The 57,552-nt window shown below is 44.2% G+C and overlaps 1 protein-coding gene across 2 annotated transcripts; it reads right to left on the bottom strand.

Moving 5' to 3' along the window:
• Positions 1-12,358: 12,358 nt before the first annotated feature.
• Positions 12,359-55,093, bottom strand: Vps51 (vacuolar protein sorting 51). 2 transcript variants are annotated; one of them, XM_089578736.1, is made up of 19 exons: positions 54,937-55,093; positions 54,470-54,615; positions 54,231-54,374; positions 53,987-54,142; positions 53,845-53,918; positions 53,654-53,786; positions 53,504-53,592; positions 53,307-53,430; positions 46,604-46,719; positions 46,044-46,143; positions 44,171-44,488; positions 28,090-28,209; positions 26,265-26,372; positions 26,093-26,185; positions 22,447-22,494; positions 19,207-19,554; positions 15,636-15,748; positions 12,557-12,635; positions 12,359-12,464 (listed from the first exon to the last, which is right to left on the bottom strand). In XM_089578736.1, the coding sequence occupies exons 1-19, from the start codon at positions 54,953-54,955 to the stop codon at positions 12,435-12,437; spliced, it is 2,358 nt and encodes a 785-aa protein (XP_089434862.1). In that variant the 5' UTR covers positions 54,956-55,093; the 3' UTR covers positions 12,359-12,434. The 2 variants fall into 2 exon arrangements, with proteins under 2 accessions (XP_089434862.1, XP_089434861.1); XM_089578735.1 differs by lacking the exon at positions 54,937-55,093 and adding an exon at positions 54,758-54,905.
• Positions 55,094-57,552: the final 2,459 nt, after the last annotated feature.

Genomic DNA, 57,552 nt, shown 5'->3' with positions numbered 1-57,552 from the left:
TGTCCTGGAAAGCAACCGCCGGCGCGAGTGGGCCGGGTAAACGGCGCGCGAATATAATTTCGTTTACCGGAGCTAATTTAACAAACGAATTACGAACTCCTTACACGTGGAGCTGCGAGGGAATGGGCAGGGGGCTTTCTACCTGTCGTGCTCGCACCTCGCACGCAGCAGTTATGAAATTGCTTTGACTTGGCCTGGCCAGTTACGTGGTTACGTCTTCACAGTGGTAGATTTGGTTTAGTTTATGGGGTTTAACGTCCCAAAGCAACTGAGGCTATGAGAGACGCCGTAGTGGAGGGCTCCGGAAATTTCGACCACCTGGGGTTCTTCAACGTGCACTGACATCGCACAGTACACGGGCCTCTAGAATTTCTCCTCCAAAGAAATTCTGCCGCCGCGGCCGGGATCGAACCCGCGACTTTTGGGTCAGCAGCCGAGCACCATAACCGCAGAGCCACCGCGGCGGCTCACAGTGGTAGAATGTACTAGTACACTCTAACAGTGGTGCGGCCGGCGTCCCCTCGCTGCTCGCACCTTTCACAGCCATACACGGCAACGCGTTCGCGCCGTTCTTCCACAGCCTGCCTTGCGTGCACCCGTGTGTACGCTGGTGCATTTTTTTTTCCTATATGTTTGGGTAATAAATTGTGGGTGCGCAATTAAGCGAGGGCGCAAGTTATGCGAGTAAATAGGATAAGTTAGCCCCCTCGTTGGTTTGGCTGCGCAATTTTCCGAATTTTAAAATCCATCGATTGGCGGGTATTGATTCATTTTGTTTTTGGTTCTGACATAGTATATTCGAGATTCTGCTGCACTGTTTTGACGGTTTGGTTGTGGCTATTAAAACGTTATGCAGAACTGAAAGGCATTAAAGTTTCCTAAGCAAGTCCTGTCGCTCGAATTCTCGGCGCATTGTTTGTACACTTGTTTCTTTGGTGACCCAGTCAAAAAAAAAAACCATTGGAACCAATTGGACATTCCAATTGGAACTAAATGGACATTCCCATTGCTTCCAATTGGACTTCCCAATTGGAACCAATTGGTTCCAGTTGTGTTTTTAGCCCCCGACCAATTGGATCCAACTGGACTAGCCAATTGGACCCATTAGGCCAGGCAGTTACTTGACCCAGAAAATATTCACAAAATATGCTACGTTCATTGAGAAAGGTAGCTAAATGGTTGAATAATATGCGCTAGGATCTTGGATGAATATTTCTACAACTTAACATATTAAAATGTGCAAAAGGAAAACTGATATATGAGGACTGCAAGGAGACACTGTGCCTAGTACCAATCAACATTTTTCTACGGAATTGAAATTAACATGCTTTTATGGAAATCAAAGCCAACAGACACACATGCATCACACACAAGCAACACTGCACATTCAGGCACTAGTAGCATACATTAGCTCAATATGTACATCCAGAGAACACACTTCTGCTCCAACTTATATACCCAATTTATTAGGCTCTCATGCTGGGGCCGGTGGCGCTTGCCCACTGAGCGCAGATATTTAATTTAATTTCAACTCCAGTGGTGGTATAGGTGATGAGTACAATTTATTAGGCTAAGCTGCTGATAGCTCTTATTGTAAGTACCATATTAGTTCTACCTTTTTCGTCAAACATGCAAACATTCATTGGATAAATTGGGTGCAGTTCGGCGGACCAATTGCATGCAATGGGTAAGACCAATTGGGCTCACCAATTGTAAACCCAAATGGTTTAATTGGTTAGTCCATTTGGACCACCCAATTGGAACGGTGTTCCAATTGGAACCAATTGGAAACCCAAATGGTTCAATTGGTTAGTCCATTTGGACCATCCAATTGGAACACCATTCCAATTGGAACCAATTGGAAACCCAAATGGTTCAATTGGAACCAATTGGAACCCATTGGAAATCCAATTGGTTCCAATGGTTTTTTTTGACTGGGGAGCGAGCTGACACTTGTTGCTGGTTTTGTTTTTAAGGTTTAACGGCAATATCTTTGTATTCTATATGGCAGTAGCTAGTTCTAGTCCACTTTGCTTCTAGTCATTATATTTACTGCAAGCCAATTGCCATCTGTGATCCATTTTTCACTTGTTTTCTCCGATACATCCAGTAGTAAACCAGTCTGAAACAATTTACCGTAATTGTCTTGGCTAATGCTTTACCACTAGTGTCATAGTCACATATGTGGTGTTTTTGGAGTGAAGTGCTCTGGGTTTGTTTAATACAAATAAAACTATCCCCGTTATGTTTTGTTTTTCTGAACTGAAATTATTAATAGCCAATGTACTGCAACTACTGTTCGTAATAGCTGCCACATGTCTTTTTTTTTATGAACCCTAGCAAATATCTTCAGACCAATTGCTGTCCTTTTAATTAATTCGGGCCTGGGGGATTCGTGATCATTATCTATGCAGTTTTTAGACTAGTTGCAAACAAAATTGCTCTCAGTTGCGTTTAAATGTCGCCAGTCTGCTCCAAAAGTGCTCCAAAATAGCCTAAAAAGTGCTCCAAACCTGCTCCAAAATAGGGATTTTGCTGCTCCCGTGCCTGCTCCAAAAAGCTGGAGCCTGCTTCCACCCCTGAGTGGGATGTACCCTTATGTGCGCAAGTTCATTCAGTCCTGCACCACATGCCAGCGCCGAAAAAACCCATCTCGCCAGCAATAATAAGCGAATAATTAATTTTATGTCGAGGTTCTTCAAACACAACGATCCGACGGAACACGATGAGACAACGCTCACGCCATGCTAGCCATGCGCTCCACCTGCCGTCATGGCTGACCTTCATGCGGAGTGTGCGAAACTGACGCATGTTTGTATCGTCTCTTTTTTATACTTAGTAATCTGCTTGTTGTGGCACAAAAAGTAAGTTAATAATTTATAAATTGTAGCAGATTACTTTTTTTCACAGCTGTAATCGCCATGCGCAGTTCGCGCTATTATTGATAAAATACGATACGAACGTCGGCGGCGTTGACAATTTCACCGCGGTTTCCGAACCGCCGCCGGTCCGTAGCAGTCACGGCATGTCTCGGTAATCACGGTCTCAGCATTAGAAGTTCGTTTCGGTGGTTGGGCAGTTATAAATAATTATAATGTTACCCTGACCGAAATGCCTGTCACAACGGGCTGGAGATAGAGAGCGGGCTTAATAAAAAGAAGAAGAAATAGCGTTGCTATTACCGCGGGCACACGATATGTTCGCTGCAGTGCGACCCATGCTAAACTCGCAATGCAGAGTTTTGAGGGAAGTGGCGTTATTCGCCAGGAGAGCGCCTGCCGGCATTTTCGCATGCAGTGCACACAGTGCTATCGGATTGTTATTCGCCGATAAGCCAGCTTCAATCTAATTTCACAGTACGTTCATTTCTGCGCCTAACGACTGCTGAGCCACAGCAGCATTTATTTCCTTCTCATCGTCCCTCCAAGCCGTAAAAAAACTTCCCATTTGGTTTTTACTCACTAGTTCTGCCCAGTTGGCCCTCAATCGGGAATTTTTGCTTCCCACTTGACCCACAAATGGAACCACTGACTTCCCAGTAGGTCCCCAGTGCCTTCCATTAGGCCCTCGACTGGGGAACGATGTTTCCAGGTTCCCAACCCAGTTTTCCGATGTTTCCCAGTTTCCAGCAAGTGGAAAACGAGGTTCCCCAGTTGCTGGAAAACTGGAACAATATGCCTCCCCCTTGGCCCCAATTGGGACCAGTTCAATTCCAATGGAGTTTCAAAGGGGTACCATGTTGTTTTCCAATTGCGTTTTTTCCTTGACCCATGCCGGCTTTGTTATTTCAAGTACGATGTTATTAACCTAAGTCAAAAACATCATATTAGAAATATGGGCAGCACATGTAACATGAAGGCAAGCCAACTAATAAGGGTAACGGGCTGGATTCAGAGAAAACGCAAGCACAGCAGAGCGCATCAGGTCAGGTGGCAGATGAGATTCGTAAGTTTGCTGGGATAAGGTGGCCGCCGCTGGCACAGGACAGGGTAAACTGGAGAAATTTTTGGCCAGCAGTAGACATAGGCTGGTGATGATAAAAAGTTGGACTCAAGAAGTTTATTCCCAAAAAATATTAGGTCACACATTCAGCTACACAAACGCCAAACAAAGCTTTCCTCAGTTCAACATTCCAATAGTAATCATTGCTAGCGTGATTAGCAGATTTAACACATTTTTGAGAAAAATTAACTCCCAAAAATTGAACTGAACCAATTTTTGTACTTTAAATAGTTGGATAAGTTGAATAAAACATGCTTAATCAGAAAAAAAAATTATTATAGTCCTGGCTGCTGAATAAAAAAGTTTTTCAGTGTGCCCTCACTTTTCAGTGTGATTGAGATAGCTCGCATTGGTTGTAGCACAAGGTATAAATTGAATGTAAGAATAGTAATGAAATAACAATGCGAATCCTGACCAAAGTGACTGGCATATTAGACCAACTGCGTACAGTTGAGTCAGAAACCTTATGGGTGTGCATTCAGATTTGTCTTTACTACTTCCCGTATTTTTCTTCTTTTTAGGTAGGATAATGTTGCCGTGAAGCGAGCACGAAAACACAGAAAAATACGGGCAGCGCTGGTCATGCCTCCAATTTGTAGTCAACAGCAATTTCCAACTTTAAATGCAGTAAGGCAACACGAAATATCGAACGATTGAAAAATATGGAATTCTTAAATTACATCTAACTTACATTCCCAGGACGTGACACGTAATATCTACGAAGAGTTTAGGTTAAGGCAGATATAATGTCGTGAGTACGTCTCCAGCTTTTCCATGAAAAAAGGTTGATAAATAAGACGTCCGAGAGAATTTGCCTCGGTACATAGACTGGCTGGGTCAGGGGACCCAGCCAGGTACAGGTTTTGTACCTTTTGTTCCCGGCCCTTAGTTTTCTGTACTGAGAACTAAAGTGTTAATAAACTCAAACTCAATTTGGACATCTATGGGAGGTTTGTGGTTTGCTGGGATCCTTCATCCTCCATCGCATCGTTCTTCACCATGGTGCTCCCAAAGAGTAGCTGAGTGACAGAGGTCCGGCCTTTCTATCTGAAGTTGTAGAAGCTCTTCTTAAGGAATGCAACATCGTTCACCGCACCACCTCCGCCTACCATCCGCAGACAAATGGCCGGGTTGAGCGTTTTAACTGCACTCTTGGCGACATGCTGGCCATGTATGTAGCTTCCGATCACTGCAACTGGGACCGCGTTCTACCTTTCGTCACCTATATATGCTTATAACTCCGCCGTTCAAGCCACCACCGGATTCTCTCCATACTTTCTCCTCTACGGCCATGAACCTTCTTGCACAATGGACACTATTCTCCCTTACCGCCCTGATGCTTCTGAATTTACGACTCTTTCTCAATTAAGCCGCCACTTATGCCGAAGAATGCCGCCAGCTTGCCCGGTCTTTCAATTCACACGCCCAGCAGCAGCAGAAAAGCACCCATGATTCCTCTGCACTTCTTCCCCCTTCCCGACTCTTTGGTCAGGCTCTAGGTGCCTTCCTCAAGTCCCAGCCGTTCCTCCAAACTTCTCAGCAAGTACCACGGCCCCTACCGCATTCTTAAGCAGACTTCCCCCGTCAATTACCTCATCCAACCCCTTACTCCGTCCACTGATCTTCGTCGCCGAGGCCGTGAAATTGTCCACACCGACCGCCTCAAACCATACTACGACCCCGCCGTCGTCACATCACCCTAGGCCGCCAGGATGGCGCCTTTTCGCCCGGGAGCAGTACAGGCCTTTGGCTCCCGAACTCTCAAGTGAAAACCGTGCCGATGCTCGTGCTTGCTGCCTCTGGTTTGTACTCGGACTGTACCGCTAGTCGTTCGCGTCGCAGCGCCTTGAAAGACGTCCTGCACTACAGACAGTTGGCATAGCACAACTGATATGGCCGTCAAAAACGAACGCGAGTACTGTTGAATTTTTTGAATCGGCAGTGTGGTTAGAAATATCTAACGTAAAAAAAATCGCATTTGAAAGCTAGTTAATTTGTCTTTCCTACATTACCTAATCATGAAACGGGGTCACTGCGTGTGGTATCGTCGAAAATAGTTTAACTTGTTCCACATCATCCAATACACAAAGTACACCGGTATGCGATGCATAAGAGCAGTGAGAGACACTATTTTATAAATATGCACTGTAGGAAAGCCAATTTAACCAGCTTTCAAATGAGTATCTTTGACGTTCGATATTTCGATTAATTAAATTAAATTACACTGCAGACGGAAGCTCCTAACTACATCACAAGACACTTTGAGGACTGATTAGTACCGACGTCGCGGTCAAACTACAGGAAACAGTGCCTTAAGTAGAAAATAACATCACTTTTAAATTATTATAAAAAGGTCCGCTTTGATCTTTTCATATCATCATACAGTGAACTCCGGCTGATGCATGCGGTTTCAAGGCAATATCCTCTGGCTGTAGAGAGGATTGCGCGTCTAGTGCGCGGATGTCCGCAACTTTGCCTACTGCCTAGGCAGACGACGAGCGCGAGTATCCTACCTACGCCGACGCCTAGCCAATTCCCCGAACGTGGTTTATGTCGACACCGCAGCATACCCGGACCATGACAAGTACGCAGTGGCGGCAGTGGGCCACCGTTTCTCCACTCTATTCACTGCTTCTCTAAGAGCGGAAACACCAGCGGACGTGGAGACCACCGCCGTGGCCATTGACATAAGGCATTACGAGTCCCAAGGCCAAAGCGCTCATGTGCTAACAGGCTCACAACACGTGGGTCGAAACTTCCTGAGAGGCCGAGTTCCGAAGCACGTCAGCTGGCTCATGGACACTACACCCCTCACCAAGCACCACCAAATCACCTGGACCCCAGGCCACGAGGGACTGGAGGGAAATAGGGGGCACATGCTCTAGCTCGACGCATCATCAACCAAGCGGGGCCCCAAACCGTGCCCGCTTTTACCCCTCTTCCTTCTAGGTATATGAACGCCTCGAGTTTCAGGGTCTTCAAAGGAGGCACTTCCCGCCGCTTCGTAGGGAATTAGACACCCCAGATGCCGTCTCTTGGTGGCAGATACAGACGAACACATTTCCAAACCTCCAGAGACTACACCTCATACACCCAACATTATACTCAGACACCTGTCCCTGGTGCCATGCCCGCCCGACACTCTTCCACATTTCGTGGGGATGTGGGGCCAAACCAAACACTCTACAGACGCAAAACAAGTCTATTGAGCGGTGGGAGGCGCTGTTGACCAGCGATAACCTTGAGGACCATCGGGCCCTCATACAACAGGTCCGCAGGGCAGCTGAAGCCAGTGGAGCCCTGTAATGAGAGCCCCTATATAAGTTCGCCCAACTCTTCTTTACTGCAATAAAGTTTTTCCTCCTCCTCCTTCCTCCTCTGGCTGTGTTATGTTTCTTTGTTTTTACACCTGTTTCGTTGTCTCTAAAGAACATGTAATGGTGAGTTAGACAACCACGTAGACTGGTCGGATTTCAGTTTAGATTGAGAGACTTTCCTTGGTATTCACCACCACCCTAGTAGCACGAACTGTTGCTGAAACATTGCTCCAATATTACCTTTTTAGGTTTCATTAACGTGGCTAGTGTCCCCCTTTGGCAATGTCAAGACAACATAAATAAAAAACATTGCTGCAACGTTTTCCGCGATGCTGTGTCCACATTTAACATACAGTATGTACAACACTGCCACAATGTTTCGTAACATAAATGTAACATTCTTGAAAAGTTCGGCAACCCGGCACAAGCATGCAGGCCTGCAATTGGTAAGCTTCACAACATATCACAATGCTTTGCAAGGACCAACGAGAGCGACCAGCACTTGAGCTCCACAATACAGTACAATATGCAACTCGTACACTCACCTCCGAGCGGCTAACATGGATGTCAAGCTTCTATAGCCCCCACTGAAGGGCCTCCCAAGAGTGATAGTGGCGAATGGGTAATAAACAAAGCTTTACAACAAATTAATGGAGTTGTACATGCAATCCCTGGCAGGTGCAATAGAAGAGGTTTAGTCGCAAAGTACTGTTAATCGAAAAAAAAAAATGTTTACTGTAACAAGTCGGAAAGTTCTGGAACCCTGTGCGTGAAATATATTTGTAATGTTGCATTATTGTTATGATTTAAACATTATACTAAAGTTCACCACATTATATTGCCTCAACGTTGCTTCTCAATGTTGTTCCAACGATGGCGGATGGTATGTTATCCTAACCAATTTCTGAGCATGCAACTGCAATGTTAGCAGGTAGTGTCATCCTGACCAACTTATGGGCATGTTGCTGCAATGTTGAGTATGCTGCACAACATTATAAAACATTGGCGACATCGTCATAACGTTCTGGTGACATTTTGCGCTACTAGAAATGTAACGATTAGGATCATGGAGGGATTCGATGGCAACGTGCAGGACAGGCTCCAGGAGGCTAAGCCATAGGTATGGTTCAGAGGTACGCGACTGCCGGAGGACTGTTGCCCGGCAGAGAAGTCGGAACTCTTGGTCGTCGACAAACAGCGCTGATGATTGGACATGCTCCCAGCGATTTCCATCCACCTAAAGGGGACACCAGTGCCGCAAGTGGGACACCTCCGCATTGTGGGCCTCCACCTCCAAGCCAATGACAGAGCCACTCACACGATGCACCTCCTCCACAAGCAGATCACGCAGATTACACACAATACAACACGTGTCAAATCCACGTAGCAGCCCAAGAGACAAACACACTGCACATCGTGCACGCACAATACACGTTGTGATACCCTCATAGGCCGCCTGCCGGACATATGCATCCGGACTGCTCACTCCCCATGCACAACACATACTGTATCTCTCTGATCCCAGCTCATTCCCAATGGTATGCATTGTCTGGGCTACAGGCCACGCGTCCCTTCTTGGCCCGATGACTTGCAGGCTGGGCACCACGCTACGGGTGGTCACACCTCAACGACGCACTACTGGCACAGCCACTCAAATACTCGAGTACTACGGACTCCAATAAACAACATTTACACCACCCTACACATCCCTATCAAGGGCGGATGTCGCGGCGTGGTGCAGCTTCAGACGAACTGCTTACCGAACCTCCACCACAAGCACACCTCCTTCCCGTTACAATAAGGGCCCTCTCACTGCCTGTCATGCAACAGTGCCCAACAAATTCTATACCACTCCATAAGGGAGTACCCTAATCTCCCCACCCCCCGGCAACCACTGTACCCCACTCCACTACCTCCTCACGGGAGCTGCTCTGGACGATCAGGCCGTCCACAGGATAGCAGAAGCTATTGGAGCCCTCGACTGAGGGACCCACCCATGAGGACAGATCTCCCAGTCACTCTTTCTAAATAAAGTTTTCCTCCTCCGAGCTCACCTGGACATAACAGTTTTTTTGCTAGTGACCCATCTAGTGCTAGCGCATTAAAATTTTACTGGGAAAAAAATGGCTGTCTCGCATTAAGCGTGGCCCTCAGTCCTGGGCCCCAACAGCTTGTGCTGTTCACTCCGCCCCGTCGATCAGCAGGAGCAGCATAAATAAAGTACATGCCACGGTACAACAGCGCAGGCAGCTCGAATTAAGTGCCCAAAAAGTGCGTCACTAGCGGATGTTGTTTGCACTGACCTTGCAACGCCTCATGTGCAGTTTCGGTTTTTCGCACATCTAATTTCTCATGTTACACGGGCTTTAGAGAACGTCAAAAACAGATACGGCATACTCTAGACCATGGCTTCGAATTTGCCATTGGCACTAATCATCACATAGAATAGTTTAGAAGATATGAATTTTAGTTGAATGTGTAGAGATATTTCTCTAACTAACATCCGCCGCAGGTACGGTTCCTTTCTGAAAAGATTTTCCTTTCATTTCGATCTCTCTTTCTCGGAATTTTTGTGCCCCGAATTTCAAACGCAATCTCTGTGAGCAGCTTCACAAGTGACGTAATCAGAGCTCTCGAAATTCGGCTGAGTGATAGTTTGCAATTCCGGCATGCATTGCGGGCATAGCTGATGACAGAGACCGACGCTGGCACGACGAGGCCACAAAAGCGCACTCCAACGTCCCTGCTATCGGTAAGCTTTTCTCAAGGTAGCGTGGCAGTGAAGCGAAACCCCTTGCAATGCGTAAGGAAAACTGCAAAAACTGCAGAACATTAAAGAGGTTTTTTTGTTGCCTTTGTCCATCATGGTGTGTTCGCAAGGGCTAGAAGGCGGCCCATAGATTTCAGTAAAATACAATAATTTTTGCCGGGCAAGCACTTGTGCACTGTAAAGGACACTGGCCACTAGTGATGTGTAAGGACAAACACTAAACACATAGTTGCGGTACTAGCTCCAGTTGTAGCAGTCTAAACGCGCTGTAAAATGCACTCATTAAACTGTAGAATGACGAAAATATAAACTGGCACAGAAATTTCCATTCTCTATAGTATAGTAAATTGGTAAATTAATTCCAGATGCAATTACAACACTCCAAATTACATTATGCTGGCATTAAAGTGAAACACACAGCTGGTGCCCACGAATCAATCATTCGTGAATAGCTTTTGACTTGGCAATCTGATAGACAGACTTCTAACACAAACAGCTGAGTTGCTGATACGAGCTGTAGCTTCCACTTCTGTGCCAGCAGATTGAAAGACAGGGCAGAGAGCCTTTCAGACCTGCCAATCCTAAACTCTAACCATTTGCACATCTTGAAAAGCTTGAGATGAAAGGCAAAAACATGATTCATTTAGGGAGACATATATCTGTGCTTAACGGCGTGCCCAAAGTCCATGGGTATAGCTTCAGAACACAGGAGTCCATAAATCTAAAAACCCTGATGTGTGCCTCCAGTTCAGCCGCGGTCAAACGATTTGTTAGAAAGCTTCAGTGCATGCGCTGCTGTTGGCTGCGTGCACTGGCGGGTGCATTTTTGACCTCTGTCTAGACCCCACTTCATGCACCACCACAGCACCATGCACCACACGGCACCATGCAGCACCGCTCCAGTTTCAGAGCAAACCTAATGCAAGCTGAGTGAGGTAGCATTACTTGTGCAAAACATCTTTAAATGCTGTTTGATATTTGTCCTTTTCTCCCAGACCTTTTTCCCAGATAGCTTCAGTTCATGTTTTAGTGTTAGTTCAGAAAGTGGTGCCTACTAGCACCCCCCCAAGAAAAAAAATTCTAATCTAAATTAACGCTTACACAGGTAAGCCCTCCAAATGACAAAGTTGTCTACACAGAACAGCGCAAGCGTAGCCAATTTTTTTTAGTATGGTAGCACTACTAGGCACATCTTTTAATTTCAGGCATACGAATGTCCCTGAAGCCTGCTTTGTGGCTGGCAGTCCACCTGCCCACTGGGTAGTGGGCAACCTGCATGGTGTGTATACTGCTGGCAGGCCTTAACCTGGGTGAAGGCATTTAGGTCAAAGGCCTAATGGTAAAGGACTTTAGGGTGAAGGCCTTCATAGTAAATGTCTTCTAGGTAAAGGCCTTTATGGTAAAGGCATTTAGGTCAAATGACTTTAGCATGTACGGACTTTAGATGCCCACTGTGACTAGTGCTACTGCACGATATTCTGCACTTAGCCATGCTAAACAGTCTGCTATTTTTTTTTTCAAGCCCTCCTCTTTCTTTTAGATTGTGAAAAAAAAAATATGAGAGAATGAATGGCTGACTGATTGACTGTCTGGTTCTGAAAGAGGACATTCAAGACAGGGAACCATCATGTTCCTATGCTACCTACTCATGAAACATATTTCACCGTGGTAAGAGCATGAAACGCTGGCTAAACCTGAAGGAATGGAAAAGGAAAAATTGCCAGTGAAAGTCTACTATGAAGAAGGGAAGAGGTGACCTTTCTTTTTTTCTCACAACCTTGCATGCGCATGTACTTCCCAGCAATAATCAGAGCAGTGGAGTGGACAGCAGTGAATGTAGTGCCTTACAGAAAGTGTCAATACAGTAAAAAAGGCATCGCACTGAAGCCTCAGTGAAGTGGTTGTTTAGCACTGCATGCATATATTTGCATCCTGACAAATGTAGTAACACTGACAATTAGGGATGCCTCCTACCGCCAATGTTTGTTTTGAGCGTTTGCAAATCACTGGACTGTGATTACCACATAAATTTAGGTCATTATGGGACTGCCACTTTTATCGAAATAACGTCTCCAATGTGGTCCTCTTGAAATCCCAGCGACTGTGTTACATTGAGGGTTTATATTACGCGATGCGTGCACTATGCTCTAACTAATGGTACTCTAAGAAAAAAAAAAAAGAAAGAGAGATAACAACAAATGGCAGACAGGCTGGGTTGGCAGGCATAGCAAGAGCAGTCCAAATGAGCAAGGGCAGTCAAGAGAGAACAACAAGGTGGAAAAGAATTTTTAGTACGCCATCTTTAGTAAAGGCCCCGTCTGGTGAGACTAAAATTGCATATTCATTCAACCCCGCTCGCAGATCACTTCTACAACCTGCAAAAAAAGAAAAATGAAGATCAGTCAAGGCAGGGTTGACATAAAGGCTTCCCATTCATTTAAATCTTCTCTAAGAAGGTTTTGCTTACACTGGGCTCCATCAGCATTGGATCAAAGCAGCGATGAATGGCACTTCCCATTAGTTCATCCAGCAGCACGTGCACAAGGCTGGAGGGGAACAAAATTTGCGCCATCAGTTCACTGCACTGAATCAAGAACTTTCACCCTTTCTGCTGCAGCAATATAGACTGCTTGCAAGTTTTAAAAAGGCTGGCAAAAGTTTTACAAACGCTTTCAAAAGTCACCCGCTTACCCGCAGCCATATTCAATGTAATGAGCATTTTTCACTGCTTGTCTCATGCAAAAACTCATACATGTTCTGAAACTTTGGTCCCCATTGCATAGTTGGTGTTTTTATTTCCTTTTGCATTAGCTTTTGTTTAATGATGTCTTCTATTTGTTGTATTTGTTGAGCAGGGTACGGGTGGCAGGGCCTTCATCAGGCAGACAGCATCTGCCTTTTACAAGACTGAATTGTGTCTGAAGGAATGCTTGAAACAAAATAAAAATAAATACAAAATCATTTTCCCACCGAGCTCCTTAGCCCTTAATTTGTTTTAATTGCCAGATAGGGTACCAACTTTCTGGCTTTTAACCAAGAAACACTGACAAGCAGCAACCTGTAAAGAAATGTTTTGCTCCTATTCTTCCTAGATAAAACATTTTAACCACATTTAAGAGCCCGTGCAGAATGACTACTGCTGTTTGAGGTACTGCTGTGTGACATACTGCTGTGTGAAGTACTGCTGTGTGAAGTGGAACACGAAAAGCTATTTGAAACTGGAATAAAACTACTTTAGTTGGCTGTACAGAAATGTTGCTGAACAGAGGTGGCCGTCACAAATCTGTCACTGCTGAAGAAAGTGGAAGCAATTTCTAACTAGCATTCCACATAGCCTCTTGTGTGATTTATCCTGCTTGAATGGTTTACTAAACCTATGTGTGCTTAGTATTCTACATGTACAATGCTCCTTAAATTCGAGACAACATCACAAAATCCAAAGACAAGACATTTAACCTGCAGCAAAAGGCTTTTTTTGTCGTATGCCAGCCAGTGTAGGGCTTCTGTAAACAATCACAACAAAGTAACACCTTTGTTACGGCACATGTATATGTGTGAATCAGAATAAAAAACCATGCTGAGTAGAAGAAAAGTACAAAAAACATTACGTCTTTGAATTTCTTATGAGCTCTTGGGGATAAAAATCTCCAGGATGCGTAAATGACAACCAGAGCTCATAGGCAGCTTTGCTACTGTCCGGATGTTCAAGACCACACATGTAGAGAAGAAAATTGGACTTCGGTTCTCTACAGTGTGTGAGTGAAACCAGGTTATCGCTCGTCCGCAGATTGCCACTCGTGTCCTGGAGACTTTTGTCCCTACAGTACCTCTCAAGCGATTACTATCTTTTTGAAAACGATAAACTGTTTAATGAAAGGAACTTGTGCACAGGTCATTTTGAGCAGTTAAATAGTTACATTACTTTATAAACTTGACTGTTTTGCATCTCGGACACAAAGCAAATAGAGTTTAGTACTTGTAGAGAAGTAGACTCTCTTGACTGGCAGTTGTGTAATTTGGTCCCTTCAAGTTGAAATTTTCTGTACTTCGCTTTATTTGCCTCAGCACAAGAAGCTGGTTAACGTTTCCTATGCACATAATGGTGTAAGAACTCAAGAACAAATAGGACAAAAACAAGAGTCGACAACAACCAGGACAACATGCCTATGCAGGCTATAACTAATAAATGACAATTCTTCCACCTTATTATCGTTTGTGATGCGCAAACAAAGAAAGATAGTTGAAAATGCATTGATGTTCATCAGAATATGCATTCACTCTGCAGTTCTGAGATGATAAACAAAATTTTCCTGAGTAACTCTGCAGAAAAAACATTTGGTAAACGGTCATTGAGGACCAAACTGATGCGGCCTTTCATTTCAAAACACTTTTAGCATTTTCGAATTACCCAGCTTTTCAAGACACTTTCAGCATTTGCAAATTACCCAATGACACAATATATTTAGACTGTGCCAGCCACATGCACAAGTCTCCAGCTCTTTGAGCTTGTGCTTATTACAGTCCATTGCTGAACATAGCGACAGTGCTCCAATATTTCTAATAAAAGGTGCTGCTTTCCAAGAACAGCCCCTTGCATGTTAACTCTGTAAATGGTAGACTCCTGTACGAATGCTGCAGCACACAGCAATCAATTCCTCCAACCTACAGATCTTTTTCAATGAAATCCACTACAAATGCAGCCTGCTGGTAGCTACACACTATGTACGCAGCTCAATGCTCAGTACAAATTTAAGGCCTCTGGTGTACGCATTTCAAAGATGTACAGCTGTCTCATCCAGTGCCCAATTCCTTGAAAATATTTTTAAAATATCAGCATTTACATTTCTGGTTGATTCAAGCCGTTGAAAACAATACAAAGACCCAAGCTTTTGCCATAGGATGGATTTGACTGAATTTCTTTCAAATATTCTTTTACTTGCAAATCTCCGCAACAGTACAACTATTTAAATTTGCAGGGTTATGGCAGCCTTGACTGAAGTGGACTAGATGTGATCTTTTATTGAAACGCAAGGTAGAAAATGGCAGGGGGAAAAACTACAAAGGCCACAACTGGTGTGTGCGGTGCACACTAAAAACACTGCGGATGCACTTTCCTGTGAGCCCAGGCTACAGAAATCAATGCAAATAGCACCAGGTTTTCAGCAAAAGTTTTACTCCAAACATTCCTGCATACCAGTTCACTATGGCATTCGCAACAACAAACAGCATAATGCAAACTACAAGGAACAGTAAAAATTTCTGACACCTTTTGCACTTCTTTGAAACCGATTTCTGAAGGAATTTTTCAATTTTAATCAATTTTCTGATGAGTTCAGGGAATACAAATCGATGATAACTGCTGACTCATTGCTATTGCACGACAAACTGGAATTTCCTCTTTCACCAGTAGTCACCCATTTTAGGATCTTCACAACCCCATACTGAAATACAGTGATTAATGAAAAGGCATTCAAAGAAATGAATATGCCTGGAAAAAATAAATACCAGAAAATCAGAAGCCTGATTACAGACCAAGGCCAGCTTACTTTTCATCGCTGACAAACCTCCACAGGTAAAGCTGCAGGTAATGGGTATCAACTTGAACTTGCTGCAGCCCGTACCGACTAAAAGTCTTCAAGCGTACACACTCCAGAAATGTCTGCAAAAAAAAAAATGAAAAGTTCTTGTAGAATAGAAAGTTTTGATGCGCTTGTGATTCCTTTGTTTTTGAGAGAAGTGAACAGAACAAGCCCTAGCATATTCAAACTAGCTTACGGTGATTTTTTTGCGGCTATCTCCAAGAAATCAGTAAACAAGGCCAATGAAATTTGGCCTTGCATAAATATGAAAAAGAAATGAATGCCTATTTAGAGTTCCTGCCAGCTAAAAGGCTATGGTAGGTTTTAAATAATGAGTTAAACCATTTTTTCTTCAGCATAGCCAGACACAATAAAAAGCAGTCTTTTACACACAAAACCATGTACTGACAGCATAATCCAAGCTTTCAGCACTCTTAAAGCAGGAGACATCTCAAAATGTTCAGTGTATCTCAATTCCATTCATAAAGAGGGAGCTCCATGTGAATGATAAAGAGAGCGACGCGACAAGGCAGCGTGGTAACAACCGCCGCCATTCACTCCCTTCTCTTAGCGGCCACCCCCCAAGCAAGCGAAGGCAGCAGGCAACATGCACAGTGGTTTCAGTGCCTCCACATTCCAGCTTAGAAAGCACACTGGTAACCTTTCTCTGTTCTCTCTCTTAGATTACTGCGGGTGTGCCTCATACCCAGGGCAAAAGAAATATTTTTTTTACAACAGCAGTGTAGCGGCAACAGCAATGATCAAGATGGCGTGCTTGCGGAGGTGAAGAAAGATCACGGATCCATGAAGGAGGCGTGCTTTCATTATGTGCCTGCGCACTCTGGCTTAGTAAACACTCCTGTAAACTGTCCCCTTGATCAGCTTGTTAGTGAGCAAACAATGCAAGTGAGAATATGTGCCATGCGTAATCCGCCTTTTTCACAAGATGTGGCGGCCTCTGGAGCGCGGCAATAATTTGTCTGCTACTGGTTGAAAATAAATGCATGTGGAAGACACAGGTGCGGTCCGATTCCACGAGGCTCCAACTGCACACACGAAGTGGCGTTTGCTTTACAGCTGCTGTCATCTGTCCTATGTGTTTCTACAGTCAGTTACAGCTCAAGAATGGAGCAGTGAATGCCCCTCAAAAGGGGCTCCAGTACTGGCTCAGCAGCAGAGGCGAGGCAGGAAAGAGATAGGGGCCTTTGTCCAGAGGCTCCCTACAATTAACCACTCCGCACCCCTAAAGCCCCTCTATGGTCAACAGAAAACACTATGGAGGGGCTTTACACACCCCCAGCCCAAACAATGAACAACGAACTCCCACTGGCACGGGGACAAAAGCCCTTCTCCTTCCCTTTCCTGCCTAGTCTCTGCCTATTGAAAACCAGTTGACGCCAGTGGCTGGAGGGCCTTCTTTGAAGGGCTTTGCTGCTGCATTCTTGAGATATGACTGAGTATAGGTGACATGATCTGCGAATGCACAGTAGGAGATGCCAGTTTGTGGGCAACCAATGTAGCTGTAGGAGGAGAGGCAGCGTGCATGCGCAGAGTGGCAGTGTGGAAAATGCGGATTCTGCACCTACAGCTGGAGTGCAGAGGCATTGTGTGTCGAGCGCCCTCAACTGCGGCTCGACACGCACCTTGCCTTGCAGTGTGCCCACTTGTACCTGCTCCAAATGTTGTTAACCCTCTGTTACCCACAAACAGACTGTCCTCTTTATTTAAATGTTGCTGGTGTGCTTCACAGCTAAAGCAAAAGAAATATTTTCTCTAGGATGGCGGTGCATCAGCGGCGGCGATGATGAACACGCCAAAAACGCACTTGCTAAGGCAGACAGTTCTCGGGGGAGGAGCTATGTGACAAACCGGAAACAGCCAGTCTGCATGGCTAATCTTGGCCGGATTTCCAGGCGATGAATGAATTTTTCTCGGGATACAGAACCAAGCGGCAAGACAAGCGACACAGGCAAAATGCTTCGCGCAACGGCACTGCTTGTCGCTTGCCGCCATCACGTTCGGGTGAGTATTCACATACATGGAGCTGAGCCTGAATCATAATTTCTGATAATACATATTACTGACTGATTACGAATCACAGTACAGAACCCCCAGCGTGCAATAACTGAATCAAAAGATTTTGCTACAATGTTGCTTTGGTTCCTCAAGCTTTCAAACTTTGTGTAGTTAACATCAATACAATTTCAACTAGAAAATTCGCAACACTTACAGTGCTGTTATGCACAACAATCTTGCATGTCAACATCACAACGTCACCGTCTGCCACAGCTGCAATTTCTGCAATCACAAGGTCTCTGACCCAGTTGTGCCTGGCGTGAACACAACTAAAATGCAGTTTTTGAACATAAACGAGCGCGCATAGATGGTAATATGTATTAAAGGACTTAGACACCTAATTTGCATGGTATTCGCCTACGACCGCTACATATAATGAAATTTCTTCTCTCATGGTGTTTCGGCGTTGGTTTCATCAACCAAACAATGGCTGTGACGTGTAGTTAAACTTTAGGTCACATGAGGCACGAAAAAACGGCAACATAAACGCTGACACGTGGTTTCAACTCGCCACAGCACTTAAACCAGCCTGCTTCAAGAGCTACAATCACAATAAATGACGCACCAGCAGTTAAACTGCAGGTTTTTTTCCTGCCTCACGTGACCTAAAGACTGACTACACGTCACAATGTTTGGTTGATGGAACCGAAACAGCGTCAAGAGGAAATTCAATTATAAATTATTTAGTGGCCGTAGGTGAATACCACGGGGTGCTCCATGTACACGATGTCTAACGCATCATTTAAAAGAAGAAAACATGCAAGCAAAAATTTGGTGTCTACAGTTCTCAAGGCACTGCCATCATCTGCAATCTCGTGATTGCAGACCATATGAACACCTTTGTGCATGCAATGTTCAACCTGCTACAATGCAATACCCAGTGTCACCAACAAAATCAGGTCAATCTACAGAAAAACCACAAAAAAAAATTGGGAGCAAGTCTACAAATTTTAAACCGAATTTCATTACTGCCGATGGCATATATATTATTTTAAAGGGAACAAACAGCACCTGAAATGTTTAAGTGAATGGAGGGTAACCTGAAAAACTTTACAAGTCGTGTTTACTTTCAAGTTTTTCAAAAAGGCTGTTCAGATTTTTTTTCTATTTTCTGAAGCAAAAACATAAGAGAACTGCTAGCTTCAGGAAAATGTGATGAAACTAACCTTAATATTTCCCAAGACCCCCATTGCCAATTACATTCATCCGCGCCTTTGTTCCCAGACTAAGGCCAAGTGAAAAAAAAAATTATGTTCTAGCTCTGCCAAAAAGTCTGCTGAAGCCAACATTTTGCCAGCAATTCCACTGTAGCTCAAGATGCAAGCTTGATACATTCTAAGAAAGATGGTGGTATTGTACAAGGAGACATGGCAGTCATTTCATATGGCTGAAAATTCTCTGACAGTTAAATTTTCAGAATTCCTCAGTCCAATAGCAAAACAAATGAATGAGTGGTTCATACCTTTAAGCCAATTTTGATGATGCCTGTCATGACTGACACACGAGAAAACTCAACCGTGGTAAAGATGTCTATCTTTTCTGAAAAGAGCTTCTGAATGTTGCTCAACAAACTGTGATCAACGCTCGAAGGCCACCGAGCACTCCAGTGTGCACGGCCCGAGGCACTGTATGGGTAGGTACGACGGCTTGAATCACTGCTCCGCTCATTGCGAGCACCTTCCTCGTAGAGTTGGCCTACACGCACATCCACTGCTGTCACATCTTCTACAACACGCTTCATCACTGCCCGCACATTGCGAGGCTCAAGGGCATTCATCCAGTCCCGTGCTTCAACGCTTTTCCGTAGCATCTGCAAGAGCATCAAAGCATAGCACTACACATGAAAAAATTGCTAAGAGGTTACATTACATTTCAATGTAAAAAATAAACAATGATGCACGCTTTTACGGGACGTTGCCATTCACACAAACAGCCTGCAAAAAGTACACAAAAAGCTTAGAGTAGAAAGCGACTCAGGCTATGAGGGATGCCATAGTGGAGGCTCCAAATAATTTTGACCCCCTGAGGATTTTTAACATGCACAGTCATCACATAATACATGGGCCTCTAGCATTTCACCTCCATTGAAATGTGACTGCCGTAGCCAGGGTTGAACCCGTGTCTTTCAGGTCAGCAGCCGACCGCCACAACCACGGAGCCACTGCCGCGGCTTTCCACCTTAACAGTATGACGCGATAGCATTAATGGGTCCCTTCAGCAGCCTGGGGTCCTCGTTGTGTATCACTTCACAGACACAAATACTGCTCTTTCTTCACATAACGCTTAACCTACCTTTAAGAGTACAATGCAATTGCATTAGAGATCCCTCCCGCGCAAGTACCCCTTCTCTGTCACCTAGTTTCTGCCTACGTGTCCACATACCGTAAAAACCGGAATATAGGTTGAACTTTTTTTCAAAAAACCTTGGCCAAAAGTCGACCCCAACTTATATATCGGCCACTGGTGCAAAAACTATGGAAGTCTTGCAACAATGGTTGGCTGAAGTCAACAGCCTCCATCGCCATTAACAGCAGCGCGGTATGGCGACGTTGTGGCATCGCCAATTTGCGTTTCCGCTGTCACAAAGTTATTTTGGTTTATGGCTGGGTGTTGTCGGCATGGAAGTCTCTCCCCGCAGAGATGGTGCACAAGTCTTTTAGAAAATGCAGCATAAGCAATGCGCTAGACGCCACAGAGGATAATGCTCTATGGGACGTGGGCAGCGAGAAGCAATTGTCATCCGACTCGAGTTCGGACGACTCTGATGACTCGGAGTAACGCTTGCACACTTCGTGCCCTTCTCTGTACTGTACACCCAGCCAATTCTTTAACAGTATCGCGCGACCATTGCCTCACATGTCTGCCAGCACCTTATCACGGTGCGGTGAAAGAAGCGAGAGTAAGCACATGTGTACAAAGAAGCAAGAGTAAGCACATGTGTACAAAGAAGCGAGAGTAAGCACATGTGTACACATGTGCATATCTCGCTTGTTTCGCCGCTCAGCGCCGTTAATAAGGCACTGCCAAGCACGCGGGTCGATGGTCGCACGATAGTGTTAAAGAACCAACCAAGTGTGCATACGAGCCGCATCTAAATGAAAATAAATACTGTCACCATTGTGCAGCCAGTTGAGTCGCATTTGTTTCAAGGTAAGGGTGTCTTTCGGTACTTTTGCCGTTGAAAAAGATTTTTTCATTTTTAGAATTGGTTAGTTGGGAGGTCGACCTATATTCCGGTCCGACCTATATTCCGGTTTTTACGGTATGTAGAATTGGTCATTCACGACTTTACATTCATAGATCGCGGTGAGTCCTCATACCACTTCTAGCGCAGTGTTGCAGCAGTGAAGTGATGTGCCACTGGCTATTCCCGAGCAACCTCCCATGACCAATCATTAATTTAACTGCCACCTGCCACGGCAGGCAGTTTGCTCGCAATATGATGGGCAGTCATGGTGGGAAAGTTGTGACGACATCACAGTCACATGATCTAGGTGGCAATTGGACCACCTGCTTTTCTGCTCACAATGCCGCTAGCAACACCAGATTTTCTGCAGAACGGCAGCCTTAACGCTGTCACGTTAATAAAACCTTTGCCCTGAATGCCTACATAAATGCAGTGATGCACATGGCAGGAAACGTTAGTGTGCATTTGTGTTCTCTCCAACTCCAAGTTGCCTTCATTTGGCCCTCAAACTATTAAAGGGTGGCTGGTCGATCTGTTAAATTTACTTCATATTTTAATATGTTGTTGCCTGATAAATAGAATTAAGAGTTCTACAATTAGTTTTGCCCTCAAAATTTTTTGCAAATCACAGAAAATTTTTCATCACGCAGAGGTGGGGTTCCATGCCTATGCACTCTGTTGTTTTGGCAAACTTTGCTTATGAATAAATTAAAATATATAGTTGGATGAAAATTTGTAGGGAGACAATATAGATGTCTCAGTCTGCGTCTTGTCTTTTTTCGAAATTACAAACTTGGCCCAAATAATTTTTTATTTTTTTATGCCTACTTTGAATGTCTGCATCTCAAGAAAGGCGTGTGCCAGAGCTGCCATAATTACACATTCTGTTCTACACAGGCTTGTCTAGATGAAACACAGATGAAATGCAATGTTTACATTAGTTACTTTCACTGCTTTGCTCTGTACTGCTTTACAGTGAAGTCAGACTTTTTCGCACTAATAATGTAACTCTCTTTCTCATTAGTTTCACTGTGTAGTAACCACACAGAACAGAAACCCGAAATTACCCGGTGGACCTGACTGCAGACACCATGCCATCCCGTGACTGAGGAGGGAATCAAAACCAGCTGAACCCCTGTGCCCATGCTACACAGGAGGGGGTTTGTCACTTTTGTACTTCTAGTGCTTTAGATTCTATTATTAAAACTCCATACTAATAAACTACTTCAAGCCACAAGATGCCTTGCTTACTCTCCTCTGAGCTTTACCTGTTCAAAACTATTTACAAGACTCGGACTTCCTCACTGCACACTTGCCGTCACCTGTAGTGTGGAGAGTAGTGCATAGTGAGCTGCCATGGATATTCAACATTTACACTAATTATTTTCAGCAAAGCTCGGCAAAATCTGCGCATCTGGCATCCACAGAAGATAATCCGCTGATCTAAAATGATGTTACATAGGGGTTTACACCTTCTTAAAGTCCCTTTTACACCTTTGCAATGACATCACTCACCTGTGAAATAAGCAGTCCTTGAACTCGAACAAACTGGTCGATGAGAGTCTGGAAAATAAGTACGGACATGAAAAGAGAACGATACTTCAGCATGATCAAGCCTTTCTAAACATGGCCAAAATAGGTTTATTTCTTGCTATATTTACAGAAACTACACATCAAAAATAATACTTTAACTGATAACTCCACAGTGTTTAAAGTAAACTTCAGACTAAATTACTGCATAGCTTCTACAGCTTCTTTTACTTTCACAAATTTCCTAAATTCCAAACTTCTCAAATATTTCCCGCACGAATGCACCATGCAGCTAACTGTTTATTCTTACAAACCGATGTCCTTAGCTTATAGAAATATATCAGGGGTGCTTACAATATAAACATATTACTGAGTGTAGCTTGCTCATATCAGCTAAAAGCAACAAACCTGCACCAAAAAACATCTGCACAGAAGTTATGATTCTCAGAAAGCTCCACTTCAAAAATCTGAGCCCCATTGTCAGTCAGCATAACAATGCAGCAGTGAGTATTGATGGCTCAATCAATTAACACAAGAGCTGTTCATCCTTGCCTAGTGTGACAGCTGCACAAGCCCATGCAAAATGGGACTTGCCCAACACCCTAGTCACCACTGCATGAAATGCCTTACACACTGCTTTACATCTACAAAAATTTGGCAAGCACTGACAAATGCTAGTGGATGAATTTTTTTCCTCTGTGGAGAAATTCAACTGCACACCCTCTTGCCTCATATACACTCCATACCAGACTGCCCCAGCAAAGTACTGAGGAGAACAAAACTGAAAGGTTTCTAGTTACACTCTGTGCCACCAGCACATGCCTCTGACAATAAGGGCGAACAGAACAAAACAGGAGGCATTGCTTTTAGAGTGGGCCTCATACACCAACTACCCTGTACGATTATATAGAAAAACCTCATTCATTAGAAGCATGTCATTCTGTGAAATGTGTTTAAAGTGAGCAGCTTTCGAATTAATTTAAGAGTAGGAAAACAGAAAAGACTAGTGCTAAAAACTATTATGCCTTGCCATATCGCCTTTTATTCATGTGCAACGCCTGAAGAAATCATCAATATATGGCCCAATTTCGCAGTTCACGGCACACACACACTAATTTCTTCCATTACGCGAAATGGACGAAATTTAGTTTCCACCACCACACATAGCAAAACTGTAATCATCATTTAATGATTCAGTAACTACTGCTAGACCTGGTGTTCAGATAGGCTTAATATCATTGATGGTTGCTAGAAACTCAGTTATACTAGTTTCGAAGCCCACATAACATGTTTGTGCCTGTCCACCAATGTTTAAATGACAAGCAAAGCTCTCCACCACTCGTCATCAGATTGCCCCGAGCCTTACCACTGCACGATGCAATGTGGTGCAGCTCGAAGCGCTGTATTCTAAGACACTAGCTTCCTGGCTTCCTCAATTCGATATGCCCATAAGCATTCCTTCAATCCTTCCATCCCAACCAACATGGCTTTCTAAAAGGACTTTCCTATGAAATCCAACTAACCTTGCTTATAAACAACTTAATCTCCAACCCTGACCTAAACTTTCCCAATGGCGCTCTATTTCTAGATTTTAAAAAGGCAACTGACGAAGTTGCACTACAGGCTACTGCGAAAACTCCCATTCCTAAACCTTAACCCTTCTATTATAGAATGGATTTCAAGCTTTTGGACTAACAGAGAGCAATTTGTCTATGTTAACAGTCATTCCTCCCCACGTTCTCCATTTATTTCAGGTGTTTTGCAAGCCACAGTACTCAGACCCTTGTTTTTCCCAACTCATATTAACTATCTTCATGCCAATATTTCATCTAACATCTATTTATTTGCCAACGATAGTATAATTATTTACTGTCTCATCAACAACAGCACTGACGCTCACATCCTTCAATAAGGTCTGGCCTAAACTGAAATTTGATGCAAAGACTGGTAAATGTTGGTTAATATTACTAAAATATGTTTGACTCCCTTCCATCCCAAGCTATCATTAATTCCACCCAAATACAATGTTTGGTTCTGAAATGATGACTGATTTTTTATGGTGCATGGTGAGTCAAAGACCCATTCCCCAAGCATTTCACCCTAAAGAAGCCGAGCACCAGGCCAGGGTAGAGCTTGTACCCATTGTATCACCGGTGGGTAACCAGTGGCACTGGGGATCAAACCCCGCATCCCCCACATGCGAGGCAGATGCTTCAACCACTAGGCCACCGTTGCGGTGATTATGAAGTGTCATCCATTTCTTTGTGCAAGTACTTGGGCATTACTATAACGCACTACCTAATATGGCCGTCCCATATCATGCACATTACTAATAAAGCCAACAACACCCTTGTTTTTTAGCCAATATCTGTGATTCACTTCTCCATCTACAAAATTACCAGCATATCCAAAGTTTGTCCATCCGAAACTAGAATACACACCAGCAATACGGGACCCTCACCAGTCTAACTTCTTTTTAAGGCTAGATAAAATACAAAACCACACTATCCATTTCATATGTATCAGCAGCGCGAACACAACACAGGAAGAAGAAGGAGAAGAAGGTAAAGAGCGCTGAATTGCCAATTTTTTTTTTGAGGAACACTGAACCCGCACTTTTATACACATACCAGGTAAAATCCCACCAGGGGGGTAATCAAGGCACGCGATCGAATTGGGACCAACACGATGTCCAGGGTATCAAAATGATAACTACAATCGCACTATACAAAGACTTCCATGAAATGAAGCACGAATGACATGCGGAAAAACAAGACAATGTAAAAACAGGGTTGAGTATGTGCAAATGGAAAAATGAAAAAACAGAGTTGAGGGCGCGAATTTTGCTAAAAACATAGGAAGGCAAGAACACGGTAAAAAGGTAAAAACAGGGTTGAGTGTGCGCAAATGGAAAAATGGAAAAACACTATCCATGGAAACTATCCATTTCATTCCCTATGATTACTCATGTTATTCCAGCGTGTCTGTTTTAAAGTCGAGGGTTAACCTACCCAACTATAAAACACAATGAAAAATTTCTCAATTGTGTCTTTCTCATAAGTTTCATAGAGCATCAGTCATATCACCAGCTCCATAACAACCTGCAACTTCTGGTGAAAACAATGTTCATCTCGAGCTGAAAATTACATGGTCTTTTTGCTTTATTTGAAATGAGTTGACACACTTGATAAGATGATGTAGTTAAGAAGGTGCACTTTTGGTCTATAAATGAATTGAACCCCATTAAAAAAAAAAACCTGAAAAGGGTACCCATATACTCTACACTTCAAAAAAAAAAAGAATTGGTAAATTGGTTTTGAGGAAATCAAAGGCACAATAACTGACCCACTTCTCGATGGACACCTCAACCACACAATAAGGCAAGGGAGGAAGGTGGGCATCAAAAAAAAAACAAAAAGAGGTGTCGTAGTGAACGGCGCTGAAATAATTTAGACCACCTGGCGATCTTTAATGTGCACTGACACTGCACAGCAACAGGTGTTTTTTTTCATTTTGGCTCCACTGAAATGTGGCCGCAGCAGCCAAGTTCAAACCCAGGTACTCTGGCTCTGTAGTCAAGCGTCCTAACCACTGAACCACCGTGGAGGGTAAAGTAAGGATTGTGACAAACCTGAGCCACATCACTGGTTTCCTGTATCAGCTGTGATGCAGGCGTCAAATTCTTGGCATCAGGAATCCCAAAGTGCTCGTCTGCCATTCCAAGCTGCAGCCAGAGAGAGTACATCAGTAGCTGTCACAGAAGGGAAGTAGCAATAGGCACAGGGCACAGATGGAATTCTTACCAGCTGGCTCACAAGTGCATTCTTCATCTCCACACTAAACCGAGACAACAGCAGCAGCAGACTTGGAGGTGCACCACCACTTTTTTCTCCTGCAGTCTCACAAAACTCCTGCAAATGCGCCAAAGCACAGGAACATATACACTACTACATAAGTCCCAATTATGCAAATAAATGGTGTCCTTAATAGTTATAACCAATACGAATTGCTTCAGAAATTTCCTTGACGCAATTCTTGAATGTTCGCCAATTTGGAATAGGACCTATTTATTTACTACATGCATAACATTCATTCTACAATTTGCTGGTCCAGTAGGTCAAGCGGTCATGACAAACATTTATTTACATATATAAGTTAATCATTAGTTACCTGCACCATCGCATAGAGTATTAAAGCAGACGGAGTAATATGTTTGCATCTGCACAAGAACCAATTAATCATTTAAAGCATGGAAAAAAGCACCGCTGGAGGAGAGATAAACAATGCTTGATGGCGCACTACTCCAAGCTCAGCCAAAACCAAAAAATAAGAATGAAAAACATCACCCCCCCCCCCCCCCCCCCCCAAAAAAAAAAAAAGTTCCTTGATCTTCAAACGGTTGTCCAGTAGCTTTGATATGTAAGTCGGCAGTTGAATAGATTTTTCAATTTATGCCGGCTCTAGAGTAGTAAATGTTTTGGACCAATTTTAATCTAAGATTTCTTCTGCTGTTGCTCAGTTCTTGTCATCTGAGTTTGCATTTACTCTCTGTCATGCTAAGTTCCTGGCTATAATTACCTAGTACAAATCTGAGTGCCCTGCTCAGAATCTTCTCTAATTTACTTGAAGCACCAGTGTATGCAAGTGCCAACAAACACATCCATATTCAAATATCGAATGCATGTGGCTAAAATACAGCTGCGTTTTTAAATTACTTAACAAATGTTTCAATTTCGGTGTAAAAAACCCATACCGATAACTGATGCTCCCTTATTTCTACCAATGTGTATTCCATTGTACATCAGAGGTAAAGACACCTGAGCATTCAAAGTCATTCAAAGTGATATCATTAATTCTATACCCCTACAAATGAATACAGTGCTTTCTTATAAAGGTAAAATGAACAGTTTTTACTTAATGACATTTCCCAACATATGCACCAGTCTACTATAATGTCCAAATCAGCTTGCACAGTATGTGCTACATGGTTCTTATAACTCTATGCACAACACAATCATTAGCAAACATCCCGAATGAAGACTAGATACCAACTGCAATATCATTTATGTGTAATGAAAACAAAAGTGGTCCCAGCAGAGAGTTTTGGGAGACTCCTTAGGTAACTGCCACATCCCATGGCTTTAGGTGCAATCAGAAACTATTCACTTTAGACATTAGTTACACTCTGCAAAGCAATGCTTTATTGTGCTAGCATTTTTGCTATACATACCATGTGAAGCCTCTTTTGCTTCAGCAAAAAGATGTTTTTTCGTGGAATTTCTTCCCAATCAAAATGTGCCATCATGTACACCACACAATTTATTTTTTATTTTTTTTCACACAATGCATGGAGTCATATCACAAAAACCAGTAAGTCTAAGTAGTTTAGAAGGGCTTCATGGTGGGCGAGTTAGTGCATGGCTGCTGTTAAGAACGAATTGCACATATAGAAAAGACAAACACAAGAAAACAATGAAGACGGAAAGAACGCAATTTTTTCCGTCTTCCATCTTCATTGGTTTCCTGTGCTAGTCTTTTATGTGTGCGCAACTCATTCTTAACAAAAGCCTATCTAGACAACTGAAAACAAAAAATATAGCAATGCTGCTAGTGAGAGCACTTACTCACCAAGGCCATTCTGTTTATGGTGCGTATGAAAGCCACAACAATGCCTTCATGTACTTCCAAGCAAAACATGTCTTGAAAGTTTGTCCGCTTCGCAAACTCAACCTCTGCCTGAACAAAAGCCTGGAAATAAAAGTTCCAAGCAGCATTAACACTCTTCAAAGTTGGTTGCCCCATTTCCAGTACTGACACTGAAGTAGTGCACTGTTTTTGAGCAAAAAATAAAACAAGCACAACTGCCAGGTTTCTTTCGCTTGAGAAAAGGGCTGACTTTGTATCAAAGGCTACAAAGGCACGGCTGACAACTGAAAGTATCGGTTTAACTGAACTAGCATTAATAGTATTCACTGATTTTATCAAACTTGCACTTGGCAAGGAACTTTTTGTGGGCGCTGTTTTTGTTGAATCATGATGCTCTCTTTCCAAAATTTCATGCGCTAGGTGTGCGCAGCACAGCGCAGCCCTCACTCTTCTGCGCAACTATCTCAATGACTGAGTTCAAATAGCTCAATTCACTAACAAATTTTCAGACTGAAGAACAGGGTTTTTTGGTTTTATGGAGTTTAATGTCCGAAAGCGACTCAGGCCATGACAGATGCCGTAGTGAAGGACTCTGGAAATTTTGGCCACTTGGGGTTTTTTTAACATTCACTGACATTGCACAGTACACGGACCTCTAGCATTTCACTTCCATCGAAATGCGACTGACGTGGCTGAGATCAAACCTGCATCTTTCAGGTCAGCAGCTGAACACCATAACCACTGAGCCAACGTCGCAGCTTAGAATGAAAAATAAATTAAGGTGTTCTGCAAGGTTCAATTTTGGGCCCTCCTTTTTTTTTTTTAACATACATTAATGATTTCCCTCAAAGTATTATTAATTCTAACTCTACCCTCTATGTCGACACTACAACATTTTCATCTGATAACATCTCTTATCTAACGAGGCAATTAAATAATATAAAAACATCAACATCAGGTACTTTAGTAACCTGCTACAAGTCAATCCTACAAAACAAATTTCAAGATATTTCAGTCTCACAATAGAGAACTTTCACCCACGCCTCTTTTGTGTTCAGGTACTCGTATCACTTACTGACCCAATTCAATAAACTCTTTTGATGTTGTCCTTGACAAACATTTAAAGTTTGATCTCCATGCTAAGTCTCTTACAACTACAATATCTTTTGGCATCCACGTGCTAATTAAAATTCAGAATTATTTTCAGCCAGAAATTATCCACTCACTGTACAACTCTTGTATACAGTCACCTTACATATTGTTATGGGCAGGACTTTTCGGTTTTACATTTAGAAACTTTGGCAGACTTTCTTCAGTGTTTATATCAGAATGCAGCTTTTTTTTCAGCGAATATTATTTCCCACGGATGAATTACGTTTCTATTTTTTTCGGTGATATAACAAGGTATTCCTGTGCTGTGAAAAGTCGCTTAAAGTTTATCTTGCCTTTTTTGAAAGCATGAACATTCAATTTAGCATCAATTAACCTGGTAAAGCACTAATAGCTCTGCTTGCAGAAGGAAATGCTATCACCAATATTTATAGATAGAACTGCTGAACAATAACACAACTGGAAGTTGACTTCCAAAAGATGGGTTGCTGGGTTGCCGAGCAAGAGGATGGAACATCAGCTTTTCAGCGTGTTGATGACAGCAATGGAGCTTTCACTAATCCCAAGTCAAAACACATGATCAAAGACTCGTGAGGGGCCTGTCAGAACTATGAGCTGGGATGGGCCGATGTGAAGATCGAACTCCATGTAACCTGATTTGGGCCCCCAGTCACCAGGGACTCCAGGGAAACGGTCAGGCCGATCAGGCCGCCCGCGCACTCTCTCCCTGGGCTATCTCCCTGTCCTTGGAAGCCTACTCCCAATCAGACAATCTGGTCCTTACATTCAAACATATCACCGATTACTACAAGGAGGAGCACTGGCGCTACTCGGCCCCTTGTAAGGAACTGGATCGCGCTGACGAGTGCCTCCCCATCAGAGAGAGAGAGAGAGAAAGGAATTTCAATGAGAGGAAAAAGTGGAGAGGTCGGCCGATGGTAACATGGCCCTGGCCTGCTGTCCTGTGCCTGGCGATAGTACTTAAACATTTCAACACATCCTTTGATGGCGCGTGCCAGTTCTGTGGGGAGGTGGCTGACACCTTCCACATGGTTTGGGCGTGTCAGTCAAACCCATCTATCCCCCCCAACCCAACCAGAGAGGACTGGGAGGCGGCCCTGCTCGGCTGTCAAGACCTAAAGACCCAAAAGGCCTTGGTTCAACGGACATGGGCGGCGTTGCTTGCCAATGGGGCATCGGAATAGGGGCTCCACCTAGTATAGCGAGGGGTAAGGGCCAATAGGGCCCTACCCCAATCACCTCTCTCTAAAATTTAATAGACAATAAATGTTTTTCACCACCACCTGCTCAGCCGTTGCAGTAGCCATAACGAGGCACATTTTCATGACACTTATGCATTGTTTTTACTGTCTTTAAATTTAACGAAGAAAACTACTTAACCAAGTCATTGCCCCAGGCAGGTGGTAATAGTGAACAGCATTATATAAACAGACAATGTTTGGTGGCGAAGTGGAGCCCTCAGTCAGCAGAGGCATGTAAGGTAATGGAGCAATGCCTCAAAACACAAAACTCCACTACCTTTTCTGAACATAACTATAAAAAATCAACACTAGTTCTGTAAAACACTTCTTTTCCACCATCTCATTATGGAATTCATTGCCCAAAACTGTCAAACCCTCTCACCCCCAAACGTCTTTTCAGAACTCTTTGGGGAATCATTTATTGTCCTCTCTTTTAAGTTTTTAATAGTTAGATTTTTTTTCTTTTCCACCCTTTTTTTTTACTTGCTACAAATGTTCGTTCTAATGTGTTTCTTCTGTTTTCTTGCACTGATATAATTACTACAAGTGTTGGCTAATACCGTATTTACTCGCATAATAGGCGCACGTTTTTTCCAGAAAATCCGGCTCTAAGTTCGGGGTGCGCCTATTACGCGGGGTTTCCGGAAATTTTTCGACTCGCAAAATTGAACACACCGCGTAAACGCACTCGTGTACGGGCCGCACCCCGTTTTCGCGAAGAAAATGTTAAAAAAAAAAAAGGTCCGTGTAAGGGCCGCACCGAAACTTTCGGGATGCATGCGCCGAGGCCTCCGCGATCGGCTCCGGCTGCGCGCAACGGGCGCTTGATCGCGGAGGCCACACACGCGCACAGGAGCTTCCAGACGCCGCCCAAGGCCAAGCTCATCATCATCATCATCGTTTTCCTCCGCCGCGAGCTTTCGCTCATAGAGTTTCTTACTATTACCTAGAGGGAAAGCTGGCGACCCCTCTATGGGAGTTTGCATGGAGACCCCACGTGACCACCTCAGCCACCATGGGCGCTCAAAGCATCATGGGGCGGTGAGCTACTTGTTGCGGAACTGCAACTTTTGGCCAAAAAATAATAGAAAAATTAAGCTGTTTGATAACTACAAACGTCCTAACATTCAATATCTTGTCTAATGATTGCAACAAACGAGCAGAAAAGCATTTAAGTGCAAAGTTTGCCCAAAATAAGAGACGACTCGCTCTCCTATTGGCCAAGCAGTGAACACTATAAAAACTAATATTTCGTAATTAACAGGCGCACTTTTAAAAGTAAATATGTTTTCAAAAAATATGTTGTTGCTTAAATGCTATAAGAGGTTTTTTAATGGCATTTCGGAAAAGTTAAACCTTTATTGGCGTCGTGTGTCGTCCCGGTTTCACTACTATGAGTTTTGCCCACTGCGTTCGCGCGAAAGTCGTCTGCGCACACACCAACAGCGTTTTCAGAATGAAACGTCTTAGTAGTGCCACTCCATGTTCCCGAAAAATTACGACTGTGCCGCAACAAGTAGCTCACCGCCCCATGATGCTTTGGGCGTCCATGGTGGCTGAAGTGCAGCGCCGCCAGCTTTCCCTCTAGGTAATAGTAAGAAACTCTATGCTTTCGCTATCTATATCGCCATCAGCATCTCCAGCTCGTTTTTTTTTTTGTTGTTGTTGTTGTTGCTGCTGTTAAGTGCCGGGATTTGCGGTAGCGTGATAGTTAACGTGATTTATGGCTTTGCCGCGGAGCGTTGATGTTTTAGCTCGACGGGCAAGCACCTTAACAGCTACACGGCTGGGAGTTTGCTCTCGAACGCGGCAAGCGTGCGGCAGGTCGGAAAATACGACGTGGCCGAGAAGTGCGGCAGTTGCGACTGCGGCGTCCCTAAATTTTCGTACGCGACTCCAAGCGCCGAGGTTTTCGCGGGCCTAAGTCGGGAACGTTTCCGGCTGGAGATGAAGCTTTCCAAACAGACGTTTAAAGTGAGCATCCCTGAAAACTGTGTGCGGCTGTTCTACGCGATGTCGTTGTACTGTCAGCAGCAAAAGTTTGCGGGATCTCCAGCGCGTGGCGGAGCGACGCAAAACTGCATTCCAGCGCCATCTGCCGCGATTACGCCCGATGTCGAGGCTCACGGAAATGGCGTTTGAAGCACGCTTTGCGCATGCCTATCCTTTCTTCGCTATCAAGCATGCCTTGACGTTTGCTTCCCCGTGACGTGCTTATCAGACTCAGGGAAACCGCTGCGCTGTGTGATGTTCGCAGCCAGTCCTACTTTGGCTCGCGCGAGGGATCGGAGCACTTGTCACCATCGCAGCAGCCGAAACAGACGCGCAACGACGGTGACACGGCGATTCGTTGCCAGTGGCAAAAGCGGATCCCGGCGAAGAACGCGATGAGACATGCCCTATAACAAAGAAAGGACAGGCATGCACAAATAATGGCTAACACGGAAGTGCTGTGAGCCTCGACATCGGGCGTAATCGCGGCAGATGGCGCTGGAATGCTGTTTTGCGTCGCTCCGCCACGCGCTGGAGATCCCGCAAACTTTTGCTGCTGACAGTACGTGCTGTGGGTCCGCAGCAGCTGCGACGGCAGCAGCACTAGTAGGGACTGGCAGAGTTTCGTGAGACGTACCCGCCGTCTGCTATCCCAGTGTTGCCATACTATAGTGTTGCCAGACTTGCGCAACTTCCAGTGTTGCCAGACTATAAGGTTGCCAGATGGATGGATGGATGGATGGATGATAATGGCTTTACCCTTTGTACCGGGCGGTAGCTTTCGCCACCTAGCCTATACTTCCCCCATTGTTAATTTAATTTTCTTTTCCCTTTCGCGCTTACAATATCTAATCTGTCTATCCTATTACCCTCGAAATTCACGCCTCCCTTGATTTCCGCCACCAATCCTCCAACCTCCCCTTCGTCAATGTCACGCTTTTCCCATCCACTCGCCCGTCCTCCCCAGTAAATCCCAGCGCTATCTCTATGGTCGTTGCTGTCCCCTCTGGGAGGGCTGGGCGGAGTTCTGCGCACCTCAGAACCAAGTGTTCTATGGTCTCCGTTTCCGTTTTGCATGCAGAGCACAAAATATCCACTTCTTCAAATTTGGACCTATACGTTTTTGTTCTCAGAGTCCCTGTCCTAGCCTCAAAAAGCAGTGAACTGCCCCGCGAATTATCGAATAATCGCTCTTTTTTGATGTCCTGTTTTCGTGTCCTATACATGCCTAGCGCCGATTTTTCCTGCATTCTTTCTTTCCACATCTTTCTTTCCGACTCCTTTACCTCCAATTTCACGTTAGTCTTTTGTTGCGTCCCATCCCTCACCCGTAAATACTTCGTTCTTAGCTTTCGGGTTCTATTAGTCCATTTTGTGTTAATACTTTTCATGTACAGATACTTGTACACCTTTTTTGCCCACCTTGTTTCCTCCATTTGAGTTAGTCTCTGATCATATTTCAGTTTGCTGATGGCCTCCCGAACCTCGAACGACGCCCAACCCATATCTCCCTGGACTCCCTCATTCGGAGTGTTCCCATGGGCTCCCAAGGCTAGCCTTCCTACACTTCTTTGTCTGACCTCTAGCCCTGACTGTACTTCTGATTTCATGCACAGGACTGCATTTCCAAATGTGAGGCCCGGTACCATGATTCCCTTCCATACCCCTCTAACCACCTCATACCTATTATAGTTCCATAGCGCTCTATGCTTCATAATGTCTGAATTCCTTTTTCCCTTGTCCTTCAGAATCCTCTCATGCTCTTCCAGATATTTTTTTCCTTCACTTAGCCATACCCCTAGATACTTATACGTACTCACATGGTCTATCATAGTGTCTTGTATTTCTAGTGGGTCCCCCTTCTCATCATTATAGACCATTATCCCTGACTTCTCTCTACTGAACTGGAGTCCTAGCTTGTTGCCCTCCTCACCACAGATTTTAACCAGTTCCTGCAGCTTATCTCGCTTGTCTGCTAGTAGAACAATGTCATCCGCATACATTAGTCCAGCCAACACTTGGTTTACCCTCTGACCATCCTGCATATAACTCACGTCAACTCCTACCCTACACTCTTCCAACCTCTTTTCCATTTGGCTCACATATACCATGAAAAGCAGAGGTGACAGTGGGCAGCCCTGTCTTAACCCTCTCTTAATTTTAGCTGGTTTTGTAGTTTCTCCCTCCCAGGTTACCACAACCTCATTGTCTGAATATATACGTTGGAGATATTCAACCAGATTTCTATCAGCGCCATATCCCTTCAATTGGTCCCAAAGTTTTTCCTGATTCACATTGTCATATGCCCCCTTAATGTCTAAAAATGCCATCCATAGAGGCCTCCGACTTGCCTCAGCTATCTCTATACACTGCGTTATGACAAATAGATTGTCCTCCAACCGTCTGTCCCTTCGGAAACCGTTCTGCAACTCTCCCAAGATCTCCTCACGCTCTGCCCATTCTTCCATTCTCATTTTCACCATCTGCATTGCTAGCCTGTAAATAACTGATGTGACCGTAATTGGTCGGTAGGATTTAATGTTGTCCCTGTTTGTGAACTAAATTGTGAACTAAAACCCAGTGTGGCCAGACTATTTGTTCCCTCTCCCTTTTACATTCTCCTCCGCCTACAGCTACGCTGTCGCGCCGCAACCGCCCAGCTCGTTAGAGCAGCCTTGCCCGGAGTGGCCGCCGCCTGTTCGCCAAGCGAAAGAGCACGTCCGCGGCGGTTGTGAAATTGTTTTTTTAGTGACTTGTCGAGCAGACGGGTACCACAGACGAAATCTGCCAATGCGTGGCCCCAGTGAGCGTATTAAGACGAGAGAAACGCGTGATTTTGTTGAAGTAAGCGTGCTGAGCTCAAATTCACTTGTCGAGCAGACGGGTACGACAGACGAAATCTGCCGATGCGTGGCCCCAGTGAGCGTATTAAGACGAGAGAAACGCGTGATTTTGTTGAAGTAAGCGTGCTGTGCTCAAATTCACTTGTCGAGCAGACGGGTACGACAGACGAAATCTGCCGATGCGTGGTCCCAGTGAGCGTATTAAGACGAGAGAAACGCGTGATTTTGTTGAAGTAAGCGTGCTGTGCTCAAATTCACTTGTCGAGCAGACGGGTACGACAGACGAAATCTGCCGATGAGTGGCCCCAGTGAGCGTATTAAGACGAGAGAAACGCGTGATTTTGTTGAAGTAAGCGTGCTGTGCTCAAATTCACTTGTCGAGCAGACGGGTACGACAGACGAAATCTGCCGATGCGTGGCCCCAGTGAGCGTATTAAGACGAGAGAAACGCGTGATTTTGTTGAAGTAAGCGTGCTGTGCTCAAATTCACTTGTCGAGCAGACGGGTACGACAGACGAAATCTGCCGATGAGTGGCCCCAGTGAGCGTATTAAGACGAGAGAAACGCGTGATTTTGTTGAAGTAAGCGTGCTGTGCTCAAATTCACTTGTCGAGCAGACGGGTACGACAGACGAAATCTGGCGATGCATGGCCTCAGTGAGCGTATTAAGACGAGAGAAACGCGTGATTTTGTTGAAGTAAGCGTGCTGTGCTCAAATTCACTTGTCGAGCAGACGGGTACACCAGACGAAATCTGCCGATGCGTGGCCCCAGTGAGCGTATTAAGACGAGAGAAACGCGTGATTTTGTTGAAATAAGCGTGCTGTGCTCAAATTCACTTGTCGAGCAGACGGGAACGACAGACGAAAACTGCCGATGAGTGGCCCCAGTGAGCGTATTAAGACGAGAGAAACGCGTGATTTTGTTGAAATAAGCGTGCTGTGCTCAAATTCACTTGTCGAGCAGACGGGTACGACAGACGAAATCTGCCGATGAGTGGCCCCAGTGAGCGTATTAAGACGAGAGAAACGCGTGATTTTGTTGAAATAAGCGTGCTGTGCTCAAATTCACTTGTCGAGCAGACGGGAACGACAGACGAAAACTGCCCATGAGTGGCCCCAGTGAGCGTATTAAGACGAGAGAAACGCGTGATTTTGTTGAAATAAGCGTGCTGTGCTCAAATTCACTTGTCGAGCAGACGGGTACGACAGACGAAATCTGCCGATGAGTGGCCCCAGTGAGCGTATTAAGACGAGAGAAACGCGTGATTTTGTTGAAATAAGCGTGCTGTGCTCAAATTCACTTGTCGAGCAGACGGGTACGACAGACGAAATCTGCCGATGCGTGGCCCCAGTGAGCGTATTAAGACGAGAGAAACGCGTGATTTTGTTGAAATAAGCGTGCTGTGCTCAAATTCACTTGTCGAGCAGACGGGTACGACAGACGAAATCTGCCGATGAGTGGCCCCAGTGAGCGTATTAAGACGAGAGAAACGCGTGATTTTGTTGAAATAAGCGTGCTGTGCTCAAATTCACTTGTCGAGCAGACGGGTACGACAGACGAAATCTGCCGATGAGTGGCCCCAGTGAGCGTATTAAGACGAGAGAAACGCGTGATTTTGTTGAAATAAGCGTGCTGTGCTCAAATTCACTTGTCGAGCAGACGGGTACGACAGACGAAATCTGCCGATGCGTGGCCCCAGTGAGCGTATTAAGACGAGAGAAATGCGTGATTTTGTTGAAATAAGCGTGCTATGCTATGCTAAGGGATGATCCCCACGCTGGCGTCGCTGCGTCTCATGGTGGGATAGGTGGTAGCGGTTTATTTTAAATAAAAAATAAAAAAAGGCGAACGAAAGGAATGTTGCCGGCCGCGTCAATTGCCATCTGTAGCACGCGAGCTGCAGCCGGCGGAGGTGAAAGGGAAAATATAGCGAGGAGAAGTATAGAGGGGAGCGATGGCAAGAAAGGACAGGGAAGAGCTTTGTATGCTATTTATAAAATACAAAAAGTAATCAAGTTCGCGCCGCTCGCGCGCTAATGTCCGGGCTCTGTCCGAAAGCAAGAGCGCGCGAGCGGCCACTGTGCACAATCGTTTACAGAAAACGACAAATTGTACGTAGCGTCCTGTCTCGAACTAATCGCGCGCGTGGCACACTGCCTTCGTCCACTCGTCCGGCGACACGTTGCCGGTTGTGGCAGCAACTCCAAACTTCTTGAGAAGCAAAACTATTTTCTTGAAGACGGAAACAAAAATAAAGGCAATAGGAGAAAAAGGCGGTTAAAAAAAAGGCGGTTTGAAAAAGGTCTGTAGAAAAGCGGCCGAGATTGGGACTCGGCGCGCTCCTCTTCTTTGTTTGCAGCTGGTTTTAATACCTTCAATAATTGGGCGGAGCTTTATTAAATCTGCTCTCGCGCAATTTCAATCAATACTGCTGCAGTGGCACTGTAGGCACAAGTGGGCGGCGCCCAGTGCTCGCCAGAGCCCGACTCTAGTGGCGCCAGTAATGTCCGCTGCTTAGCTAGACAGTGCGGGTTTTCAGAAGTCGCCGACCTTACTGACCCCACCCACTTGAGAGCTAATCTCTTTTCAATAGGAAACGGTCGTTGGCCCCTTGGTCCCCGTTTCCCGCGGCCTTGGAGAGCGTCCGAAGCGCGCGACGCGCTGTCACCATTCCTAACCCCTCTAGACTTCCGATGGACACGGTAGTTACCGTCGAGAGGGGGAAGGAACCTACTGGCGCCGTAGGCGTCTAGCTTACAGGTACCAACGACGCGTGCTCAGATTCACGCAACATTGACACTTTTAATTTGGGGTAGGCAGTGTTGAACTGAATAACTGATAACAACGAAATTGTAGGCTGTGCTTGGCGAGCTTCGAAAAAAGTGCGAAATTCGGGCGTCTTCAGAAGCAGCCTTGCAGAAATAATTACTTCATGTGCGTGCATCCAATTATTGCCCAGGCACTTCGTAGTGGCTGGATATTTTTTTCTTCTGGCAGTTAAGAGTGCTCTGGAGCTCGTGCTGTGTTGAAAGCCGCATTCAGAGCAGTAATTGTAGGAACGAAAACATCTTCGACCGAAATCCGTCTTTATGGGTTTTTGAGATAGTTGAGAGGAAACTGACGCCAACCAATATTTTCATTTTTTTGCCCACCGTTTCGGGACCAACTTGGTCCCTTCTTCAGGGGTGGGTGCTGCCTTCGCTCTGCCTTTGTTAGCCCGTGGCGCAGTGCACTAACGCACGAGGAGGGAAGCGTTCCTGGAGTCCTATTCATCGCCGCCTTTGTGAACCGGATGTGTCATGACTCCACATGTCGCCTCTTAAAACGTTTTTTTTTTTTTGCGCAGATTTAAAAGGTTTATTAACACGAAATATAAATGAGCTGTAAGTTTCATAAAAAAGTTAGTACAGTAGGAGGTCCCAAAGTGGAAACTGTCTGGGGGACCTCCCATCAGGAATACATAAGAAAAGTGCACAAGTTTGGCAGGGGAGCTGGAACAAAAGTATACAGTTAAGTTAAAACCGATTGGTGTAATTTGCGCCAATGAATAAGTCAGACAATAGTTAGCGGGCATAATTTAACAAAAAAGGCATAAAACAGCAAAGCATAAGAGCAAGAGAAAGAACACAAAAAGACATCGGATAGCAATGGGCATTGAATAAATGCAGATATAAAACATAGGCGGAGGAAAAACGAAGAGGTTCCAGATGAGTAACAAATGACCGTTTGCTGTCAGAGTGGGGAACAGAAAATGAGATTAAGGCAACCTTAAGCATGGAATGAGGCTTAATGGGTTGATGAGAGATGTTTTTTTAGTAAAGTGTAGAAAGCGGGCTGCGAACGTGCGGATTTGATTGCTAGTGGTAATGAATTCCAGGTTTTGATGGCGGAGAAAAAAGCAGTTTGTTTTCCATAATTTGTACTCACTTTTGGTAGAAGAATATTGTTTTGTTCAGAGAATCTAGTGTTATTGCTATTAGCAAGGAAAGATGCGGAAAAACAGAGAAGTTGATTATTATCATTGCGAGCGCGGTAGATTAGAAGGCCCAACCTAAGATTAAGGAGGCATTTCAACGGCAGAATGTTTACGTCAGAGTAAAGAGGTGAAGCAGAGGCTGTGTATGGGCTGAAAGATAAAATGCGAAGCGCTTGACTTTGAAGATGAGAAATACATGACACATGGCATGAATAGGCATTTCCCCATGATGACAGGCAATAATTAAGGTGACTGTTAATGAAATCATAGAACAGGGATAAGAGAACATGGCGTTGAAAGAAATGTCTAGTTTTTATTAACACCCTTATTCCAAACGAAATTTTTTTACTGATAGATTTCGTGTGTAGATGAAATTTTAGATGGCAGTCAAGCGTGATGCCGAGAAATGTAACGGATTCGGAGGCAGTGATAATATGATGTCCCAGATAAACGTGTGGGCTCGGGATGACATGCTTTTGATGAGATCGGAATATCATGAAAGTGGTTTTTGTAGGATTAAGTTGTAGCAAGTTATTGTCACACTATAAAACAATATTCTGTAAGTCCATGTTTAATTTGTTTATTAGGCTTGTGAAAATGCTGTCCTGAGTGAATAATGTCGTATCATCCGCGTAAAGTATACATCTTGTGTTAATTAAGGACAAAGGTAAGCCATTGATGAAAATGAGAAAAAGAAGCGGACCTGAAATGGAACCTTGTGGCACTCCTAAATTAATAGTTAAAGGGGAAGACAGTGTTTCTTGTAGCTGGACAACTTGTATGCGGTTAGTAAGATAACTGCGTAAAAGAGCTAAAGCAGGCCCACAGATGCCTAGAGATTCTAATTTAGTGTACAGTATAGTAAAGTTTCGCCTACACCAAAGGCGAAAAGGTTCTTTTCCTCTTCTTTCCTTTTGCACCAGGGGTGCCCCGTCGAAGACGGCTTTTGAAGTCTTGAAGGCTGAAGATTTAGCTAGCAGACAATACTTGGTAACAACAGAGAACTTGCAGGGGATATAAAATGAAGCTTTATGTACAATAGTTTACATATATATACAAGTTGAGCAGTGAGCACAACAACAACACGGAACTGGCTAACATTTAGGGGAGGCCCCTACTCGGCATAGCCGAAGATGCGTTACATCTATCTCCGTAGCCTAGAACCCCTTTTCCGGGCTCCGGGACCCAGTTTGGGTTCCGGGTCCCAGGCTCCGGGACCCGGGACCCAAAATAAACCGCTACCACCTATCCCACCATGAGACGCAGCGACGCCAGCGTGGGGATCATCCCTTAGCATTGCATAGCACGCTTATTTCAACAAAATCACACGTTTCTCTCGTCTTAATACGCTCACTGGGGCCACGCATCGCCATATTTCGTCTGTCGTACCCGTCTGCTCGACAAGTGAATTTGAGCACAGCACGCTTATTTCAACAAAATCACGCGTTTCTCTCGTCTTAATACGCTCACTGGGGCCACGCATCGGCAGATTTCGTCTGTCGTACCCGTCTGCTCGACAAGTGAATTTGAGCACAGCACGCTTATTTCAACAAAATCACGCGTTTCTCTCGTCTTAATACGCTCACTGGGGCCACGCATCGGCAGATTTCGTCTGTCGTACCCGTCTGCTCGACAAGTGAATTTGAGCACAGCATGCTTATTTCAACAAAATCACGCGTTTCTCTCGTCTTAATACGCTCACTGGGGCCACGCATCGGCAGATTTCGTCTGTCGTACCCGTCTGCTCGACAAGTGAATTTGAGCACAGCACGCTTATTTCAACAAAATCACGCGTTTCTCTCGTCTTAATACGCTCACTGGGGCCACGCATCGGCAGATTTCGTCTGTCGTACCCGTCTGCTCGACAAGTGAATTTGAGCTCAGCACGCTTATTTCAACAAAATCACGCGTTTCTCTTGTCTTAATACGCTCACTGGGGCCACGCATCGGCAGATTTCGTCTGTCGTACCCGTCTGCTCGACAAGTGAATTTGAGCACAGCACGCTTATTTCAACAAAATCACGCGTTTCTCTCGTCTTAATACGCTCACTGGGGCCACGCATCGCCAGATTTCGTCGGTCGTACCCGTCTGCTCGACAAGTGAATTTGAGCACAGCACGCTTATTTCAACAAAATCACGCGTTTCTCTCGTCTTAATACGCTCACTGGGGCCACGCATCGGCAGATTTCGTCTGTCGTACCCGTCTGCTCGACAAGTGAATTTGAGCACAGCACGCTTATTTCAACAAAATCACGCGTTTCTCTCGTCTTAATACGCTCACTGGGGCCACGCATCGCCAGATTTCGTCTGTCGTACCCGTCTGCTCGACAAGTGAATTTGAGCACAGCACGCTTATTTCAACAAAATCACGCGTTTCTCTCGTCTTAATACGCTCACTGGGGCCATGCATCGGCAGATTTCGTCTGTGGTACCCGTCTGCTCGACAAGTCACTAAAAAAACAATTTCACAACCGCCGCGGACGTGCTCTTTCGCTTGGCGAACAGGCGGCGGCCACTACGGGCAAGGCTGCTCTAACGAGCTGGTCGGTTGCGGCGCGACAGCGTAGCTGTAGGCGGAGGAGAATGTAAAAGGGAGAGGGAACAAATAGTCTGGCCACACTGGGTTTTAGTTCACAATCTGGCAACCTTTTAGCCTGGCAACACTGGGATAGCAGACGGCGGGTACGTCTCACGAAACCCAGCCGTAGGGACTAGTAGTCAGTTCAGCAAAAACTTTGTTAAAATAAAGAATGGGAAGCGGGGGGTGGCGAGGCGTCGGCTTGCAATCGTATAAATACAGTATTGATCACAGTGCCAAGTTCGGGGTGCGCCTATTATGCGCGGAAATAAAAAAATCTGATTTTTCGCGCCCTAACTAGGGGTGCGCCTATTATGCGAGTGCGCCTATTACGCGAGTAAATACGGTATATTTTGTTGAATTTTTTGCTTTTTCTATTAATTTCCTTTTCACACCTTTTTCTTGCTGCATATGTTTTCTTTAATAACTATAATGCACCAATGCACTTTCATACTAGAATTTGTGTAGTTACTGAGTAGTGTTTTGTATGTAAGCCTGCATCATTTTTCGTGGTCTTTTTTTTTTACTGTGCTGCCTAACATAGGAAATTATTCTTATCCGCTTCTTAACAAGAGGTCCCCCTGACAGTCTAACTCCGGGACTTCCTTCTTTATAGTTTACTACCCATGTAACATACATAGTGAAGTATAAATAAACCTCAAACTGTATAAATACCGTGTTTGCAGCATGCAGAAAATCTTGGGAGAGGCACGCAAGTGCAGTGAAAGCCCTTGAAACCCACTACTGAAGCAAACAATAAAGGACTGTCACTATGCTAAGCCAGTCACCATAGATTCCAAACAACATACTGTTGAAAGACCACTTTGGGCTCTTAATTAATTTAGATAAATTACGCTCTGCACTGAAAACCCTGACACTCTATATAACTTTTGTGCTCCTCCTGAAGTGAAGTAAAACTTCTGCTTTTCCACTCAAATGGTGGTATAGCAACAAAATATAAACTAATAGCAACAGCCAGAGCATGGAATACTGATATATAAGCATGTCTAATTAATGGCTTATAATAGCGAGTTGTTGCACAGGTGCACAACAAACACTGTTCTCTTGCATGAATTTTCAATATGCAATTAGTTCGAGCTCATACTTTTGTGAAACAGCACAAGCATAGGTAAAACAAGTGCACCAACAATGTACAGAAATAAATCATTTTAAACAAAGCTAACATAACGCTTTGACAGGCACACACTTTTTAATTAACACTCAAGAACGTCTTGAAGGGACACTGAGGAGAAATTGAAGCTGGCTTGTATCGACAGAATACCAGCTCCTGATTACAAAAACGCCACTCATACTGACAACAGAGCTCTTGTAACGTAGAAAAGAGCAAGAACCAAAATACAGGTATCGCCGCCACAGGCCAAACTCGCAAGTACAAGCGTGATGACGTCATAGGACAAAACAGTGTTGCTAGAACAAATGGTTCTAGCAACACTAGGACACGAGAAGCCACGAATCACTGCAGCGCAGCCAATGCATGCGCAAATCTCCTTGACGTCGCCAGATGGCGCCACGTACCCGACAGCTACGCGCGCGCCTGCAGCATCGGGACCAATCAGTGTCTGCTCACCGGCGTAGGCGGGCTCCTGGTATTCCGCTAACGGTAACAAGGTACACGGTATGCTAAAGGTGTCTATTTGCGAGAACTTCGTTGACGACTTCTAGAGCGGGACCCATCGTAACGCTGGCAAAACGCCGGTGCAAACATAAACGAAGCGACGGTAGCGACGGCCGCTATAGCCGATAGATGCCTTCAACGTGCGGCCGACGGTAGCTTTCTTTTCGGCTGCTGCTAGGCCGCACTGCTGGCTGCCAGAAATCACGGAGTCTGCGTTACGTCATCTGCACGTCATGTTTCACGTCAGTTAGTCCTGTGTGATCATAAGAGAATCCCAAGTTTGAATCAGAGCGGCGGGAAAAACTTTTTCAACTTCGAATCCAAATTTCTTAGAAATAAATGCATCTTTCGCTGCCGGCCAAGAGACAACAAAGCCATGAAATGCCGAACTATCGGATTTTGCTTTAAAAAAAATATTAATAGAGCTCTCCTCACTGTCCCTTTAAGTTGGATTTTTCTACACACTAATTGACTGGTAATTACACACTCATAAGAAAACCTAAATAACAAGAAAAACTTTTGTAATCAATTCATTACTATTCTCATAATTAAACTGTTTATTACTTACACCAAAGTGTGCAAGGAAACAAAAACAGGGTGCAGCCCCAAAAACTGGCTTTTTCGAACGAATCAGCCCTATTGCTCCATGCCAAGATGGCTCACCCGTAGGCCCCGCAGCAGTGACTGCACTTGGTCCAGGATGAGGCTGTGGAGGCTTGCATGGAGGTCAGCCAGGCTTAGACTGTCCTGGCCCACAGTCCGTGGCAGAGCCAGGTTGTGCCGTACATCTGTGAGTCGCTCTGCAAAAAACTGGCCCAGAGACTGCAACGCAAACACGCACTGGTCTCGAGCTGCTTGCTCTACAATGTGGGCTGCCTGTTGGCTGTAATCAGCAGCAGGCATCATCTTGGTCAACGCTTGCAGCTTCTGGCAGAACCGGTCCAGTGCCTTCACCAGCACACTGCTGTCCACCCGCCGGGTCTGCACAGCATAAAACCACCACACGATAGCATGAATCCGTGAATTTAGAGTGTTGGCTCAACAAGCTCACACAGAGAGGCACATGGCTTGAAGTGCCATGCAACTTGCACTTCATTATACTGTGTGTCAGCCTTTGCTATGGTCATAAATGGTTAGCCAACTGCAACCGGGGCACAAATAAGAGTAAGTGTGCACATACATTTTTCCTTTATTCTAAAGCCAAGAGTACATGACAGAAGCTGCTACATTAACAATGAAGCTAAGGTATGGTTTCCACAATGTGAAAGAGGATAACAGTCATAGTACGCTATGCCTACCCTTCTTCTACTATTTATTTCTATATTCCATTCGGAAAAACCCTCAGCCTCTTTTTTTTTTCTTTTGAAAGTTCTTTTCTTTCTAGTTTGCCTCTCGACTAGACCGACCTCTACAGAAATTTTCACATTCCAACATTCATTAACGAAACACCATGCTGATGAGAAATCTATATTTGTGCCAGGCTTGTGTGCGAATGCAAACCAAGTTCCTAAAAGGAAACAGTCTTCTTGTCTTTATCCCCATAAGCATTAGTAACGTCTTACAGCATGCAGAATAACAATTTCATGTGGCCGAAATGACAGCACAGATGCAGATGCTGATGGCAAACAAAAGACTGCCATGAAGCTCAAACTGCTTATTGAGCTAACCTGTGCCCGCAAAACAGAAACAACTCAGTGGTGGCGATAGCAAAAAGTGTGCACGGCAGTCGTCAAAGATCAGAATGATGGCGGCTCTCAGCTGCACTCAATTTAAAGGTGACAACGAACTTTCAAGACAAGGTGCCTAAAGCCCTTACCACAGTTTGGAACATTGTAGGAACAGCAGTGCATGGCCTCAATAATTCCATATAAATCACGTCCTCACCCGCATGACAAAGTGATAAGGCTGCTTGCACCCAACGATACAAAACATAACAAAAGAAAGCAAACAATGTTTCGTCACCAAGATGTTTTCCATAAACATAATAAATTACCTACAATGCAAGGAAATTTTCGCTGGCAGTGTGACAGTAAATGAAGCTCATTTAGCAAAACATTGATTAATGTCTTTTCCAATGTGTTACTGGAACTACTGGTGAATGATCAAAATTTATAGGCAATATTTGCTGATCTGACATGGCTGACGAAATTAAATGTACAGAAAGAACACTTCTATGGATGACATGCGGAAGCATGAGAAAGATGGCCCATACTACATACACAAAGGAACAAAAGTAAACAGAACAGCACCATAGCGCCACATTCACTTTGGTACTGTGCAGCAAAACTACCATCTATACCTGAGACAAAGCACATCCCATACTATGCAGATTCATGCACGCAATGTCTCAAAGTTCCACAGCAAAGTGTCTTGCAGCATGCAAAAACAGTTTGAAACATGAAATTTCATTCCTCAATACCTACCTTGATCTTAAACTAGAAGAGAGGAGACAAGCAAGAATAAATTCAATACATGCACAAGCATACAAAAGGGCAGCACAATAGACACACCCAGCCCTGTACCAAAAACTGCTCACCTCCGCAGCTACTCTCTGTTCCACTACATCAAGCAGCTGCAGCATGATCTCATCCAAAAATGCCTTCAACTTCTGTACCACAACAGCGTCCGTCTCACCACTGAAATGGAGAAAAAAAGTGCAGTACATAACAACTTACACCCATTCCATACTGCTGCTAAAAATCTCCCACCAGGAAATCTACAAGTTTACTATGCACTACGTAAAAAGAAAAACACATGCACCTGGACCATACAGAATTCTGCTTAAGTAACTAAGTGAAAGCTCATGCTAAACATACAGGTATTGTGTTTTGAACACATGATGGGCCTACACGTACACCTGCTTGCGAAATTATATTCAGCAAAATTTCTTGCTGGGGGTCCATTATTAACATTCAAGTTAGTTATTACACCAGACCCACATCATGTTTACATCAGTATTATATCAGTTAAGTTTACATCAGTATCAAGTTACTTTGCGAAATCTCAAGAGGTTAGTACTTGATGGGTATCAATGCATAGAATGAATTTCTATTTCATGCATTTAGAAGTATCAGCTGAGCATCTTCTGTTGCTTACTTCTCGTAGTATTCCACTGGCAACCGGTTGATAAATAAATCATTGTAGGATTCAATGATGTTGCACAACCCTGTGATAATGCAATTGCACGCCATGTTGGTGAACTCCAGTATATGCTGAAAAAAAAAAATGAATTTCATGAATCTTACCACTTGCCATATTATGAAATACATCAGATGTGCTCACAACCCGCTACTGTGCATTACCAACAGCAGTAGGATAAATTATGCAAAAAACAGCGCAAACAAACGGGGACGAAAGGAAGAATACACAGGAACAAGCGCTGACTCTTAACTAAAGTTTATTCACAGGAAACATGCTTATAAAAGGAAACAGAAAACAAAAAAACACCAAAACCAGAACGCACGATATCCAGATATGCAACCTCACAGTCACGCAGGAGCAGGGATGGTTTGCTGACACACAATCCTGCTTTCTTTGCATATTATACGCCTCGATGATTTCCCTGGTCAACTGGTCGGGGTTTTTGTACAAAATGTCAGTACAATGCAAGGACGGAAAACAGGATTGACACTCTCAGCAATGATCAACTAGATTAGTGCAGCGATTAGATTCTAATGAAAAAAATGGACTTTGCTAGGCACATGTCTACAGTGTTAGAAGTATTCAAAGCTAATGCATGGGGTTTGCAGTTCCCCACTGAGGTACCAGTTGATAACCAGATACAAATCTTAGATTTATGTTTGACTGAAGGGAAGGGACATATGTGTTGGAATTACGCACCACGGGCCAATAAACCCCTGCTGAACTATAAGTCGCATCATTCTAAGGTAGTGAAATGTGGAATTGTTGTTTCATCCTTATCATCTGCATTGTCAAAATCTTGTCACCATGCTATGCAACAAAGCTTCGATAATTAGGCTAAGAGACTTAGGGAAGCAGGTTATCCGGCTGAGCTTATCATTTTGGGCTGCAATAAAATAATTAAAAAGCTTAAATCACCAGCATTGCTGCCGTCTTCACAGAAAGGGCAGAAACGAAAAACGTTAGCAGTCCTTCCCTATGTACATCGCCTTTCTCATGGTCTTAAAGGGTCAGTCTACTCACTGAGATGAGTGTATAAATAATGGCATATTCTGGTAGTTGGCACCCTATAACATCAATAACGAGGGATCTGCTCCCAGTTTAGGCAGGAATTTATATTGTTACATTAGGCGGTGCATGCATAAGGAAGGAAGAAGAAGAAGCTCTTGAGTTTTTGTGAAGACGACGACGGTCGAGCAGTGTCGGCTGGTGCCTGCAGTAAACGCCTGTGGTTTTAAAGCTCTGTTTTCCGTGTCCGCTCTCTGCAATCCCAAGCGGAACTACCCCGTAACAATATTTTATTTCGGCGTTAAAAGTCGCGTAAAAATGCATGGTGGCGACCCCAAACGTTCATTTTGTTCAAGAAGGTGGTAGTCTTTTTTTGTAGAAGCATAAGTGAATATACTACGTACCATTTGTATGCCCCAATGTCAGAGAAACGCACGTTTTGTTCTAGTAAACTGTAGAAGGCGTACCGCTCGCTTTTTCTGTAAATCACATGAATATTTATAGTTACACGTACGCAAAATGCAGGCACATTCCCGCTTTTAGTTCAGCGTATGCTAGCAGAGACGCAAAAATAAACTCAGCCTATAGTGGCGCCATCTGGTCGTCAGGACGGGAACCATTGCTGTAAACAAACCGACTCTCTACTTAAGCCTAGGAGCGGCAGAATTGTCACTCTAATTATTAAAATAAAGCAAATTTATCTCTTATATGTTTTCTTATAGGCGAGATGAGACGAAGCGAAAGACCGGCGCCCCATTTATGGCCAGTGAACGCACTGAAAAAGGCAGCAACAACGAGAATTCAGTACGAAGCGAGAGGTCCGGCTTCGACGAGCGCCGCCATGTTTGTCGCCGCGCGGCGGAAATCCAGATGGTTGCCAGATGAGACTACCATCTCATACAGATGTGTTCCCACATCTATAAATTATATTTTAAAATGTTCTACCGCACTTCTTGGCACCACAGCTAGCTAAACGGTAATTTGAGTAAAGAGCTATCGGTTGCCGCAAAGAAAATATGGTCGATAAAGTTCAGTAGACTGACCCTTTAAAAATGTGGCCTATAGGTATGGAGTTGATGTGGTTTTTTCGGCCCCTAATAAGCTCAATAAAATTTGTTCAACGGTAGAAAGTAAGTCCCGCAATCCCAAGAAATCAGTAGCGTCTTGTGGTGTTAAGCACGATAAAATATTTGTGCCGTGCTCCAAAAGGGTAGTTTATAAAATCCCCCTGTCCTGTAGTCAGATATACATTGGGCAAACGGGACATTGTATTAACACACGACTCGGAGAACATCTCAAATCATTAGAATCTAATCGCTCCACTAATCTAGTTGATCATTGCCGAGAGTGCCAATCCTGGTTTCCGTCCTTGCATTATACTGACATTTTTGTACAAACACCCCGACCAGTTGACCAGGGAAATCATCGAGGCGTATAATATGGCAAAGAAAGCAAGATTGTGTGTCAGCAAACCATCCCTGCTCCTGTGTGACTGTGAGGATGCATATCTGGATATCACTTAGTAGCACGTGCGTTCTGGTTTTGGTGTTTTTTTTTGTTTTCTGTTTCCTTTTATAAGCGTGTTTCCTGTGAATAAACTTTAGTTGAGAGTCAGCGCTTGTTCCTGTGTATTCTTCCTTTTGTCCCCGTTTGTTCACGCTGTTTTTTGCATAATGTATCACCAACTCGCCCACTTAGCTATCCAGCCGTAGGATAATATGCACATACATCCCAGGAGTAGATAATAGAGAGGTGGCTCTTTTTCTTAGCTGCATAGACAAGCATGCAGCTAACACAAAAGCAGCACATATAAGCAGACATCTAATTGCTTTCCCTCTATGCCCGCACCATAGCTGCTGTCACCTGTCAGCAAGTAACAGATACCTTCGAGGTGGGTACTGCTCCACCTATTCAGTTACCTTTTTCCCTGACACCTCTTATCTAGTCACCATTCCCGACTGCCATCCTCCAATCCTGCAACCATTCCTTGCCAGTATTTAAAAATTTAATTCTCAATGGTTTTTTCCCATCTAGTTGAGAATGTAGGGCCATGCACTCCATTAAGATACGCTTATGGGTTTTTTTTCAGTCTTGTGTGCAGAAGCAGCATTGTCACTGTCATAAAACACTTGCATCATTTCATCTGTCTCAATCCTACCCCCCAAAAGCCAAAGCTTTTCCTTTCAAATTATATATAAAAAAAAAATCACTTTCTTTACAGTACTTTAGCTCTCCTAAAGGCCTTTAATGCCAGTGCAGCCAGCATTTTCTCAGTCTAATAAACTACTACAAAATCTCTTTGTATGTTTCAACTTTAGAGTACATTTTGTTCTCCGTCTTGGTATCAGCATTGATTATTAAGCCACCCAATTCTCTTCCACTTTTGTCCATAGGACATCCAAACAGACACCCAAATTTTTCTGAAAGGTATTCACCTACACAAGTAAATCAAAGCCACTGCTCTTAGGCCTTTCAAATGCTTCTACTAATGGCTCTCACTCCTTCCTATGCAAATAATCTTGTCCACTAAACAGATTGCAATTTGCAGGTGTGGAGATTTCCCTCTTCATTAACCTTCTTTACTATTTTCCTATAACAGATCATTCAGGACTCCTCCTCTGACTTCAGGCCTTCACTCTTCCATTTCATCACTCATATTCACTTTTAAAATACTCTATCCATTGTCCCTCCTTACAGACGCTCACCAGAACACGTAGCATACTGCTTTGTACTGATGCTTCCTCATGCATGCTCAGGTTTCGAACCATTACTGAAATCGCATTGTCCTTGTGTCTCATTAGTGCTCACCTATTTCAGTCCTACTTCCATAGTCTCATCCTTACATGTTGTTGCGAAAGCAATACTCCGACAGGCAAAGCGAGACCTCAGGTGGCCGCCGTAGCTACGCTGACCTTGTTTCAATTGGTCGAAATGGTCGTGACGTCCCAGTGCGCCAATTTCAAATGAGGCCAATTGTACTTTGGCGACTAACCATGCAACCAATTAAAGGGATCGTATAGTGATGCTCCAAGTAAGTGGGACTGAGTTTAGTTAATTGCTTAATTAACCAATTAGCACAATTAACCTTTCTAGTCAGACCAGATAAATAAGTAAAACTGAGCAGGAAATTGGTTGAGTTGGGGAACCGAACCAGGGTCTCCGGAGTGCGAGAAGAGCACGCTAACCACTCCGCCATGCTAGCTCGATGGTTTGGAATGAATAAAGTCGCGTCTAATGAATATGGTGTCTTCGTTCACTCCCATCTTCCTCCCTTCCCGTTACGGCGAGGTTCAGGTGTCCATTGAGATATGCGAGACAGATACATTTACTTTCCTCAAAAACCAATTTACCAACGAGAAAGGCATAGAGCCGAACGGGCGATGGCGTTCTGTGGACTCCCTGGCAGCGTTGCAAGACGCTGTCGTGTTCCACTCTTAGAGGCGAAGCTTAACATCTTAGCCACACATCACTCATACAAGCAGCAACATCGCGCTTAAGGCTTTCGCCTCACCGCACTTTAGGTAAACAAAGTGCCCCCCTGAATTTTTTTAACTAGGGTCACCACTTTCACACAGCTAACCCTTGTACTGTTGTACTGCCAGCTTCTTTTGTCCCGTTGGGGAAAGACTTATCCGATTCAACGGTGATGCATCCATCACATGGGAGAAAAACAATCGGCCTTACCCTTAACTTCCCTTCACTTCAGACCTTAACCCTAACTTCACTAATAATACAGATACTTCTTTTCCTGCCAGCAGCTCTCTAAGTGCTTGCCTAACTCTACAAATTTATTCTGCCTGCTAACTCATACCTCAAGCCCTGCAATTAAGACATGTAACCTAAAAAAAAATATAGTACAAGTAAGTGTTCAGTCTGCTCTCACGGGACAAAAGTAAGCGCAACATAGAAACACATCCACAAAGAAGGCACATACGGCAACACACCAGTGACAATTGATTCAGTTTGCTTTTGGTTTGGTTTTATGGGGTTTAAAGTCCCAAAGCGACTCAGGCTGTGAGGGACGCCATAGCGAATGGCTCCTGATAATTTCGACCAGCTGTGGTTCTTTAACGTGCACTGACATCACACAGTACATGGGCCTCTAGTATTTTGCCTCCATCGAAATGCAACCACCATGGCCAGGATTGAACCCTTGTCTTTTGGGTCAGCAGCCAAGCATCACAGCCACTGAGCCACTGTGACGGCCCACACGATGAGTGAGATGTGTTTCCAGAGTCAGCGCAAAGGATTATTGGAAAGTAGTCTGCTACCGCTGTTTCCAGTTACAACTTCCTCCCACTGCTCACTTGCTTCATGGCAGTTGCTGTGCTAATATCGCTTGTTCTTTAATTTATCTGCACTGCAACATCACTGATTGCACTGCATCATGACCAATGCGGCGTCGACTCGGCACTGCTTCAGTGTGTTTTCGCACTAAATGCAACCAAAGCAATGTAAATGGTAGGAGGCTTTCTGTATGCATACACAGTGCGATGTGTTGAAACGCGCTGTGCGCACTGTGGCATGTATGGATAGTTTGCTAGCCCACTAGCAGCCTTTCCATGTGACAGGGAAAATACATCTATCGTCTGCTAACTGTGCATGTTTCAGCCCTTCGTAGCGTGGCAAAAAACAAATATATAATGACCGACACATTAAACTAGTGCAAATGCACATTAAATGACTGCTGTGCATACACAGAACCGCCAGCCTACGCTGGCATATCATAACCATGTCAAAACACACTTGCCTTTCGTTATTGCCTATTTCTGCGCTCAGGACATGTCCGTATGCAGCATGCGCTGCTCTCACAATGAGCTGCACAATGAGCGATGTCACAGCACAAATAAATGAATGAACAAACGATGCATGCATGCATGGCGATTGCAATGCAAAAGGCAGTCTGTGGAAGGAAATTGGAACCGGAAGTAGCTGGCAGACAATTTTCCATGACTCTTCGCAGAGGAAAAGTGAAAAAAAGAACTAGAAAGGAATAAGTTCTGACTTTATGTCAACTTTTGCTACTTCTACCTTGCAGCGTACACTGCAATCCTTCATATTTGGCAGTATTAGCAACCGTCTGTAGACACCATTAACAATTTAAAAAAATGAAAGCATTTCGAGAAATTGTAAATGATACCACTACTCACAAACCAAAATGGCAGCTTACTATGACACATATTGGACATGAATAAGTCAATAGGTACCAATTAGCTGAAATCTATCAACCATACCTTGAGTCAAGGACATGAATATTACTTCTGTTTTATGGAAGAATTTTCACTGCACTTAAACATAGCGAGAAAACTGAGGGCTAGAGTTAGAACACTGCAGGATGTTGTGTTATTTCAACTGTACACTTCGTCTTTAACACTACACAAGGTGACCTCACACTCCAGACTATAATGCTGTTTACGTCTATAGACTAAGCATCATGTAACAAAGCACACCCAAATCATGCCACTAATGCCTCTTCTGCGGTGCCTCTGTACGTACTGCAGTTAAATGCCTCTAAATCATATAGGGCCCATTTCACAGACAAAACATGTTTCCACCCTTATGCAAGATGGTTGAACCACATCCACAACAGAGAGTGAACAGTCAAGAATTTCTGTTTGCATTTTTTTCTCACAAACCTGTCATTTCTTACCATCGGCAGGTCAAGCACTGCATCCTTTCCATTTCTTTCTGTAGCACCTAGGCTTGCAGGATCCATCAGCATCTGTACCTGACGTTGTAGCTCCTTCAAGTCCCGGTCCAGCGGGCGTCGCGCACTGCAAATATTGGAGTATTACAAACTACTACAATTTGGCAACAGTGAAAAATACTTGCAAAGTGAAAGCTTACTTCAAGAGGTAATCAGTGCACAACGTGCTTGTTGGCTCAAAAAGCTGAAACAAAAGTTCTACAACACCAGACAATTCTCTGCTGGTCACCTAGAAGAGAAAATATTGGTGGTTACGCATTTCACTTCAGTATACCAGTGACTGCCATCACCTCTGGCTGGTGGAATTTCTTCCGAAGGCGCTCCCTGAGCACTTCAACAATGGCTGCACAGTCATCATGTATTCCAGAAAAGGATGGCATGTGCTTGTACTGCTTAAGGACTTTCTGAGCTTTTGTATAGTACCTGCAAAGGACAGCCCATATGTATTACATACCACTACACAATATTTGCTCAAGCATACGTCACTGCCTCTTCATAGGATTCACTTTCAATGCAGGCTTTCAGTCGTGGTGGTAGTTCAAACAGGAGTTGAAGCTGAAATAACAAGAAAAGGAACAGATACTAATTTGAAGTTCTGAGGGAAACTCATCCTCATTAGCTACCTTTTTCAGCAAAGAATGGGTGCTTGACAGCTTGATCATTTGCTCCCTTCTCCCTTGTAATGTTCCAGCAATGCTACTGCTGAACTTTGCAATTGTTGCCATGTTTGATGACAAGTGGTCCATTTCTTCTTCCATCCTTTTAAAATCGTTTTTCATCTTGCAAAAAAAAAAAAAGAAATGATTGAGCACTCCGGAAAGCATGCACGTTAGTTTCGTTCAACCATTTTGCCAACTGCGCTGTTACCTTGCGAATGGTGTCTGTAGCACTAATGAATTTATTGTAGTTCTCGTAAACCAGTGTCTGCATTTCACCGTCCAGCGCTTGAATCTGTTTGTATATCTCCTGCTCTTTATCCATCAAATCTGTCAGCGTGCATTCCTTGAGCAGCTATCAAATGAAACAAATGAAGAGTTAGCGCATGCCGTCCGACAACTCGTAAATTGCCGCAGCTGGTTGAACATTAATCGCTAGCATAGTGTCACCTTGTTCAAGTACAAATCCGGGTTGAAATCTGATCCATTGATGTCGTACGGGTTAAATCCAGCATCAGCAGACTCTGCTGAGCCGTGGTAAAACTGCTTCAACATTTTCCTTTGATTTTTCTTCCGCAACATTTCTTTTTCGTCCCCTGAAAGACATGCAAGAACGAAATCCGTATAACTAGCAACCAATTACACTAAACATACTTGCACTGAAATAACGATGGCATGACAGTTGTTCTCGTAGCTTTGTTGAAGAAAACCGAAATTAAACAGGGCAGTATCAATTACCGGCGAGCATTCGTATTCAAGCCTACAACTTGCTTCAACCCCTTCAAATTATGTTGACCCGAAGAGTTCAAATTTATCCCACATTCAGACTACTAATTCGGAGGTTTACACTAACAGTTAGCGTGTGCAATAACCTTTCACGTAGATAGGTAAGTTAGCAATCACACCCGAAACCATACCTGACATTTCCTTCGCCATTGTTGTGATCACATGATCAAATTGCACCAGCTTCTCAATTCTACCACTTGGAGAACTAGGAAAACTCCGAATCAAAATCGAGGCGAAGCCTGAAGCCAAATTTTTGGAAATTAACAAATGGTGGCGCCGCCTAGGTGCCGGGTAGTCAGTCACTTTTATTTTAGGCGTGGACAGTTTATATTAAAGCCACAAGGAGCGTGACAGTCAGCTAACCTTCGATTTTTTGATGGTTTATGGTTTGGTTTATGGGTTTTTTTTTTTAACATGTGGATAGCGGCAGGGCACAGCGCGAGTGTGCACCGTACGCACTGCGCCTTGCGCGCCAGCACCCAACCGCAGGTAGAAAAAAAAAAAAAACGTAGCGCGAACGTACCGCATAGCGTGAGTTTAACCGAACAGATAGATGCTCCGATATGCGCGTTATATAGTAGAATACAACTAAACTCGGTGGTGATGCTCCACTCACATTCAGGTCCGCCGAACAGGATTCCTTCGCGTCAAAAAGTACACCGTTGTAAAACTTTTTCCTGTGACCTAAACAAGAAGCTCATCACGATCGAGATGAAACTATAAACTACAGAAATTCGATTCCTTTGGCTTGTTTGATGCAGTCAACCCTTAAAAAGCTGATTCTGTTCACTGTTGTAATTAGGCAGCTAAGTAATAGAAGACGCCGCGGACCGTGTTACCTACTGCTGTTTCTTTAGCGCAGGTCAGCTGCCGAGTTCGATCCGCATCTTGCATTGGTTTTCAGTAAAGGAAGGATGCAGTAACTGCCCGACTTCACGGTGGACACAACCGCGCCGTGAGGGAAGGGACGACGGCGAGAGTAACAGAAGAGACAAAGGGGCGTCGTAGTGGAGGGTATCGTTAATTTGAACAACCTGGGGTATGTGCACCCAGATGACAACTGTTTATGAAGGATCTGCTGGTCTCTAATGGTTGCACCTCAAACTATCAGGTTGTATTTGGTTTGCTGCTGATTGAAATGGTCATGGTTTCGTGCTGGGTTCTACTGGTCCCAGTAAGAATCCAGTTTCCTTTAGTGCTTATGGTCCCAGAAGAGCACAAACTGGTTGTGGTTTGGGATCTGCTGGTTCAAGCCGAGCAGTTTTTGCAGTTCAACTGAAAGCTTTTTCTGATGTTTGTATAGCATATACAAACACGCGTAGGGTGCATGTACGCATGACCCCACATTATTAGTTTTAACGTGGGTATACAATGGCACATTCAAATCAGAGATCTGCAGCAAGGCCTTGAATCCATGGAGCAGCACAAAATCTATCTAGGCCAGTAATAACGCGGCATGTGAACCTAAACAGCTGACTGAAGCACAATTTTTTGTTTGTGGAGCAAGAATCTCCAATTGGAAAATGCCACAAGTTAAACACGTTATCATTGTTATGCTTCGATTGCTCTTGTGCTTGCAGAGTGGAGTTTAAAGCTGCATATTTACACTGCAAGAACATATGTATAGCCCTGCAGGGCAACTTACATCTTAGCTTAAGTTTTATATGCTTACCTTATTTTTGTGTGCGCCTAACCTTCAGAAACTTCCTTTTTTAACACTTTTTGTAACTTAAAAAAAAAAAAGAAACAAAGGTTTTTATAAGAATGGTTTACCCAAAGAAACATTTCAGTGATACCAGGGCAGCTGCTGGTCCCAGGAGCTATTGGACCCAGCAGCTACAGGAAATGGGCCAATGAAACATTCGAACTGGGCCCATTAAAGGGCAGCTGCAGCACTTTTTTGAGAATTACGCGATATTGAAGGATTCAAATCTATACAGGCTGTAGGTAAAGCATGCCAAGTGTTTTTGCACTAGCTTTCAAAATAGTGACGTCATCGACGATTGAAATTTGCGCTTCTCCTCAATGCACCGGAGGAGTGCAGAAAAACTCAGCGTGACGTCACGGAAGGTATGATTTCAAGTTACCACTGTCGTCAGCCACACCCTGCCCTGACTCGTTAGACGCTGCCATACAACTCTCGGCAGGGTTCGCCTTCGGTGGCGTTGGTTTTTTTCCTTCAAAGCAGGCGTTTGTGTGTTGGAAATGTACCGATACCTTCGATGACGTCATCCAGCGTCCCCCACTTTGCGTTGTGCGCTGAGGAGAAGCTTGAAGGGCGTCGGGATTTTAATCGGCGATTACTTGACTATTTCAACTGCTAGCCCAAAAAGACTTCGCATGCTTTACCTGCAAGTTTCATACATTCGACCCCCTTAAGCTCGTTGATTTCCAAAACCTATGCAGTTGCCCTTTAATAATCCCATATCGACATTTTCACCATGGCACCGACATCGCAAAGAACAGGGCATCTTATGCATCACACCTCCATCGAAATGTGGCTGGGATCCAACCTGAGTCCACTTCAGTTTCACGAGTGGTGCATGCAGAGTTGGCCATAGCTTGAAGTATGCACTGCAAAAAAATCAACTTCATCACTGACGCAGAAAATAATTAACATCATTAGTGAATGTAATCACTTGCGAAACTTCTGCTGGACCTCCGAAAGCGGACAGTATTCTTTCTTGACTCCGCCCCCTTTTCATGTGCCCTTGTCTTAAGTATGCGGTGCAGCAGCTTCTACCTAT

Source organism: Amblyomma mixtum, chromosome 3 (assembly GCF_055824585.1).
Source record: "Amblyomma mixtum isolate Tamu chromosome 3, ASM5582458v1, whole genome shotgun sequence".
NCBI lineage: Eukaryota > Metazoa > Arthropoda > Arachnida > Ixodida > Ixodidae > Amblyomma > Amblyomma mixtum.
The sequence above is the reverse complement of the archived record's forward strand: the minus strand, read 5'-3'. Positions and strand labels throughout refer to the sequence as shown.

Bases quoted from the DNA above. Each gene is read 5' to 3' on its own strand.
- Vps51 (XM_089578736.1), bottom strand. The intron at 54,143-54,230 runs GTAACAGCGCAG...TTTTTTTGCAAG, and splicing joins CTACAGACACCATTCGCAAG to ATGAAAAACGATTTTAAAAG. The intron at 53,431-53,503 runs GTAAGCTTTCAC...CAATATTTGCAG, and splicing joins TGCACTGATTACCTCTTGAA to TGCGCGACGCCCGCTGGACC.